Source organism: Haliotis asinina, chromosome 2 (genome assembly GCF_037392515.1).
Source record: "Haliotis asinina isolate JCU_RB_2024 chromosome 2, JCU_Hal_asi_v2, whole genome shotgun sequence".
In the NCBI taxonomy this organism is placed as follows: domain Eukaryota; kingdom Metazoa; phylum Mollusca; class Gastropoda; order Lepetellida; family Haliotidae; genus Haliotis; species Haliotis asinina.
The window spans coordinates 87,353,397-87,421,255 of NC_090281.1; the positions used below are offsets into that span (position 1 = coordinate 87,353,397).

Genomic DNA, 67,859 nt, shown 5'->3' on the forward strand with positions numbered 1-67,859 from the left:
CCAATGGTTAGGTCTCCTAAATTAGGAACAATGGGATCCTTCTCTCGTCTTTTATTCCAGGTTAGGATGTACAAGTTTAACAAATACCAGGTCACACGGGTAACATGTTAGCTTCAAACGACGTGGATCCAGATATTCCATTCCACATACCTGACAACAACGTTGTCGACTCGAATTTGGCTATCAAATTACACTCCACGTTGAATTCAATCTCGGAGAAGCACAAGGGTCCTTTGCAATGGTTGGCAATACACTGGGAGGACAGACACAATCATGTCATCTTAAGACCAGGATTGACAGCCCTAGTAATCCCTGTCTACTGCATACACTTAGACCTGTCGATGTCATAACCATTTACGTGTACGATAATCTAAACCTTATCAACCTCAAATACATCAATCAAAGATTATTTTATAAGAAACGTGTATATACATATAGGATGGAATTGTATTTGGACATGGATGAAGTGACCAAAACGCTCGAAACCATGGACGTTTTTTGTTTGCCACAGATCAGTGAAATCCGGCATCAACTGGAGTATGAGCGGGACTTGCGACTAGGCTTGCATAAAAGGTAGGGCGACGAATGCCATCGACGGTGTGGACGTCGTGCTTGTGGTCATCAGCATGTGACTCGGTCGGCTTATTATCGACCCTCGTGCCCCGGCCCCGCTTCGTCCTCGAGGTGGAAATAGCAACCAGGGTCACAGAATTTGGTGGGAGTAGCAAGGCGTGGGAGCATGACAAGATCAGGGTTCTTGCCGAAGTCAAGTTGAGCATGATCGACTATCACGTTTCCAAACCACTCTGATGAAGAATTTCATTTGGTGTTATCCGATCTCATCAAGTATCACAGAATGAATTGAACGAAGACCCTGAAAATGTTTTATTCTGTATTTATTCAAATGAAAAAAATCCGACTGGCGCTCTCGCGAGGGCTCCTGTTTTGATGCCACAGTGATTTAGTGGTAAAACGGTAGGGAGTGAGTGAGTGAGTGAGTGAGTTTAGTTTTACGCCACACTCAGCAATATTACAGCTATATGGCGGCGGTCTGTAAATACTCGAGTCTGGACCAGACAATCCAGTGATCAACAACATGAGCATCGATTTGCGCAATTGGGAACCGATTACATGTGTCAACCAAGTCAGCGAGCCTGACCACCCGATCCCATTAGTCGCCTCTTACGACAAGCTGAGTCGCCTTTTATGGCAAGCATGGGTTGCTGAAGGCCTATTCTACCCCGGGACCTTCACGGGTCTAAAACGGTAGGCTTCGAACTTCAGTATCAGAGCTGCGCAACTCTGTACCTTGATAGTACCCAGCATTCATCTGACGAAGCCACAGCCACATCCTTCAAAGCTGGGCTCCGTCTGTACCATCGCAACGAAAGGTTTAGAACCAGCCATGCAAATGAGGTTTTCCAGTCTGCAGTTATTGCGTGACCTGTATCCCGAGTGTTTGCGATTATGGTATCCACGTGAGTTAAAGGGAAATTTTACTCTGCTTTTGTGTAAAAAGAACACTTTGTGCAAACGAAGAGAGTGTTATGTTACTAATAATGTAATCAGGTGCAGCGTTGGCCCCATGGAATAATGATCCAGATTTAGTTTACCCACATGGGTACAGAAAGACAGTCCATGTTTCTCAGTCTTGATATGGATGTATTAATGCTTAAAGTGGTCATTCACAAACTTACTCATTGCACATAACCATTCTGAGCAGTGTTAATAAGCATGTCAAAACGAAAACCACTGTAATTCCATATTTTATTACGATATCCCTCTGTGTGAATATATTATAATATATTATATTTTCATTCAAGTACAGTTTGCCCCGATATTTACAGAAATGTCCATTGAGCATTGCACATTGTGTCCACAATAAGCACCCTCAAACATAAAAAACTTCACCATTCATGACACCCAATTTCTCTAATACTAACCCAAGACAAGTCATGTGGTCGAGTTCAAGGCACATGTCCTTGTACGTTCACGTCAACCGACTTCATCACTCCCTCTCTCTCACTGACTCTCTCTCTCTCTCTCTCTCTCTCTCTCTCACACACACACACACACACACACACATAGACAATCTTAGTTAACCTGGATTTGTCCAGGATATGTGTGATGAGACAATTTAGGACTTGATCGTAAACACAAGTTCTCCTCTAACCATCGCCCTGGTACTTTGTTTTACCTATTTTTGTGCAGTCTTTTCCTTATCTCTAATAACTTCGATTCCGAAAGTGGAAAATAGTAATCACAAAAAAAGTGTTTTCCTTCCTTCCTGTCCAAATCTGTACCTGCTTTGAAAGGATGAATATAATGAGAGTCTGCCTTGAATGCTTCCAGGTTATTTGATCTGTCCTTCTTCCATAGACTCTTCCCTTTGAGATGAAAAGAGTCTTTGAAGTTAGCGAGACCAGCATGCAGCATAGGAATAGTTAGACCAAGGAGTGTATTATGTTTCCTGAACATCTTCCCAAGTCTGATCAATTCTGCATTATAACGAGAAGGGACATAGACCACATCAATTGATCGATGAACAGCTCTGCTAAGATTGACATTTTTATCGTACTCTTTCAAAAAATTGTTCAAAATTGCATCATTGGGGTTCATCTTGGCGGAATTTTGTAGGTCATTCATGAACAGATTCACAGCCCTTCTTCCTACGGGCTTATTCCAATAGTACCACCAATACTTGATTGTGTGATTCCTTTCGACATAGTTTATAGGCATTGGCATCCAGAATGTGTCTCTGGGCAGATCGACGAGATTCCAGTGGTTGAGGAGAAGGTCATCTCCCATGTAGAGATAACCCTTTACATTTAGCCTCATATTCGCTGCATGAATGAGGCATTTGTAAACAAAGAACCAAGTGTCTTTCTCCACACCTTCAATGTATGTAATATGTTCCATATTCGTCTCTTTCAGAATTTTGTCAAACCCGGGATAACTTGGCCCACAATACATAATATGTCTGAAATATCTCCTGTGAGAAAATTCTAGGTATGCGAGATTTTTATGTAGAAATTCGTAATTTAATATCACAACCAGCATAATATCTGTTATTGGTGCATTGAGCCAGTCCGAGAGGGTATACTGCAGTTTAGGACACGTGTCGTATAGTTTCTTGAAAATGTGCTTTGAAATATGCTTTTGGGTTGTGTCAGTGCCTAACAAAATCTCTGCTGGAATAGTTCTTGACGAAGCATACGTTAACTGTGGGTTCCACATGGTGGGATTGGAATCAACATCTACAATAGTTCTTCGTGTTGGTTCTGTATAGCTGAACTTCTTCAAGTCTGTGACCCATGCGTCAAACAATGCTTTGTCTTTCTTGGACATGAACGAATGCTTCACTAGGTGATCAACAAGAGATTTTGCACAGGCAAACATGCTAAGACTAGAGATACATTTCCAGTTCTTCAACGAGTTGATTAAATTTTCAGTGGTCTTATCTGTTGACTGCTTACCAATCACAAATTTGCTGTTACCGGTAGGATGGGTTAAAGAGTAAGCTGTGGAGGATAGGAACCCAGTGCTACCACCAATTTCCGCCAACAGTCTTTGCGCAAAATATCCTCTTACTGAGCTACAAGAACCTTTGCATTTGGTGGGCAGGAACATAGTCAGAAATGATTTGTATAGAAACACGGTGTTCATGGAGCCGATTGGGCCAAACCTATTGCCCGACAGACAGACGGGTGGGGAGGACCGGTCAAATGTAATATTGTGGTCCTTGGTGAGTTTAAGATACGATACATCCTGTTTTCCTAGTATGAAATTCACTTGACCTTGTTGGATGAGTGGAACCTCTATGTCCACTATGCGATAGCGATAGGGACCCTTGACATACAGCGCGTTGTCGGGGAACCCAAGGGGGAATAACATAGGATATCCAAAATGGCCATGTGGATTAAAGATGGGACCATCAGCGAATGCCAGACTGCTGGTGTTACCAGACATTGCGAAGTCCAACCGGTTGAATTTGGGGAAGATGTGACACTCCGTGTCATAGATGACGTTGGCTCCGTGGGAGATCGCGTACAGGTAACCAATCATCTTCATGCTGTCTGAACTCCCTGAGAGAAGTTTTGAAATGGCATAACCGAGGGATTTCGCCTTCCCAGAGTTGAGGTATGTGCAGTGAGAAGTGCTAGACGGCCTGTGATGATACAAAGAAAATAATGTAATATCATTTCTGGTGAGTGTGTGAGTGAGTGAGTTAAATCTTTATATCACTATATTGGTATTCCCTGACACTCAAAGAAACATAATCGTGAAGGAACCACGGTCAAAGATTTGATAAGTCAAGCAAAGATTTTAAAAATCTTTTGTAATAATGTGACATTAACAATATGTACGTGAACACGACTTCCTTCAGTAACCTTTTTGTCACATCCTCTTAAATTTGATCAAGCAAAAGTTTGATAATTCTTTTGTAATAATATGACAATGTAATAATGTGAATATGTATGTGAACTTCCTACAATAAGCTATTTTGTCACAACCTCTTAAAATGCCCTGCTTGTCTTGTTCAACACTGCCGACCCTCAGAAAATGCTTCTCGTCTTAGAGATTAAAATGATCATTATTGATAATCATGAAAAAATAAACTGATACATACTTGCATCCTTTCGGGGTCTTGCCGACGACGACCACTTTCCATCCTGGAATTTTGTTGAAGTGCGTGACGTCACATTCGTTTGAAGAAAGTACGACTATCCATCTCTCGAGTTTTGTCACGGAACTGCAAATGATATTTTACAACTTTGGGTAGCAAAACATTTTCACCACTGACAAAACAATTATATCTACAAACACATAAGTCCAATTTAGACTTTGTTTAAATTTCTAGCCATACATCCATGATAGCGTAGCAGTGACTTAGAATGTGAATTTGTGTTCTACCTGGCCTTAGAGTTGACGGTTTTATTGTTGGTTGGGTAATCTGAATGAATTTGGACTTGCTTCTTCTGCTGTGGCTGTATCTGTTGTTTAACTGGTGCAACTACTGGTTCCATTTGCTGATAATCTCTGTAATACAGAAGGTGAATAACCCTAGATACAGTCCACAATTGAGTGAGTCTAACCATAATCCCGTTATTAGGCGGCGGTCTGTAAATATTCGAGTCTGGACCAGACAATCAATAGCATGGGGTGTGCGCAGTTGGGACATGATGACGTCGACCAGGTAAGCGAGCTTCACCCCTGGACCCCGTTAGTCGCCTCTTACGACAATGTGTGAAGCCAATTTCTAGTGTCCCTGTTGTGATATAGCTAGAATATTGCTAAAGGCGGCGTAAAACCCTCTCACGCACTATCCGAGGTTTTATGAAAATGTCATAACTGTTTCCCTTGGCTCATGCATGGGCTACTGAAGGCCACTTCTAAACCGATTCTTTGAGGATCCATTTTTATAGAAACTTTCAAACATAATGGTGATGGGAAATTTAGAAACACGACCAGGGCGAACTGGAATTCGAACTCGGGATATGTGCCTGGAACGCTTAGAGGACACAATTCTGCTCAACTAATTGCAACACCCATATATTTGCAGAATCCGTGGTACCTCATGGAATCAAATATTTAGCAAATCAGCCATGGGTATTGCAATGATGTTTCTATGAATCTCTGTACTGTATTCTCATCTGGATTGCTTATCGCCAGGTTCATTGTATTCATTATATCCATTGTATTCAATGTATCCATTCTGATTAAATAACCTACATTTCGGGATCATTTAATTTCTTTCTGTGTTGAGGACCCGCTTTTTCTGGCAGCTCGTGCTGCTTGCTGTGTGGTTTGTATGGATGACCCCGGGGGTCAAGGTCCGGCGCTGGGGGCGTGAAACAGAACCAGTTCTGCAGGAAGTAAGTCGCAAACGTCATGACTATCAGTAGGATCCATACTTTTTTCAAATCTGCAAATATAAACAAGTACTGATATCATGGAAACGCGTAATATTCATTAGAACAAATTATTTAGGCTGACAAGCGAATAATATATAAATATATAGCTTATATATTGAAATATATTATTCAAAAGAGTAGGGGATATTAGGTTTACAAGACTGATGTAATGCAAATCATGAAGTCAATGAGGAAACTGATGATGGGAGAGGGGTGTGTGGAAATGGCTGTCTGTGCGTACGTGCGTGTGTGTAGTTCTTAACTCATCAACCGAAACGCAGAAACTCTAATTTCTTCAGATCTACCCGACGTTCGAACATACTGTTTCCTACCTCAGGAGGAAGAGGCAGTCGTTAAGGTGAGGTTGTTGAATCAGAAAAATCTCAATGTTTCTGGATCCATGACTACTGATTATTTCAGCTATATGCCGTATCTAAAGGATATGCTAATGCATGAATAAATGTTGTTTCTGAAGCATGATTGTGTTACACACGTTTAGGACAATTATGATGTAATTGATATGTGTTGTCTTTGTAAGACATCTACAAAATATACTCCAGGGAGCTGCCACATGACGGTTTGCAGGAAAGATATCTGTTTACTTGTACTTGAAGGTCGTGTATAGAACAGAAGCAAAATGATATTTTGAGGTGTCGTGGTCATCCAGCGTATCATAGGTTGATGGTGGCGAGCTGTGGTCAATGACATATCTTCATGATATAAACAACAAAAGACTAGACTGGTCTTTTTGTAGAAAATTATTTGTCAGTCTAACACCAGACAGAGATTGATGGACGGGACGCTATCCATTACCCGTCTGAAGGGGATAGATGTCCAACAATTAACTTGTCAAGTTGGGGTAGGGGTTGGTATGGTGGGTGGGGCGTGCCTGTGAAAGTTAGTAAGTATCGCTTTTGGTGTTATGTGGTAAATATCTTCAGAAATAGGTTAGGGATTGGTTTCATTGGCCGGGCCCACTCGGTGTGATGGTAAACGGGGCGTGTCACATTGCTGTTAGTATTGAGACGTGGAGGCTGTCGCGGACGACGAGGTGACAGCAGGGACTACCCTGATTCAGGCTGAGTTCCATCCCGGATGAATATGGAAGCGGAAGAAGGTTATTGACAGCAGAGATAGAAAGATAGCAAGACAGGGTGGAGACAGAGAGGCTGGTAGATGAGCAGAGTAATGTATAGGTTTACATACAGAATTTAAATATCGCATGAATAGAAACATCTGTAACGAACATGCCTTACTTCGTGACTATTTCTCTTTGATACTTTGATAGGAGATATCATCTAAAATTAGAGGAGAGAGGGGAGGGGAGGAAGGGTATGAGAGGAGTATGTGTGTAGAGAATAGATAGAGAGAGAGAAAGAGAGAAAAGGGTATGAGAGGAGTATGTGTGGATATAGAGAAAGACACGGAGGGGTGTGGGTGTGTGTCGTGCATCAAACATAAACATTGAAACAAAATGGCGAGAACAAAAACACTTACTCCTTTTGCGCATGTCGACTGGCCTGTAACGCTTCAGATCACGGAAGGTTTTCGTCAACATCTTTAACCCATACATGAATAATCTCTTCAATGGCTACACTCCTCCAGGCTGGCTTACACCACAGATACACAGGAGTTTGTTTTAAACAAGTTGCCTATGTCCCACACAGCCAGGGAACTTGATATATCCTGGTGTTAACTTCACCCAGCCAACACACCCGGGCGATCAATGTGACCCGGTTTCCGTTCAATTCAGGTGTGGCTTGTGAAGCCGAGTAATACGATATTGGTGTCTCAGCAAAAACGACTAACAAACGTAGCCATGGTGAATCGTATTGTCATGTCTCGATGCAGATCGGTGTTCATGCTGTAACATTCCTCTGTGTTTTGAGTTGACTGTTAAACAGCTACACCTTATGTGCGGCCAGTTTTGCTACAGTAGGCTCATAACGGTGACTGATTCCACTAATGAGATGACAGAACAATACCAGCGTCTTAAAGAGGATTAACTTTAAAGGGCTCCTTGCCACAATCCGAGCTTATGTAGTTGTCAACGTCAGCACAATTAATTTAGCTGTGTTCCTAAAACAACACGTGTATGTGTGAAATTCCCTTGCAAATTGAAGTGAAAACAATGTCTGCCACAATAATTCGTGACAACCCCCCCAGCGCCCCTCCGCCCGTAATCCTATCTGTATTTCTAGGGGAGATTAACTCATTTAAGACGTACTTGTTTAGGAGATTACTGAGACCTTGTTAACACCTTTCACTGTTTCAGAACTGGAACAATGTGCTCTGGGGACACATGAGCAGTGTCTTCTGACGTGCTGTTGCTGAAAGACACTGCTTGATGGAGGAAATATTTTCAACCTTGAAGTTGGACCCCATTTTAACAGCGAAGCGGACTATTTTAGCAATGAATAGTTTTTAAATGAAACTAGATGAGGAAAATTTAGTTTACAGAAATGTGGAATGACAAGAAGAAAGTAACTGGACATAAGCTTCGAACCTACAGATCATTCAAGAAAGATCGACGCCCTGAGCCACACTTTCGAATCTTCAAAAGAGCTAAGAGCAGTAACCTCACAAAACGAAACCGCGGAAATCTACAATTATACATAGAAACAAATCGCTGCAGCAGCCCACCTCCCCTCTACCCCCCTCGACCCCACTACACCCTACCTACCCCACCGCGTGAGAGAATTTGTTCGTTCTGTAATTGTGTGGAAGACGGAATACAATTTTCAAATTGTTATTTTTATCTGTTTTTATATTTCTGTTATTACTTTTATATCAGATTAAATGAAGGTTTTAATTATGATAACAATTTGTATTTATTAAGCACTTTAATGTCGTCAGACCCCATAATTTTATCCTCTACTGGGAACAACACGCTTTTATTCCTGCAATGATTATTATCCATTTTAACTATTTCTAGTATCTTATTTTAAAACGAAATGTACATAGTATTTAAATGGTACATAGTGTCGCATAAACCTTATTGGCAGGGTTAATGAATATTTTGTTGCTTCTAATAAGTATTTTATTTCATGTAATCATTCACGTGACACTTTAATAAACTGTGTCTGTCTGTCTGTCATGTTTAAAACCAAGAACAAATACTTCCCATGGCATCATATTGTTGTATGACACGGTCGTACCTTTATTTGTATCAAATCATTCGCAGTTTAATATCCAATATAGATTTGTATATTTGATCATTACCTTTAATAAACATAAGTATGAAAGTCTCACAAACGAATTGTCTTCTTAATAAATATTCAAGGTGTGTTGTATTTGGGATTACAGGTATAACATTTGTTACATTTGACCACTTTCCAAATGATTGTGCAATCATCGACAGATATTCGTTTGGCCTTGTGGAAACCATTTCACGACTGAATCATAAGTCACCAGAATTAAGTAACCGTTTCGTGAAAGTCGTGAGAAGGAAATTATGCTTTTCAATAATGTTTTAATACTTAATGTCAAGGTGTATCTGAATGGTATTTTACGAGAGCTTTCAACACTTTTCAATATGCAGTGATTCCTTGACGGGTACCCAGCGTGTATTTGTGTGTGGTATCCACGTACGTTAAAATGGGTGAGCGGGTACGTTTAGTATTATGCCACAATATCACAGCGGGAGACATCCGAAATGGCCATTACTCACTCTACCCATTTGGGTAGATCGAATCTGAGTCTTCGACGTGACTACCAGTTGCTCCTAGGTTAAAGACTCGATGAGTTTCTCGGAGGAAAGACTTAAAAAGAATTCAGGTGGCATTAGGGAATGCGTGGCTTACGAGCAGAACTGGTTTCTTCGTTGCAGGCCGTCACCATGGTGAAGTGGTTAGGGCGTCCGCTCGGACTGCGGAAGGTCTCGGGTTCGATACAAGCCCGTGTCATACCATAAAGTGAGGTATTTGTTTGATTGATCGGCTTGGAGTTGAATACGAATTTGTTCGTTTGTGCAAGTCGGTAAATGGGGCCGAATATCACCGCGTCAATCCCTCCTCGATTTTGAGGGAGCCCTCTTGGTACTCGAGAATATGCCCAGAGGCGCCCCGGGCATTCGATTAGGGAACAGATCGGTCGTGCGAAACACATTGTGCAAAAGAATGCAAGTCAACAAATGTTTTTCCCACAGATGTGAATCCCCCGGAGACAAAGTGGGGTTCTTCATTGTGAGGATGTGGACATGTGGTCACCTCAGTTTGACAAACATCATGACAGTTAACTCAGTTGTTGGTGAACGACGAGGTATCTTCTAAATATGTATCCTTGAACACGGCACAGCAGTACCACGTTTCTGTGCGTGTCAGCATGACTCTGAGTTAAATCCTAGTAGCCTTCATTTTACTTTGAGGGCCGTGGTTTTACATAACCGCTCGAGGGGGTGCGGTAGCCTAATGGTTACAGCCTTCGCTCGTCACGCCGACGACCTGTACTCGATTCCCCACAAAGTACAAAATGTGGCCTATTTCTGCTGTCCCCAGCCGTGATATTGTTGGGGTAATGTTAAAAGCGACGTAAAACCTCACTCACTCTTTCACTCACAGAGCCTCCCAGGAGGACCATAATTTTACAGTATTTTAATCTTGGTACTTTTACTGATGCCTGCTTGTGTGTCCCACCTTTTTGCATTAGATACGATACGAACTTAAAACAGGTCTATAATCAATATATGGGACAAGAAGTGGTGCGTGTGGAAGAATGTAAATGAATCAATAACATCGGCACTTTTGTCTTAGAACGCAATTCACAGATCCGCTCTTAACAATACTCAATAACACGTAGCACGTAACTGGGTGGCGACAGATGTGGAGTAAGGGCTGATAATGAAACGCAAGTAAAGGAAGTAAGACTGGAATTCGCCTTATGGGGGTAACTCTGCCATACCGACAAGCCGTTTAACCCACCCTGATACCATCGATACCCAGCTCCAGATACCCGTCGCGGAATAGCTGTAAAACCAGAAAAGTGTTGAAAACGCCCGTAAAATACCACCGAGTTTCTAAACGCATCTCCACATGTACTTTTTTGAGTGACATTACGCCATTGAACACACCGTCTGGCTAACAACTTCTTTCACTTCGCGGGGGCAACGTTTCGAGACAGATCCTACAACGGCACAAGAATCTGTATTGACACGTCGGACTCACGAAAATTAAGAATTTGTTATCATAACGTTTGTTCTGTATCTTCACATGAAACAAACACAAAGCTATCCATAAAGGTGATTCTTATTCCCCTACATTTCGAATGCCATTTAAACAGTATACAACAGGAATTATATTCTAAAACTTGTTCAAGAAAGTGCAACCATATATTTGTGAGTTTTCCCAGTTTGTTGCAATTGTGCAGTGGCAACTGAAGGAACAGCGCACAAAAGCGAGATGCACGTACATTAGTTCTTGCCCTTGTGACAAACTGAGAAATAGGAACATATAAATGATGACAGTTTCTTAAACGTTTTCCTTTTTGTGACACAAATTATGCCATTTTTCTAGTTTGTTGTTTTTATAGCTCTCCTCGTTGGTTTGATTCTTTTATGTCTATTTGTTTTTGTGTTAGATTGCAATTCATTCTTTCACGTTATCCACGTGTGGTGATGTTTCCACAACTGAATTGTTTATGACAAACAGCCATGTTTGTAACATGTTGTATGTGTGAATGGTTGTAATGATTGTGAATGATTGTGATGCCAGTACATTTCACCTCCAACACGTTTCTGCTGGACGTGAAGCGAAAAGTGAAGTGATGCAATTCTAAAGCGTGAACCACAACTGAGAGTGAGGGAGTGAAATTAAATTTAAGTGGCTTTTAACAATATTCCAGCGACATCAAAGCAGGGAACACAAGAAATGGACTTAACAGATTGAAGGGAACCGAACGCGGGTTTCGGAATGCAGTAACTGATAGGTTAGCCCCCGATACACTGAGATCTAATCATGGTTAATGTTGGACTTGAACTCGCCATTCAGTCAAAGGTTTGTGACATTCCTTTCGGGCTCGATCTTGTAATGGAAATTATGGTGCCTTGACAACAGATCAACTGATTCCTGCTTTGGCGTGTACCACATTGGCCTCAATGCTTTTTTTGTGTTGAGATCCACCCTGGACTCGAAACAAATCTTTGCGAATATGACATGAAATAGGACACGCACGCACGCACACGCGCACGCACATATTACTGATGCCAGATTCATAATGATGATATGAACACTCAAGCAGACAACATGCCCTATTGGAGGTAAGGTTGCCTAGTCGTTGAATCCACCACAATTAGCTGTGGTATGGTGGTTTGACTGTCTATTTTACACCACTCTCCCTAGCTTTCTCGCCCCCCTCCACCCCTCCACCACCCAACCCATACACACACCTGAGTCCCTCATGGACTCGAACCCACATTAGGCTAGACGACTAACTTTGTGGACTGACGATTAGATGCCGGACTCCGAGCGTGCGGGGTCGACTCCCTGATGGTCCTCAATTCCAAAAAGTACTACAATCTGTACTTTACTAATCAGGAGTAATCCCAAATATAACGGCGGAATATGTTACATTGCACCACTTTCTGAATGGCATTGTGTATTCAGCGTATACCAACATTGATATACAATTAGTTCAATCCCTTTAACTGCAACGTCATCCCCAGTATACAGCAATGTTAACTGACTTGTCTCACCGACAGTCAGAAGCTCCAGTCGTCTTTGATACATCTGTGATCTTGCGGACTACTGTTCAAAATATTTATCTAATCACTCCCACATTACATCGGGACAGCTTCGGGTGCCCCTATCAAGGGCAGGTCGGTCGGTGAGTTCTTCAATATCGCCGTCGTAGGATAATTGCACCTTACTGTTGCACGTTTCTGCTCAGGGCTATCTAATGTTATATATTTATCAGCGACGATGAATCATAAATAAGTCAGTCTATAGGCCCACTCGACCCGCGTTATAAGTTTGCTCTATCAAAGTCAATTTGAACTGTAAAGATATGATACATTGATCACGTTACAGGCTGTTTGTCAGACAGACAGAAGTTTGTAACCAATGCTATTATCAGTTACAGATGTTGCTGTTTTACAAACAAATGGGGCAGTGGGTAGTCCAGTGGTTAACGCGTTCGCCCGAGAAGCCGTAGACCTGGGTTCGGTTCTCCTCATTGGCACAATGTGTGAAGCTCATCTCAGGTGTCTCCCGCCGTGATATTGCTGGTACGTGATATTGTTAAATGCGACGTAAAAAGAAACTCACTCACTACAAACAAGTACTATCGATATATTTTCGAAAGTGAAAAGTCAGGAATAAACTATTTTTTTAAAAAAAAGAACTGGTCTTCAGTTTCGTTTTTTCAACCTTGTCCGTTAGTTGTGAAAGTTATGAGGATATTTTTGCTTGTTTAACACCGAACACAGACATATGGCATAATGGAGTGTGTTAAATCAATGGCTGACAGTATAAGCATTCTTCTACGCAGCTGAAAAACGATGGCAAACATCAACTACGTCACCGAGCTTGAGTAACCGATGTCTTTAGTCGTCCCTTACCACAGGCGTATACGAATGAGTAATATACGAATGAGTAATATACGAATGAGTAATATACGAATGAGTAATTGACATTTGTCATATTTGGGATTACCACTTTCTAAATGGCATTGAGTAATCATGAGTAACTGAGTCTGGTTTTACATCGACATTACTGGCTTTGCGTGCGTGCGTTTGTGCGGTTTCACTGCTATGTTATTTTTCAATTTTCGTTATTTGAAATAATAAATTAATTCAAACGGATGTTCGCAAAGACGTTAGTATTTAGAAGTCACATACTAGTAACTTATGTAATCAATACACGATGTCATATATAGAAATCGGTCAAATGTTACTGCATGTTATATTTTGGATTTCACTTACTCAGTAAAGTACAGATTCTTGTACTTGTGTTGGGTCTGTTTGATTCATTTTCGACACTTACATGTAAATTTTACAGCATGACTCACTGACTGTCTGCAGTTACGATTGGTACTGTGCATCGAGCTCTCCTATAACCTTGGATTAAACAGAAATAAGTAACTTCAAGAAGAACAATGCAACCTGGTAAACACCCAAATGAGATATATCACCACCTGACCCAAGCAGAATATTCTTTAGTAATGAGACTGGAAACGTCGTCCTTGCACATCTGACTTGTCACAGGTTGAAAATTTCATATTGCACCTCACCCGTCACAAATTCACAATTTTGTCGCTGTTGCTCCTGCAGTCTGTGCACTGAGGCCATATACAAGCTGCACGTGTCATGTATCTGGCACACATCATGCTGGCAGGGGCAACTTTCAATGTAATCTCACGAACTACAGGTATGCAAGTTTTTTTGAACTGTCTATCCTAAAACAATTTCTCGCCAAGTCATGGATTCAAATAACTCTATTTAATGATACGTTAGTAACCATTAACGTTCATGATTATTTTAATCTAATACTAATGTAAAATGTCACAGTTTTACCTGGCATACCTTTTTAAAAGACACACACTATGCTGGCACTATGCTAACTACAGGTTTATTGTGGCACACAAAGTCTTTCTAACACGTGCCAAAATAAAATCATTGAGCACTAGCCCAGTGGTCGTGTAAACCCACGACAGATTTAAACTGATTTCTACCATTGATCGAGTCTGCTTATTATTTGAGAATTCATTTAATCAGAATTTTACCAGTTTCATTATCAAGGTACTTTCGGAGTTTGCCGATGTTTGCGACATGACATTTTGCTGCTTTGGCTGTGTTCAGTGACTGATGTTTACCAGACATGTTTCTGGCCATGACAACGCCCAGTTGTTTGATAGGTGTAGCTGGAGGAACACAGATCTTGTCCACAGCCAGGTTAATGGTAAATGGAATCTTGGCGAGCTGTTTTTGAGTACCAAACATAATGAATTCTGTTTTGTCCTTGTAAAGTTACAGATAGATAGGCGACATCATCATGAAAATGATGCCTGTTATCCCGCACCTTTTCCAACCATATCCAAACCACTGTTTGTAGAAAACCAACCCATACGGATCAGTACTGTAACATCAACTACAACGCTAATCATCCTCCCAAGTTAAGATCAGCATCATATCTACCTTAACTATTAGAGCCAAGAATATATGCTTAACAAACCTGCATGAAGAAAGTCAACACATGAAGAGAGCTTTCGTAGAAATATACAACTATCCAGCCCAAATAGCCCACAGAACCACTGCTGCTATCTTGTCACCTCCTTCCGAAAGACCCAAACCTGAGTCAGTCCTCATGAAGATCACTCTTCCCTACAGTGGTAAACCATCACACCAAATCAGCCGACTCATGAAGCAACAAACAGGCATCGATACCACTTTCTTATCATCCTCCAGCCTCAACAACCTTCTCCGTGACAGGGAAGAAAACCTCCAACTAACAAAACCCCGAAATATCTGACTTACAAAATAAATTGTTTTTTGGACAGAGTTATGTAGGCGAAACATTCAACACATCAACACTCGTGTGAAAGAACACCAGACCCCAATCCTCAAGTTCAACTGCAAATCATCCATCTCTGATCACATCCAATCTAACCCTAATCACCACACAAACTGGACTGATATCACTATTCTGGCCAACCACCAAAAACAACTTCACCAAACGCAAACATATCGAAGTCATTCATATCAAATGCCAAAAGCCTACCATCAGAGATCAAGGATATTACATTGTATCAGCTCAAGATGCTCCCCTCCACCAAGCCCAGTCAGCTGATGAAACATGTGGATGTTAAAAACATGTATTCTGACAAACAACATGACAATAGACATAATATCAGCTACTTATGGAAGACAAAAAGTCAGACTGACATCACAATTGCGTAGATCGATGCTCATGATGTTGATCACTGGATTGTCTTGATTATTTACAGACCGCTGTAATATAGCTGGAATATTGCTGAGTGCACTGGTTAAACAACCAACCCAAACCAAAAATGTTTTCAGTGTTTGGTCCACGGTAATATCGCTCACATGTAGAGTACACGCGAAAAGTCCCTTTAGCTTTGAATAATTACTAGTATCCATTATATTTGCCCGAATCTAATAGTATCACGGCTAAACATTATTCAGGTTCATCTTGCAGACAGATAGACAGGCAGACAGGCAGGCAGGGAGACAGACAGACAGACAGACAGACAGTTTATTCCGTAAAAGCCGCACCAGGCCCACCATACAGTCATGTGCAGGATATTGATAGTTTAGTGCACAAGCTGTTTAAGAGGAACTGCGCTGAAATACATGATACAGACAAATACCGACATCTTCTAGATCATTTGATTTCATCATGTTAATGAAAGCGACATTTGGATCAAAATCTATCAATGTATGTTGTTCACTGGTCACGAGGGGATCATGGGTTGATGTACCCTCAATGTTTGTTTATTTTCCCTGAACCCAAAAGGCGAGGGGAACATAAACAAACATCTAGTGTACATCAACCCGTGGGCCCCAACGGACTTGTGAACAACGTATTTATCTTACCGAACACCCCATGTTAATTTTGAACAATTTTACGCATGGGTTCCGGATGGTATACTTCAGCCAACCCGTGTGAATAAAACGATCCGAATCTTGCATCTTGCTGTTCTCCCGGAAGGTGTTATCTTAGTGAAGTCGCCGAGGTGTTATTTCTGTTCTTAGTATGCACACGTATTAAATTTGGACGTTTCGTCAAAATTTATTTATTGGAATGCCAGGCAAATCTTTTCGAAGCCATCGCTAGGTTTTGCAGATAACACAACAAAAACACTTTAAGAATTATCTCTCTTCCGGCGACTTGAGTCAATGTTGTTCGAGATATTCACCCCACACATAAATGTCGCTTTCTAATTGGCTGAGCGCTCTTTTATCATTTTTGCAATGCACCCAGTTGCCAATGGTGGAACTTCGTCGTTGTAATTCTCTATCTCGAATAACATTGACTTACGAATGATGTACGGAAATTACCGATGTTTTGCGAATGTAAATCGAGGGCAGGGAGAACTCTTAATCTATTTTTCTTGTAACCAAAATCTAGCAATTGCTACAATGAATAATATCTTCCATGCTTTGATGGAAGATCACCTCATAGAAATTGCCAAATATGTACAACAATGTTGACGTATGATATCACTAACTATTACCGATTTCTTACGAAATGGCGACTTTGCTGACAAGGGTTCACACGATTTTGCGAGTATTCTTCCCTTGATTCAGGGATTGTTTGTACATAAATATGCAATGTCAGAATCAGAATGAGTTTGACTATATGCGTATTCTTATACCTGCATGTTTTTATCATTTTCATTGTAAATAAGAGAAGAAGCCAGAAATGCTGATTGTTACCGTTGATGTTCAGCGTGATTTTGAGTCAGTCATGGCGTCATGTTGCACGGAATCACCGGTCAAGAGCCTACTTTCGGTCACTTTGTTTGCAATAAATTATTTCAAAACGCGTGTTGATCTTTTCCGTATATAGAAACCATGTGACTTCTCCGCTAACGCCTTTTCACGTACTTCCGTTTATTGCGTCACTACCTCATGCGCAATACGTCATCAACATTACGTCATCGATCTTGGCGTTCCTGGCGGCAATAGGGTCCATGCAGGTAGCAAAGGTACTGTACGTCCCCATGGTCCCTAGTATGGTGATCTACCTTCGGTTGTTGGCGGTCTATAGTCCGTGTTTTAGAATGTATTGTCTTCTTTAATTACAATGTTTTAGTTTTTCATGCTGGTTTTATATTTATGTCTGTGATATTCTAGTGTTTTTACTGTCCCTTGTCGACAGGTTTTTATATTACACATATATTCCATTTCAGTGTTAAGTTCCCGTCACGATATGGCTGAAATATTGCCGATGTGACGTTAAATAATAACTCACTCACTCACTCCTGGCGGGAAATTTCAAAGACCTCGACTGCACGCACGTCTCAAAAATGGCAACATTAATGATATTCTTGACAGGTGAGATGTTCCATGTCATTCTAGGTGTGAAAAGATTTGCGTTCCTGGCGGCAATAGGATCCATGCAGGTAGCAAAGGTACTGTACGTCCCCATGGTCCCTAGTATGGTGATCTACCTTCGGTTGTTGGCGATCTATAGTCCGTGTTTTATATTGTATTGTCTTCTTTAATTACAATGTTTTAGTTTTTCATGCTGGTTTTATATTTATGTCTGTGATATTCTAGTGTTTTTACTGTCCCTTGTCGACAGGTTTTTATATTACACATATATTCCATTTCAGTGTTAAGTTCCCGTCACGATATGGCTGAAGTTTTGCCGATGTGACGTTAAATAGTAACTCACTCACTCACTCCTGGCGGGAAATTTCAAAGACCTCGACTGCACGCACGTCTCAAAAATAGCAACATTAATGATATTCTTGACAGGTGAGGTGTTCCATGTCATTCTAGGTGTGAAAAGATTTGCGGAACAGGTCTTATAAGTTTCATTCACAATAAATGTGAAGATTTAGTTTTAAAAACACGAAAATATAAACGACTGAAATTAAATGACATTTTAGCATCAGTCCTATAAAATCGGTCAATATCCTTTTTTTGCGTAAATAAGCTTTTGATTGAACCACAATTATGTAATAAAAACATTGCTTGATATATAATATGCCGTTGCCTTAAATTGGAACTGGGTGGAATTGGAATATTTAAAAGCACCAAAGCCTATTTAGAAATATTTTTTTATTGTATTTCATGAATACTGAGCGACAAAGATTTTGTTTGCCTGTACATTATGTAATGATTTGAACAAACTTTTTATGAAACATTTGGGAAAGAAAACTGACGCATTACAATACATTTATTACAAGAAACACAAAATTTATATGCAAACTATACATAGAACATAAGACCATAAAGATTCCGATTCCAAACGAGTATGTAACAGTATAAAGCCATAAAGTCCATTACGTTAATTTGGAGTCTACGTTTTTAGCGTTTACAAATCAAATACTGATGTTTGGGCTTAATATAAGCAGAATTTCAAAAATGCATTGCTTCTAATTTTTCAGGCATGAACACCAATTTTGTGTCATCGTTGTCTGCCAGAAACATTACTGGAAAATGGTTTATTCAGGACGATTTCATGAAATATCAGATCAGGCAATTGTTCTTTTCGGAACCCCAATTCGATGGTGTTCAGTTGCAACTGGTAGAACTTCTAATATATCTACTTGACCACCCTGTCTGTGGGGATCTGACCAGGATGGTTACTTTGGAAGTTTTTGGTGCTGCAAATGTTTCCATGTCCCCAGTGCCAGTGCTGGTAATGGCAAAACGGGTACTCAAGAGACTTGAGGACAATGATCAATGCCGACTTCAACCTGAAATTGCTTTAATGCGTGAAGTATGGGAATATATTTGATTTTGAAATGTATCTAATTAAAATTCAGTTCTCAAGTCGTCGGGTTCTCTTTCCATTTATTTCAGGATGCCCTCCGCAACTGAGTATAAGAAGTAGGGTATCACTAAAATCGGAAAAGCGGAGGAAAAAGTTCAGAATAGAACTTTGTCCCTACGTAAAGCTTCTGAACTCCATGGCATACCCAGATCGACAATTTCCGATCATAAAGTGAAGGACGGTTCGAAGGCGGGTGCCAAACCTGTTTTCGATGCCGATAATGAGTTCGCCGCTAAGATTAAAGTGGCAGCTTATCAGGGGTTTGGTTTAACAAAGGTACGGGTGAAAGCTTGGAAACAAATTGAACATTAAAACCCCATTAGACACGGTACAGCCGGCAAAAACTGGTACTATGGCTTTATGCGAAGGCACCCGGACTTGTCTCTTAGGAAGCCTCAAAAGCTGTCAACATCCAGATCTTCCAGCATGATTAAAGGAGACATACAAAAATATGTTCTCGTTTGGGTAGTATTTTAACGGAAAACGCTCTCATCCACGCTCCAGCAAGAATATGGAACATGGATGAGAGTGGATTCCATCTGGAACACACGCCTGTTCAGGTTGTCGCAGGTAAAGGTTGTAGGAGTGTCTCGAGCAGGGTTAGCATGGCTCGGGACAGTGTCACGGTGGTAGCGTGCGTTCACGCTGATGGGGATAAAATGCCACCAATGTTTATTGTTAACGGTAAAATACCCAGGTCTCTACTGTCATTCAATACTGCTGACGGACCACATGGCGCTATCTGGGCTTTTGAGGAGAAAGGTTGCGTTGATGATGTGCTTGGTGCCGTGTGATTCCGGGGTGTTTTCTAGAAGAACTGTGGCGTTGAGAGACCACAGATCCTTTATGTGGATCAGCGCCACAGCCACGAGGTGCTAGAGACATTGTTTCTTGCGGGGATCATTACATTCGCCATGCCCGCCTATAGCAACCACTGGCTACAACCACTCGACAAAGTGTGTTTTGGTCCATTGACGAAAAGGTTCAATACAGTTTGAGTTCATGAATACACATGTACAGAATGTCATGACCCAAGCATCTTTTACGCGGTTGTTTGCCAAGGCTTGGTTTGATTATATGACTCCTAGTAACATTAAAAAGGGTTCAAAGTGACAGGAATATTCCCATATAACCCATCAGCCATACCTCCCCATGCTTTAGGACCATGTGTGTCCAATGATCAGTCCCGTCTGCCCGCACCGACAACTGAGCAGACCCGTCTCTCTCCCTCTGTGTCCTCATCTGCCTTTGCCTTGCCATTGACGACTGACCAGTCTCGTCTACCCACAACAACCACAGACTCATCTCGTCTTTACTGACGACTGATCCGTCTAGTTTGTCTTCGGTGATGACTGATCCGTCTAGTATGTCTTCAGCTACGACTGATGCGTCTAGTTTGTCTTGGGTGATGACTGATCCGTCTAGTATGTCTTCAGTCACGACTGATGCGTCTAGTTTGTCTTGGGTGATGACTGATCCGTCTAGTATGTCTTCAGTCACGACTGATGCGTCTAGTTTGTCTTGGGTGATGACTGATCCGTCTAGTATGTCTTCAGTCACGACTGATGCGTCTAGTTTGTCTTCGGTGATGACTGATCCGTCTAGTATGTCTTCACTGACGACTGATCCATCTCATTTGCCTTCACTGACCACTGACTAGTCCCGTCTGTCTCCGTCGGCCGATGTATCAGCATCTTCCTCTATGGCTTCCTTGCCAGGTGTGACTTCAACAAGTACAACATGTGCTACATTACAGACACATGACAAAGTAATTTCGGATGAAGGCGTTGTTACATCAGATGAGTTACAACCTGTCATTACTGATCCATCTGTAGTTGAGGCACTATTAAGATCGATATCTGGGTCAGATGTCAAAATTATTGATATTCCAACCTCGGCAGCAATGAATGAACAGTTTGCCGTATGGGACAACAATATTTCAAAACTGCGAAAGGAAACATCACCAAGGGGCCATTGTGTGTTGACGAGTGATGAATGTATTGCAAATAAAACCATTGAGAAAGAGAAAAAAGAACTTCGGGAGAGACAAGACAAAGGAAATCACTGACTAACAGTCTGCTGGGGGCAAAGGGAAGGGAATGGGTAAAGGGACGAAAAGGAGCACGTTGAATCCAGCATGGAGGCAAATAGAGTAATTTTATAACTTATCTAACAGAAATGTCCTCATGTTTTCTCTCCGTCCATTGATGTGCGAGAGGAATGGATTGGTTTTCATTTATGAGTTATTCCTGTCGTTTGTTGTTACTTTGTGTTTTGGCTATCCATTAGGACAATCCATTTATCTTGATATTTGATGTGATTCTTGAATTAAGAGTGCAATGAAAATATCAGTCCACAGTACACTTTTTTCCATTTCTATGTGTTAAGTCTGTAATAGACTATGAATGTGTTGAATCTGAAAAAGTAGAGTTAATATTCTATTTATGTCTGGCGCGATTGAATTATTTGGCTATCTTGGTGTTAAGCTCTGCATACGGCATTTTAGAAAAGTGGCGGGGTGATAATAAACAAGAGCAATCTTTGTAGTTGTATTTGTGATGTAAGGATTTTACATCACAATACATTTAGTCAGTTACCTTAAAACATTTATCGTATTGACAATTACATAAACGGTATTTTCAGTTCTCAGTTGGAACTACAACCGGGGCACATGTTGTATTTGTTGGCTAACACTTTCAATGAATTGTATGTTTATTACACAACTACTGTCATACTTTTTTAAAAAAACCTACGAACCGAAATTACAGGATAAGTGACCGAATTCAACACGACAGGTGACCGAATTCAGAGGACTCAACTCAACTTGGTTTATATTATTAAAACACGTATCGTATGCGCTTCAACTATCAGCCAATGACACCGTTCGTTGCAAAACATGTTGAAGTGTTGCCCACCGCCGTGAACCATAAGGGTACACACCCCGAAACCTCCGGTAAGCGACCGGAAATACCGGACACTACACTAAATATCAAATCATTGCACGCTATATGTGTTTAGGCTGCTAGTTGTTGCTATGATACTTTCCCACTGCATATTCTAAACGCATTGAGGCATACTAAGCAATGATTAGACGGTTGGATGTCGAAAAATTTCCGAAAAATGCTACGTAGTATAAAATCAGAAGTTTTCTTTGTTTACATTTCAAACAGTCTTTCGAGCACGGCGTTCGTTTTCACATTCACAGACAGTTGGTAGTGGTGACAAAGACCACTTGTAATCTGATTCTAAAATGTCTGGGGAATTCAAGGATGCAGTTGTCGCAGCTGACTATGAAACAAAACGTGTTGTAATAGGTGTCTCAATTCCGACCTTCTTGAAACGTGATTTTGAAAACACTATCCAATATGGCGGAAAGCGCACTTCGGCGTTAGTTTAAGTGTTTTTTTCGAAAACATCTCAACTGATTCAGCGTTCATCAGCAACGTTTCAGAATTATCATCAGTGAAAATTTGATATATGTGATCATTAATATACTATTTTTGAAATTCAATACTCCCAGTAATTACCAGATTTCCACATTACAAAACATACAGCAAATATATCCGGTGACGTCACAATGGCTGGACGTGCTTTCTCGTTGTGCTGAGAACCTGATGTGATTTTCATCAAAGTACAGAGAAAACAGAGGGAAGTTGTGAAAAATATCATCATTAATGTAACTACTACACATTTATTGTCATAGCACGCGAAATTCTTGCCTTGATGAGAGCAAATAATGATGATGCTGTCTGAACTTTTGACTTCTCATTCCCACGTTTTTGACAGAGACGTACATGTTTGACATCGAGACAAACTGTCTGAGAAAATCATACACACGTCCTTGAACACACATGCATCATATGGAGAATACGCCAGTAAACAGCAAACGTAACCGCGACGACGTGGTCACCCCTCCTTCTGACTCAGAAACTGTACACAAACGATACTGTTGTTTATCACCAGATGTTGATTCTGACTTAAATAGCACAGCTGGCAGTGTACACTCTTCAATCATGAGCGTTCAGGAGCAGAGTAGTGCTAAGGGTGAGTCTGATGCTAGTCATGTTATAAAACAACTCATGACTCCCTTGAAATGCAGTGACATACTGTACCTCATTGGTGCCGCCGTGAGCGAATCCATTAAGCCGATGTTCAGACAGGAGATTGCTCAGTTAGTAGAGAGAAACAATCAAATTGAAAACAACATTGTGGATTTTAGGAGTAAAGTCAACAAATGATTGATGAATTGGCTACTACGTTAGGAGCGAACAATATTCTAGAAGAAAGCATGTCAGAATTACTGGTATTGTCAGAGATTCTGGTGTATTAGAGCCCATATGTATCAGATCTCAGTGTAACAGAAGCCGTTCGGAATCATAGTTCGTTTAAAAGGAAAATCTGTGATTATTCCTCAACAGATGTCAGTGGTATAAATGAATTTATCAAAAGGATAAACTCAAATACGCTTTTTTCTTCGCAGAACGTTGATAACATTACGGAAAACGTCACATCCTTGATATTGTATAATGTGAATGAATATATTCCAAATAAAACTATAACAGTATCAACTAAAGATCCGCCATGGATGAAATACGAAATCCGATCATTAATAGGGAAACGTAATCGTATACATAGGATTGCCCAAAAAAAACCCCAAAAAACAAAAACAAACCAAACCAAACCAAACCAAACCAAACCAAACCAAAACAAGGCAAACCAAACCAAAAACAAAACAAAACAAAAAACAAAACGAAACCGTCCTAATGACTGGTTTAAGTTCAGAACGCTCCGTAACAAAACACAGTGGAAACCTGATAAGTAAACTTTCAAGGAACTAATATAACATGTTTAATTGCTCCAGTTGTCAGTGTATTGTAAACTGCTTACCCCTGAACAAGCCGTAAGTGGGATGTTTATTTACCTGGTGACTGACACATGTCCCTCATGTAGTTTCAAGTGTTAGAAATGCAAAACGTGCCTATGATGCTAAAGTTAATGAAACTATACATAACGCTGATAATCATGGTACAAAAATGTGGTGGCGATTACTTAAGAGTTATGTAAAAACAAATCATGACAAAACATCGTTTCCATCAATTGTCAGCAATGACATCGTTTATGACAATGAACAACATATTGCTGATGTACTCAACTCGTTTTTCTCAGAGCAATCGAAAGTTGCTGATCCTAACACTAATGTGCCTGATATCAAACCGCGCGAAATCGGTCATGCTTTGTCATCGGTTACAATAAGTAGTGGAGATGTTCAAGATATTCTGTTGAGCGTAGACACATCTAAGGCCACAGGGCCCGATGGTATTGGAAATATTGTGTTAATAAAAAATTAAACAATGTCTCTCTAACGGCATTGTTAACTGAGTTGTTTAACCGTTCCATTCGTAATACAACTTTCCCTTCATCGGTAATACCGCTTCATAAGAAAGGTGAAGAACACGTGTGTTAAAATTATAGGTCTGTTGCGCTAACTAGCTGTGTCGCTAAAGTGTTAGAAAAATGCGTTTTTAAATATGTCTTCAACACTCTGTCAAGCTTACAATCTGGCGATTCTACAGTAAATCAGTTAACGTATCTTTATTTATAACTTTATCGCTGGTGCAGCAGACCAAAGAAGGGAAATTAGAGCCGTATTTTGTGACATAAGCAAAGCCTTTGACAGAGTTTGGCACCGGGGCGTTATTCATAAACTTCATGCTTACGGTATACGGGGTACTCTCTTAGAATGGTTTGAAAGTTATCTAGACAGCAGAATGCAGACTGACAGTGATAATAAATGGTTACAGTTCAGATATTAAAACAGTGGAAGCTGGTGTTCCCCAAGGTTCTGTTTTAGGTCCGCTTCTGTTTATCATCTATATTAATGATATTGTTGACGGTATAGATAGCAACATTCGCCTCTTTGCAGATGATACATCGATATATACGATAATAGATGACCAAGTCACAACAGCCGCCGTTATAAACAGAGGTTTGCCAAAATTTTCTGATAGGGCTAAAAAGTGGCAAGTTAGTTTTTATCCTAGTAGGACTGAGAGTACAACATTCACTCGAAAAACGCAAAATTATGTCAGGCCGAACTTATTAATGAATGGCGAAGTTATTAAAGAAGTTGACAACCATAAACATCTAGGTATTGCACTTCAAAACAATTGTTCTTGGAAAGTTCATATGATAAAGAAAATTAGTCCAATGATCAATTGTCTGAGAAGTTTGAAATACCGTGATAAATGATAAACTATACAGGGAAACCGATTATACCACAATGAAAGAAAGACGACACCCCTCTAAGCTCATAGCGTTTTATAAAATGTATTATTGTCTGACTCCAGACTATTTGAACAATCTTATACCAGAGTACTCCAGAGCATTTGAACGAAGCCACTATTATCTTAGGAATAATACTTCTATTCAAACTATTAACTGTAGAACACAAAGGTATTCACAATAATTTTCACCAGGTGCGATTATATCGTGGAATTCGTTGCCTGATGGATTTGTCAATGCTGTTTCCCTCAGCGGTCTATTTAAAGCAATGTTAAACCCAACAGAAACTCATAACTACTTTGATTTGAATGTTGGAACGAGATTTTGTCAAATCATCCACCGTTGCCTCACGCTCGGCTGTAATGATCTAAACGCGGGCAGATATAAGTGGCACATATCGAAAATATCGAGGTGTTAATGCGGTCACGATAACGAGGACGTTCTCCGCTATCTCTTTAATTGTCAGAACTATACGAATCTAAGGTGAACTATGTATTTTTGTACTCAAGGATATGATGTTAAAACAACTTTACACGGCAGTGGTGCATTGAATAACGTAATACGTAAATAGTGATATTCTCAACTCATTTCACCACTTCATTGAAAAAAAGTAACCGTTTTCAGTGATTATGACCTATGCATATATACTGAATTTAAGAGGAACTAAATGTAACACGATCCTCTGTAAAAACATACTTGGCTACTAGGCATAACCGACACCTAGCAACAGCTGTATGTTATTTGGCTTACTATTGATCTTTGTCGTCGAACTACTTCAACTATATGTCCACCTATTGGACCACTGTAATGTACTGGTGCGGCGTTAATATTATGCTTCGTGGCTTGTTCGCCTATCCAACTATTTCAGCACATTTTGAAATAAAGCTACGTTTAAACCCTACAGCAAATAACGACGTGAATCGCGATTTCTTCGTGTGAAGGTTATTTCAAGAGGTTTAGTCTGAGATAATAGAGACAGGTATCACGAAACAGGAAAATTCGAAATGTGAAGAATTCAAAACTATTAGGGGAGTCCGGGTCAAGGCGCACCCCTTTGTAAGACAATTGTGATAAACCATACATCGTTAAGAAAGATTTTTTTATGTCTACGGGAGAAACGGTTTATCTATCTTTTAAGTAACCAGTTCATTTCCATCACGTAACAATAGTTTTTAGTTTAGAACGTAAAATGTTTTTTTTCAAACATTGCTCACTTTTATCGTACGTATATTTGTGATATATCTAGAATTTTGTTGGACTTCAAAGTGAGGGTTGAAGAGGAAGGACATATTATGTCCCTGTGGCATCCAAGGGGTTAATGTGTTCGGTAAGATAAATGTTGTTCACTTCTCCCTTGGGGCCTATGGGTTGATGTACCCTTGATGTTTGTTTATGTTCTCCTCACCCTATGGGCTTATAAACAAACATCGAGTGTACATCAATTCTTCCCCCCTCGGGACCAGTGAACCACTTATAATTTCCCCATTCTTATATAAAGATAGCAAAAGAAACGCAAGTTTCGATGAAATGAAATCTCATAAATGTAAGCGTTCATGTTTATGTCGCGTTTCTTTTGGTGTTATAAACTTTATAACACTTTATAAATCTGGAAGAACCTCCAACCCCTCTGCCCTTTATGAAACGCCCCTCTCTCCCCCTCCAAACATCATCCTTGTACATCCCAAAGTAACAGTCGGGAATGTTATGGTGAAATGACCGATGACTCCCACGAGTTATGACACATGGCAAAATGAGATAGCACGGAAATGTTACAATATGACAGCCCCAACCCTTTCGCCACCCCCTCGTTTATACATTCCACCGGTATCAGCCCGTTGCTCCAATAGTCAGCACGACCGGATGGACGGGTCACGTGGTCTCAGATAAAAATCTTCTTTCAAACGATTGTAACCATCCAATTTGGTTTGGATAACGCGGTATTTTGAGCAAGATGTTAATCACAGTGATCTTCTTACGAGACAAAAGAAACGTGATTTACACACTTTTTTGTTCTTGATGCAGAGACTGGTTGATGGCAGTATAACAATGTAATATGGCGATGATAAAGGGTCCTGTTCGGTTCTGCAAAATCTGAGTTACTATCAGCGGGTGAATTCAATATGTGTCATTTGGTCTGAAAACTATCGCCGTGTCTCTGAATGCATATTAATGTTTCGAAAGAGGCAAATCTTTTGAGAAGAAGGCTAAGGGTGCTTGAACGTTCATCCTGAACCTGAGAAAATTCTAGACTTGCTTAATTTAGGACGTCTGCAGAAGTAAAGAGGGGCACAAGGTGATTCAGGGACTGTCAGACAGACTAGTTAAGTTAGCCTGTTGCCTGTAGCGACACAGACCAATATATTCACATCACTGTTGACAGTGGCGTGGCGTAGCGTGAGGGAAGTGGGGTGGGTTGCCAGTTCTCTGTGTAACATGTCATGTCTAAATTAGAGTCTCAGTCTAGGATCATACCCCACCAAGCCAAAGATGTGGATGCCACTCAAATTATGCATCATTGCAGGTAGACTGTTATATCGACCATGCATTGATACACTTGTATAAGTGGTTTGTTAGATCAGATGCATTTCCGTATAAAGACTGTTGTACTTCGATGTACATGTACAAGTGCCTTGTAAAGGTTTGTACCTGTGGTTACTGACTTGGTATATCCTTCGTGCCTTATAATTCATGAACCATGCTGTACATAGGGCTGATGGTCACGCCACGAGTAAAGATGTACCCCATCGCTAGCAAAGTGCTCGTTTTATTTATCCTTGATTACTGGTATTGTTTTGTCCAGTTGTCGCTATGGAGAGGCAATTTGTCCATAACGCTCAGAATCGTAAACATCCCAGGAACATCTGGCGAGATCCTCCTTCATCAGACGTGGTCCATAATATAACTGGAATCTCTTCATCGGCTGGACACATCAATATTCCAAAACAAGTACCGATGCTAGTCCAAAATGAAGTATCGAACTTTATGCAATCGTAGTCCAACGATCGCCATTTTCGAAGATCAGGTGTTACAATTGATTTTCAGTGAACCTTTCCTATAATTTTACCGCCATGTGTCCCGATGGATTCGGTTTCAGCGATGGTTAAAGCTGATTGTTTTCTGGAGTTTACACATACGTTCATTGCAAAACACTTCAATGTTCTCTTGGCATTGTAGAAGTTGGGGCATACAATACTGAACAAACTCTCTAGATAACAACGTTTTTATTTTCGACACAGATGCTTGTACCGTTGTCAGGCATGAATGATACATGAACAGGAGGCGATGACTATATACTGAATCTAACAAAGAAAACAACATGTATAACAGGGTTTATATGTGAAATCCCCGTTTGTTGACGCTGTATTTTCTTCCTGCAGTCTTTAGTCATGTTCTACTTGTTATCAAACAATCTCGGGTAAATAATTCCTCATCATTAATCCTAGATAACCGCTATCAGAACCCTTCGGGTACTTGCAATGTTGATTTTATTATCGGTTTGGGGGGTGGGGGGGTGGGGGGGGACATCTGTTCCACTATAATCAAACAAAGATACCACATAACCTGTTAAAATTTGTTCGTCAGGTACATCCAATATGTACATAATCCAATTTACGTCTTTTATTTATCAAATGTACACAGAGGTTAATAACTTTGATTCAGACAAACAGATAGACAGACGGACACTTTATTCGGTAATATACTTGCTTATGGCCCAATTTATCGGTGATATATAACGTGTTTATAATGTCACGTGAACACAAATTGAAATAATTATCTAGCAAGAGGTGTTAGTAAATTTACCATTAACGTATTGTTTTTTTATTGACATGTTTAAAATGTGGAAGATATCTCTCTCTCAGATCTTTATATTTATAGCAAACTAATAATACATGAAATTCATCTTCAATAAAACCCAATTTGCAGTTTGCACATTTAATTAGATCAATATCTTCTTGTTTATGCCTTCTGGAAAATTGACGTGTAGGGAAAGTCTAAATTTACATTGGATCTTATCAATTCCTTGTTTTCTAATAATGTGAAATATTTTCCTGGCTCTATATCGGATTTTGTCGAATTATAATGATATAAAAAGGATGAAGATGAAATACTATTCTGTCAGTTTTGATAATACATATCCTGTAATCTTTGTTTTAATGAGAATAGAAATAGTTCTTCATCACCACAGTCTTGCTCAATCCAGACAATAGAATACCCACAAGTAAACAGCAAAGTTCTTACATTTGAAACCCAGTTACAACTGGTCTCACCATTTTTATCAAGAGTTTTTAATAAATTATAACAATGATAACGATATCGATGTCGTTCCATCTTTAGTAATTTACACTAATATTTGACCACTCTAACGTGGCTGAGAATGAAAAGATAGCGCCCTATTTCGCCCAAGATGGCCTTATTTGAAGCAAACTTCCCAACCTGTAAAAAGCGTTTAAAGTATAATGACTGGGCCTTCTTTATTGCCTCACAATATTTTGTGCCCCATATCTCTGACCAGTATAACAAAATCGGCGCAATTTTACCATGAAAAATAGAACACGCTGTAGGAAATGGAACATTTACAATTTTTTGAAAAAGTGTATAAACTGGAATAAGAGCTTTAGACGCTTGACATGCTAATTGCTTACAAGATACTGACCATGATAATCTAGAAGAAATGAGTAATCATAAATACTTATAATATGTCTTAATTTCCAAGGGAACACCGCCGTATGTCCAGTGTTCATGCTGAGCAATTTTACCGCCATTTCTAAATACAATGACATTTGTTTTTTGTAAGCTGACTTCCAAACCCCATTTCTTACGAAAAGAAGACAGTGCATTTAATTGTTTCTGCAGGCCCCTAAGAGTATATGAAAACATGGCTACATCATCAGCAAAAAGAAGACTTCATTTAATTGATTAACATTAAATCAACAATATCCTGTGTCACAAATACACCATAACTACATTCTTTGTACGCTTCTGTTATCAGTGCTTAGGGATGGACTTAAAATGCAACCTTGTCTCACACCACAAGAAGTGGAAAACCCTTTTGTTCTACCAGATGAAGATTTAATACAAGCTTTTACAGAAGAATGCATACTGCGAATGACGTTAAACAATTTTCCATTACAACCCTTAGTAAGCAGTATATATAACAATTTCCTTCTATCAACGTAATCAAAAACTTTTTTAAAATCAATAAATGCACAACACAATCTACCTCTCGGCTGACATAAATATTTTATACACAATGCTTACAATATGAATATATTATCAACTGTCGAGTAAGTTTGGCGGAAACCAGCTTGACATTCTGATAAAAGATGATTTATATCTAACCAAATTCTAAGACGCTTTTCTATAACAATAATGAGCAATTTGCCTGCGACATTTAGAATAGAAATACCTCTATAATTGTTGGGGTCGGAACGTTTATCCGACTTAAACAAAGGCAAAATCATACCAGTATTCCATGATTCTGGAAAATCGCCCGTATTTAAGACTATATTAAAAAGAACTTTCAAATAAGGTATAACAAAATATCCCGACATCTTAAGAAATTCTAGGGGTAATCCATCCTCACCTGCAGATTTATCCACTTTTTAAACTTTTCAAAGCATCTACTATTTCCCCATCGGTTATTTCAGCCGACAAAAGATCATCGGTGAAAGGCAAATCATTAAAATCTTCACACGAATGTGAATTTATAAACTTGGAGATAAAACAGTCAAAATCATTTACATCAGCATTTTCATCTTTCGGGTTTAACAAATTGTTGAAGTAATCATAGCAGATATCAGGAGATATCGAACAACTTGGAGCATTCCCATGTATTGCTTTCTTTAATGTCTTCCAAAAACTCTTACAGTCTCCACGCTCAGCAGATTTCTTTATATCATCACATATTTTGATATCATAAAAATATGTTTAGTAGAAAATATTTGATCGTTTTTAATTGACTACAGTCCTTATCAAACCAAGGTGGTTGCTGCGACTTTGATTCATCCTTTTAGGTAAGATGGACGGTTTGTGAATTCCGTAGGGTGCATTAGTCAGTTGTCGTGGTGTAACACGAACGGAAACTTGCTAGCGAGGACTATAAAGTGTGCTATCAGAAACAAACACGCCACAGTCACCATAATCCGTGTCAGCGTCCACCGTTATCATTGCTTCGGTCATTCTGACAAATAACGCAAGCGATCGAGTGCTGTTTCCCGACAGCATGAAACGGATAATTGCTCTAATATGCCTTCTACATTTCTCAGGTAAGTCAAAATTCAACTTTGCAAATTCCACTTCATTGTAATATGTTTTCCTCTGGTAAAAAAGCTCACAATACCTAGGTACCGGAAATGGTACCGAGTTGGTCATCCAGTCACATAAACGTCAGTCAGACAAACTTGGGTTTCTGCTTTTTCGTGTCCACGTTGCTTGACGTAACACAATCAAACATTTCACCAAATGATTTTACTAAGACTGTAGGGAAAGTTTTATGACTAAAGTCTTGAATAACAAGGACGCTAAGTCACCGGACTGAAAACATTGTACACGACGGTTGAACAATGGCGGACTATCGTTTCAAACTGGACTGGTCCCTCTCAGAGAGAATAGCACACAGAAACAGGACATTTGGTATATCTGCAACCATTATTTATGTCAAATAGTTGCTATCTCCAAACCAAACATATCTCAGGAAAATATTTGCTGAATCACAGGCCGTAATAGTTTAAACAAGGTGTTTGCTTCACTTCAAATTTATGCAAAATAGTTACAAAGTCAAACATGTTTTTACAAAATAGTTCCTACATCTAAAGTCATAAACATTTCAGCAAAATTGTTTCTATATATCATGCCATTCATGTTTATATAAAGCACTTGTGATATCTCACGTCAAATATGTTTGTACAAAATATTGCTTTACCTCAAACCATACATGATTTTACAAAAGCAGTTGCGATATATCACGTCAAACATGTTTATACAACACAGTTGCTTTACCTCAAACCATACATGTTTTTACAAAAGCAGTTGTGATATCTCACGACAAACATGTTTTTACAATATAGTTGCTGTCCCTTAAGTTATTTTCTTACAAATGTAGATATCTGCAATACCTCACGTCATACATATTTATACAAAACAGTTGCTGAACCTATAACCAAACATATCCGTACAAAATAAGTTCTTTGTCTCAAACTTATTTATACCAAATATGCTGTACATCTTGAGACTTACTTATTTTCACAAAATATAATAGGTTTTGTGTCTGAAGCCGTATACATTCATGCAAAACAGTTGCTATATGTCCAACAACCATATGGTACCAACCATCTATGTGAGTAAAAAATTGTATCTACCTAAGCATTTCATTGATAATATTATCTGATACACTAATTATACACGTCATTACAAAGCTCCTAAGTGTTTGTTTCCCATTTTGCAAAGCCAATATACTCATATTGTATACTTCTTGACAGGCACATCCTCAGGTATATACTCACCGCTATAGGTATCAGACTGATAAATATAGGTTTCACTATACATTGCACCACAACTTGACACATATTTAGTAGTGATGTCAAAAGCATACATATATGCGCTATTGATTATTGATATGTCGATATTCCAAAAAGGAAACTTGTGCTTGGATTACTTTTGTGAAATCCCACTTTGTTTCTCTACCAGTCCTGATAATGCATATTTGTGCTAAAGTTTCTTCATTGCACACATTTGTCTACCAAACAGACAAAAAGCGACATTTGTAGAAACATTGTGAAATTATCTTCATTTTGTTTGAGGATGTGCATTGTCTATGTTATATGTATACCGACCTTTGGTGGGCATTTTCCAGCCAAAATACCTTTTAATTGTGAAAAAAGGGTTCTACAGTCATTTTTTAAAAATGGAAACTTTCAGTTTGTTGCTGGTCGATTTTGATCTTTCTAATCTAGTACAGGTTGGAATTCAATAAGGAAGTGACATACGTTACGTGTAGAGATACGACCAATACTACATACTCTCTTTCCTCGGCAACTCGAAACTATGCCTGATTCAGATATGCCACAACTATTTAAAACCACTTTTAAATATCTTAATAACTGTTTCATCGGGCGGTAAAATAACTCTGACAGGGCAATATTCAGAAAGGTTTCCCCGTCTGGCTGTTGGCGGGACACATAATCCAAACACGGAGATTTTGGAATGGAGGTCAAAGGTCATTCCACCCACAGATCGTGATTCATACTAAAGCGATATGAACGGTCAGATTTTTTTCACCTATAAGAACTTTAAAAATTCATTGATTTCGGAAGGTGTGTTTATCAATATTGTTTCATTATTAATCATGTGAGTTAATTCTACTGTTATCAGTAGTTTCTGTTCGGTGTCCCGCAACATGATTACATGTTTGTCATGTCCTGAATGATCACGTGGGGCACTTAACTGCTCAAGTCTGGTGATAAACCCAAAGCTGATAGTGTCTGTGGCTAGTTTGGGCCACATTTATGAAACCTGTCCTGGCTGATTCTATTTTGACATCGACATATTCGACCTTGGACATGTTTCTGCTGCAAATTCATATGATAGTGTTGTGATTTCAGGGGAATAAGACATATACAAGCTTAGATAAGGCTACCGGCGTTACTGATTATTAATAAGCTAAATAAGCCTAACATCTGTCCTTGTTTTGTAACATAAGGTGTCCGTAATATTCATCGTAACGAGTGCGTGAGTGAGTTAGGTTTTCCCTGCTTTTCGCAACATCACAACAATATCACGGCGGGGACAGCAGAAATGGGCTTTGCACGTTGTACCATGTCGGGAATCGAACCGGAGTCTTCGGCGTGACGAGCGAAGGCTCTATCCACTAGGCTACCCATCGTCCCTGTTCCATATAAGAGATGCTTTTTCCGATTTGCCAAATGCATAGAAAGTGTTTGTGAATGTAGTTTTAAGGCACTTCCGGCAATGCTTTAGCACGATTGGGGACACGAGTTATTGGCTTCAACACATGGTACCCAACTGGGAAATCGAACTCGGATCGTTTGAGTGACTAGTGAACGCTTCGACCACGTGCACTAGACTACTCAACCGCCTTTGGGGCAAACACACACGAACAGCATTCAAGGCATAGAGGAGTCATACAATACTGATGAGTAAATATAAGACAAGGTTGCTTGTCCATTGTGATCATATTCAAATAGTTTCGTTATATTTAATCACAGGAGACAAAGGAACGAACACCAAGAACCCTAGGCCTAAAAAAACGAACAACATGATTGCAAACATGTGTTTTCAGTGAAAGTAATTATTCTCGTCCATGGGCCAATATGTTTTTTCACCCATGGGCGAGATTTTTAAAAATCGCTGTCAGTTAGCAGCGTCAAGTCACATAAGCTGAAATTTGTGTCATGATATTAACATTTTTTTTATTCATTTACAACCTCTAAAACATTTATTCTGGACAAAATGGGCGAGCGAGTTTAAATTTTGAGTTTTCGAAAAAAAATTGTTTCATTTTTTCATCCTCAGCACATATACATGACAACTGCGTGTTTAATTTGCCAAATCCCTTGTGAGAGAGTGGCCACAGTGCTGAGAGTTTCTGGACTTTGGTGAGTCCAGAATTAAATTGTGACGTGTTAATACTAACCCCCATTCTGAGACCTAAACTTCTGTCTACATTAGTAACATCACAGTTAAGACGAGACGACTAATAATTTCATTGTACCAATAAAGTAGGTAAATTTTCACTCATTACCACGCAAAACACAACGTTGCAGATTCTGATACCTTTCAGACTTCCAGTAACAAATGATCAAAAATGCAATGTCAATTTAGTAAGTTGAAAAATACCGCGATGAAAAAACCCACCGATATCGGTGCTTCGTTTCGAGCGAAGTAAACCCAAGTACAAAAGAATGCACTTTAGATTTGCAAATGTACACTTATGATCTTGTTTATGTGTATATTATTTGTCATGAATAAATGATAATTGTGTTTGATTTATGTATATTTTTGGTTGCATCTAAGCTTTAATTACGTATTTATAAGCAACCCGTCTCAAAGGTTAACTTTGGGAGTTGTTAATTAAGCATAGCTAAGCATTCCCACTTGTGCCACTTGAAATATATCTTGAGTTGTAATGCCAGTTCTACGTATACATGTATAAAGGAGTGGATGATATAGGGATTGCGGGGCTATGAAGATCATATCAGTTGTACTACGCATGCGTGTGGAATTGATATGGACTATCATTGTCCCGGACATAACGAAACCTACGTACTAAAGATGGTACTCACTTTATACTCGGAAGTTATTAAGAAACCTATCGTTACATTTTGAAAAGTGTTTTTATTGTGACAAACAAGTCACAGACATTGTGTACACGCTGGTCACTCAGGTGCAAGATGACTGGCCACTAGGATATTTGTTACAGTCATGTTAAAATAATTTTATCTCGTTGGATAAGATATCTGCCTGATAGTAAGGGATGTGCTGCGTACAAACAATCAGTCGGTGCCCATGGGAATGTATGGTATTAAGATATATCATGATATTACGAATGACCCCAAGTAAACGTACAAGATTATTTCTGAAGTCATTGTACTTCGAGTTTGTGGGCAGGTGACTGGTTGAGAATGTGAGACGTGAATTGTTACACGCGTTAGTGATCAGGTAGGTCAGAAAGTGAGCGAGTGGTCCATGATGTTTCCAGAAAAGGTGGTCCGGAATGTGGATTTTTGGCTGTACGGAAACAATTTGCGTGTCCAAGGTGGTTCTCTCCCTGTGGGTTAGTCTAACAGTGTCATTGCTGGAGTATTCATATCGGCATTCCGATCGCAGTTACTCACTAACTCACACAGGGCTGGTAATCTAAGGCTGCGGTTGTAACCACTGATCCAATTATAGAAGTCCAATAATGGAGCCTACTGTGTAACGATTCTCATCGTTATCGTCTTGTAAGACTTGTCGCCCGAACAGGGACGAACATCAGGATGTGTGGGCAGGTGCAGATTGCGCAAGTCCCTGTCAATCTCATACTATCCTCGTATCTGTGTTTCGGTAGTATGATAGATAACAACGCGGTCATGGTTGTGTTGACGGGAGAGAGGTGGGTGAGTGAGTGTATCAAGTGGTTGGGTGAGCGAGTGAGTGGGCGAGGTGGGGTTTAACTCGAGTGGAACAGTACGAACGTTTTGCGATAGGTTGATGTGGCGTGCACAAACATGCCATGACGCTGACAAAGAAATGGCAGAAGTTGTGTATTAAAACACACAAACAGGGGTCATAACCCTGACTACGAGATGTCCTGTACAACGAGGGAGTAAGTGTTTGAAACATGACGGAAAATTCACCACTGAATGAGTAAACATGATGTGAGCTGTGGCTCTCTGATCAACGCTACTTTCTGAAGGGCTACACTGCATGCTGAAGGCACTCATAGCATGCTAGAGTGAGTGTGTGATTAAGTTCAGTTTTACACCGCACTCAGCAATATTCCAGCTATATGGCGGCGGTCTGTAAATAATCGAGTCTGGACCAGACAATCCTGTGATCAACAATATGAGCATCGATCTGCGCAATTGGGAACCGATGACACGTGTCCACCTAATCCCGTTAGTCGCCTCTTATGACAAGCATAGTCGCCTTTTATGGCAAGCATGGGTTGCCGAAGGCCTACTCCGGGACCTTCACGGGTTACACCCTGCTAAAGGGTTACACAGCATGCTAAAGGGTTACATTGCATGCAGAATGCTTACACCACATGCTGAAGGTAAACACAACATACTAAAGGGTCACACAACCTGCTAAAGGGTTACACAGCATGCTAAAGGGTTACATTGCATGCATAATGGTTACACCACATGATTAAGGCATACATAGCATGGTTAAAGGTTAGACTACATGCGAAAGGGTTACAGTGCATGCTAAAGGGTTACACCACATTCAAGAGGTTTACATTAAATGCTGCAGGTTACATCCCCCGTTGAAGGGCTATTTAACATGCTAAAGGGTTAACCACATTCTCGTAATTGACATTATATACTGCAGGTTACACCTCCTGTTGAAGGGATACATAACACGCGACAGGGTTTATACAACATGCTACAGGTTACACCTCCTGTTCAAGGATTACATAACATAGTTACACCTCATTCTATTTACATCACATGCTATAGGATACGCCGCTCGTTGAAGGGTTACAAAACACTCCCGACAGGGTTACACGTCATTCCAGATCGAGAGGTCTACATTATATGCTACAGGTTACTCCTTTAAGGGTTACGCAATATGCTAAACAGTAACACCTCTTTCTAGAAGTTTACATTGCATGCTATAGGTTACCTACCCTGTTGAAGGGTTACATAACACGTTACAGGGCTACACCCAATTCTAGAGATTTATATTACATGTTACTGGTTACACCTCGTGTTGAAGGGTTACATAACACGTTACAGGGCTACACCCCATTCTAGAGATTTACATATAATGCTAAAGGTTAGACCTCCCTTTGAAGGATTACATAAAATGCTAAAGAGTTAAATCTCATTCTTGAGGTTTGCATTACATGCTAAAGATTAGGCTCCATGCAAGGAGTTCACACCATCACACAACAGGGTGTTAGCATACACTAACGTGTTACAGTACTGGCTTAAATGTTACTCCTCACGTAGATGGGCTGCACCACAATGAGGGATCATCAACCAAAACGTGAACATTTGGTGAATGTTTGTTTGTGATGAAAACAAATTTCTCAATAATACATTTATTATACAATACCCCAGTTTATGTATATTTCTTTTCACCCAGCTGGCCAGACGCCTAGCCCCAAACCCCCACTCTACCCTTATGGCCCGGAAGTTGGGGATGAGCTCCTGCAGACAGACGGCAACCTCCCTCTGTACCTCGGCTACGACGTCAACTTCTACGGCAGGAAATACAACACCGCCTACGTGAGTACTAGTGACTGAGTTAAAATTTACTCAGTCACTTTGGCAATGTTTCAGCTATAGCGTGATCAAAACAGTTTATACGTAAATAAACTCTGTCGCCAAAGGACAGTAAAACAACTAGCATATCACAGTTGGAGATTTAGAACTAGCATTGAATTTAAAAGTATGTACATTATAGGACAATACAATAAAAATTCGGGATATAGATCACCAGCATCTGAAGGCCGATCGCCATACTACGGACCATTGGGACTTACATTACCTTTGCTACCCGTATTCATCCCAGCTGGATTTACACCACCCATTCATCGGCAGGCGATTGTACGGATACTTAACGATAATTTAAAACAACAAACATCCTAGAGTTAGAACTAGGTGAGTACTACAAAGAGGTTTGCCCAGGTATAAGACCAAAACCGCCAACAGCTTCAGCATGTTAGGGAAGGACAAAATGACTGAGAACGCATCGTTTTATACCGCTTTTACCAATATTACAGCAATATCGCGACGGGGAATACCAGAAATGGACTTCACACACTACCCATGTGGGAAATCGTATTTGTGTGGCATTCGCATAATATCATTTTTAAACACGACAGTAAATCATGAGGTCAGACAATTAAAATAACTACATTCTGTCAACACGTTAGTCACGGCTAGGCATATTGGGATTTGAACCCGGTCTTCGATGAGACAAGGCGATGACTTATCCACTAGGCTTCTCATGCCTAGGTTATTCTTTTCTGTGGTTTCGTTACTAGTTATTATAGCAGGAACAAAGCGTTCACTCATCAAGTTGTGGATTCAATTCCCGACATGGGTACGATGTGTGAGTTCCATTTCTGGGGGTCCCCGTCTTGATTTTGCCAGAAGAGTTCTGAAAGCGGCGTAGAGTCATACTCAGTCACTAAATGACCATTTCTGTTGGTCGCACGGTAAATATGTCTGAATATTATCAATATCAAGACATAAAGTTTCCCTAACAACGGGTTGGGGTAAATGCCACACAAGAATTACGTGATGGAATGATGTGTGTTCTTGTTTCCGCAGGTAACAGAGGACGGCTACATCGGATTCGACGCCAACGTGAACTACGAACATTTTATTTTCAAAGATGGAGCTCGTGACATTAAACTTGATTTCCCATTAATCGCGCCATATTATTTCGACGGAGAACACATCACAAACGAGTACCAGGGACATATCTACTACAGACGTGTATTTGCTAATACTAGCCAGAGCTTTCTCACGGAGCTACAGAACTACATGCTGAATGCTACAGTTGGCACGGACACCTTTAAACCTGACGTAGCTCTGGTGGTTACCTGGGAAAACGTTACAGATAAGTCACAGGTTGAGAACGGACCTTGTTTGGGAATTACAGGCAACCCTTGTAAGGTACGTATCTGTACTTATGCCTGGTGAAAGTATACAATTAATTTTGTTACCAGATATTTGTGTAAGCATTTGCATTTTACAACACACAGTGATGTTCATGCATCTATTTATATGACACAATCTGATGTGTATCCATATATTTTTACATCACATTTTGATGCGCACGCATACACTTAATTGGATATATATGTAAACCTACCTGAAGTACATAATTTAGTAGCGCATTCTGATGTATATACACAGATTTCGTGTTTGTCCGTGTATCAACATACACTGTTGTTATCCTGATTTCCAATGAACAGACAAATATTCATGTTAAGATGACTAACATTTCTGATGTAAATAGTTTTTACCTCTTTCTACGACACAAATAACCGCGAAACAAAACCGACCGAGCCCCTCCCCCCCCCCCCCCTCCCAAGAAAAAAAACCCAAAAGAAAAGAAAAAAGAAAAAACACCTGAGAAAGATGGTTTAAAAGAATGCATTTCATAATATCTGGACACACACACTCACTGAAACAAACTGTTTCTTATATACAACCTTTTAAGTATATTCTACATATATATCCAGACTGTAATCTAGGCAAGACTTTATACAACAGATTCTTTCTAATCTCATATACAACATTACATTTCATATATTCCCAGGCAGTAATACAGGCACGACAATCATACTGACACAATTTGTTTCTTACATAGAGCATCACTTTATACCTGGATAGTAATATAGGTACAGCATAGTGTTACCTATGCTATTAAATGCATTATTTGGGAAATGGAATGTTTACACATCTGATTGATCAAGTAATGTTCAGATAGCAAAACATGTGAAGGATTAGCTAATGCTGAACCAAGCTGATACACATTGCGATTATATGGAGATAATCCGATGAAACGTGCTACATAACCTGTCTCTTCATGTGTTTCAGAGTGCCACATTTCAGCTAGTTTTGGTTGCCTGTCCTATGCACACATTTGTCATCTTCAACTATCTCTGGGTGGATATTCCCAGTAAACCGTATTACCAAGTGAGTTGTCACGTTTAACTATTCAAGATGCATGCTGACACATCCTAACCTGACAGAATACCATTATATCTCGAACTGAGGTTTCAATGACTATCGTATGGGTGAGTGAGTGAGTGAACGAGCAGATTAGGAAAAGAGTGTGGGCGAGCTGAGTAATTGAATGCAATGTAATTCCCCATATCAGCCGGGTCCATATCTTCCATTGTATTCATTCGCATGAATACGCGGCATGCCTTTTCATGTGTTTGTGACAAGTAGCACTGTTAAGGAGGTATGATTTCACCTTTCCCTGAACACCAGCTGCAGGTATCATCCCTATTTTCTATAGCTGTGCCATGACATGGTCAGATTTATTTGGAATCGTAGGACCGGAAAGCGAATGGAAACTGAAATGATCATTTCGCTACATTTTTATCTCACGCTGTAACTCCTTAATGTTGGAAGATAGCTCGTAATGATGAAATCTTAAGTCTTCTAACAAAGATTAGAACTTGGAAACGAACACACTGACATAGGCCCCTGGGACGACTACGGGTCTTAAATCTGTACATTCACTTCGGGCGTTTCTGGTACGTTTCGGCAACAGCTCCCCGGGTTGATGTCAATTGCAGGGTAACAAAGTTGGTTATGTCTGTGCTTTTTTCTGGACGGGGCTTATTTGAGTCTTGCACTATAACAGGCTGGCATCAATGGAGGTCATGGCGTCGGATGGACTCCGGTGTGTGACGGATGTCATTCCCAAGATCTTCCCCAGACAATCGGAAGTGACGTCAAGGGGAGATTCATATTTAAAGTTTCAAAGGATACCATCGAAAGAGGCGGATGCACTAGCAGTAGAAGTAAGGAATTGTGGCACTTTAGACTTATACTATATACTTATACTATATACTTATACTATACTAACTGTATCACTTATGTTTATAACATTTCCTGCTTCTCAGCGACTGCTGCTCTGTTTGAAATGGGTGTCAAAATAAGGGTCTTGATACATAACCCAACATACCCCAAAGGCATGTGACCTTATTTATAATATTAACCACTGGTTGTATTACCAGAACCATTCTTTCTTGTCCGTATACGTTAAACAACAAACATTCGTAAACTCGTATATAGATTTCTGTATTATAACTGCATTATTGCTGATTTGGAAGAACATCCACTTATGCACTCAGCCATATACCAGCTTCTCGTCCTCAAATGGTCGAGTCTGGACCAAATAATCCAGTGATCAACAACATGAGCATAGATCTACACAATTTAGATACGATGTCATTTGTCATTTGTCAAACAAGTCAGTAAAACCCGATCCTGTTAGTTGCTCGTTAGGACAAATGTTGCACTTTGATGATATGGGCGAGTGGTATTCACAGCGGCTTGTAACGCTGAAAACTGCCATCAAGGTGTGTTACTGTCACAAACTAGGCAATGAGTCAGGAGCTGAAAATGGGCATATTGGTACCACTCAGAAGGAGCAAAAGTGTTAGTTTTTTTTTTTATTTTCCTTCATATAAAAGCCCTCTTTATATAAAAAACGTATGATGGGCATCTCAATTTGGAATCTCAGATTCAGACACCTTATAAAAGGAAAGGGATGAAACGAAGTCAACGCGTCCGTTTCAGGGTGAATTCAAGAATGTTTACTGTATTTATCTCATTACAACTATGCACACATTTCAAGTCAATGGATTTACCTACAAAATAATACATACAGCAGAAATATCTAAGTACTACTTTGGGATCTAGGGTCATCTGAAACTCGAATCAAGATTCCGAGCCTTAATTCACCGATTTCCGTGTTTATCTCACAAACCAAAACATGCTGAATAGATGGTATCTGTCCGCGCGCTGATCGCCAGTCTTTCAGAGACACTTACACCTATCTGTCATAGTGAGTTTGCGTACATTTATTTATCGCAAACAAGTATATGTCGAACCCGTTCGTCATTCACACCCTTGGCCATAACCGGCCCCGCAATGTAAAGAGCCAATGGAGCTCACTGAATATGAGTAGAATATGTCCCATCAGATCACTGACTCTTTTTAACGAAAATGTCAAAGGCAGATTACATATCAACACCTTCAGTGTGTTCCTCGGGTTCAGTCCAGTCAGCAACAAACATAAGTTTTCCAATTTGTCATCGGTTCTTCGACAGAGATGGGCGAACAAACGTTAATGTTTTGGAAGAGTACGAAACGTTTCAAGCTGTTGCAAGCCCGGGATAAGTGATTCATTTGCTTACTCTTAAGCGATTCTTGGCCTGCAATGCACGCCCGATCTCACTACTTTCTATTCTGCTGTTATTTTCAGACGCTATACAGATTGTCCCAACAGTAGTGGGAATGTTAGGGGGTGAGCTACTCGACATATCCGGTCCGTGTATGGACAGCTCCGTGGTTGTCGTGTGTCGGTTCGGGACTGGCGAGAAAACAGTAACCTCCCAAGGTTTCAGGTTTAACTCCATGAGGTTGAAGTGCCCTGTGCCAAGACTCACAGAGAGAGGGTCAGTGACGGTATCTGTGTCAACAGACGGAGCTCACAGCTACGTGGGACAAGCGGATATATACGTCGGTAAGTAACACGTGGAGATTAGGTATGTGTTTCGTCAATACTTACATTTACACTACACTCTGAGCTTATTTGTACGTGGCGCTATGCTATATACTATTTCAGCAATACGGCAGCTGGTTTGTTTCCCATGGCGTTTTAATATTAGTTTAGGGGTGTAATAGTGTCAGTTTTTTAGTTGATTGATTCATTGTTGTCAGTGCAGTCACCGCCACACTCAGCAATATTCCATCTATATGGCGATGGTCTGTCAATAATAATGCCTAGACCAGACATGCTAATGATTAACAGCATTAGTATCGACCTACGCAACTGGGATACGATGACATGTGTCAACCAAGCCAGCGAGCCTGACCACCCGACGGAGTTAGTCATCTCTTACGACAAGCATGGGTTACTGAAGATCAATTCTTACTCGGATCTTCAAGGGCGCTGCTATAGGAAGATTATGAAAGGCATTGAGAGTCACTGTGTGTGGCCAGTCACATATGAACCAGTACTGACAGACTGTACACAATACCATAAATATGTAAACGTTATTTTCTTGTTTCAGTGTTACCAGCTGTCCTTGGTAAAAGTCTGTCCCTTCCGGACAACTGGTACAGTGTTAACGCTGACAGCCTCACCATGAACTGGGACCCTGCAGCACTGTCATCTGATCCAGGGGTCAAGGTCGACATCCGACTTGTAGGATACGCAGAAACAGAAACAGATGTACGTTGCCTTCCACAGTTTTACAAAAATAGTAATAAGAAACTCTTTGAAGCAATATTCAAGTTTGATAAGATCATGAAAGATAACTGCAACATATTTTCAGGCAATAATATAATTGAGATAGATACGCTAAGTGCAAATATGATATGCCAAAAGCTGTCAAATCGACCACAGAGGAATTATTGATAGTCATTTGGGTTCACAAAGCACAATATTTCGCCATGAGCATTCACTAGTAGATACACACTGGCACCTACAGATAAAGACACCGTTATTATTATTTCTTATTGAAAATAAGTTTGACGAATCATAACTGAATAATTTTCGTTAATGCGCACTTGCAATGGCAAATCATCGCCTCATAAAACAATGTGACCTTCTGGTATTCACTCAGTATCGTTGAAATGGTCCTGACAGTCAGCGTACGATCAGATACATCTTCTCAACTTTATAGCTACATGGTATATGTAGACAATCCAGCTAAGTACTGTGTATTAATGCAAGGTATGCATACATCTTTCGCCTTAACACCAGTACATGTATTGACATCATTACTTCACATCAATGCAGTCTCCAACTTATTGTCTGTCTTCTCATACACAATATAAACCTAGTGTCTATATGTTTGAAAGAATATTCATAATACAGATTGCTTTTCCATGCCATCTCAAAAGCACTTAGATAACCTCTCAAACTGTCCTTCAATGGACACCTGTAAATCCTGGCTTGATGAGCCAGTAGGATCCGCTATGTTGTATGTTCTATTATGTTAAGAGAGTTTTTGTTGACGCGATCCTTGAGGATTTAGGTGTTCCTTCGTTGCAGGTCAGTTGGAAGGTGCTATCGAAATTTGCGACTGGGGTAGACAACTCCGGAACATACACCATCAACCCATCTGATTATCAGTGTTTTCCATCTGACTGCGACATCTACGAGGCCGCCGTCGTTGAGGTTGAACTACAGAAGGATTTCGTACACCTGGCCAACAACAGAACGTAAACACATTCTGTATTCTTGTCTTGAGATGGCGTGATGTGTGGTGTATCGTATAGCATCGGTCTTGGTTCTTGGTTATTTCAGAAAAATCCCACATGGCAGTTTTCATTACATACCCGTTGTCGATATAAGCCACCACATTAGCAGAAAGCCTTCTGGGGAGGTGAGGATAGCCAAGTGGATAAAGGTCTCTCATCACACCGAAAACATGGGTTCGATTCCCTATATGGGTGCTATAAGGGAAGTCCCCTCCTGGTGTGCCCTGTCGTGATATTGCTAAAAGCGGCATAAAACTAAACTCACTCACTCACTCACTCACAAAGCCTTATATGAAACTACTGTAAAATGTTTGAATGGTATTAATACCAATCTCTCTCACTCGCTACTTAAGTCCAGCTGTATGTCTGCATGTTGATGTAGTTGTTTCACGTCTGACTAAGCAATGTTCCATCCGAGTAGGGGCCTCCGTGCTGTTATAGGGATTTGGTTGTATTTGGGTTGTTGTAAAACTGAGATAAGGATACATTAACCTGTTTGCCAGTGAAAGCAATACATTTTCACCTATTCTGGAAGACTGTCACAACAGGAGGCGACGCATTAAGGGACTTAACTCCAGTTTCTTGCCATTGCATTGCCAATACTTACAGGAGTATTATAGACAAGACGGTTTCTTCTAAATGTGACCATTGCGATTTGGAGAAACATTATCTAATTACATGCCCTGGACACAGTAACATACGACACAATCTCAGAAATGCTGTACGTGAGGTTGATGATGTATTTTCATTAGAAACAGTTTTGGGCCCCAATATCATGTATTGGATTGTGCAACGAGCAGTTTTAGATTTTGTCTCGTCTTCTGGAAAGCATGATGTTATCTGGACAGGCTCTCGAATGGCTTAGATGTACGTCTATGGTTCTAAAACATTTTAACACTCTGTCATCTGAACCTACTGCTTTTTTAATGAAAATGTATCTCGCCTTTCAGAAACGGAAGTGGTTACTTAGGTTATTTAATCCGTAACGCTAAACAGACGTTATCCGATATGCTTATTTATCTACCTAAAGTAATATTGATAATTTTGCCGTTTCTTTTATACGAGGATCTATACTGTAATCCTCATCCTTTTAGAATAATTTAGTTACGTGTTAACATTCTGTCTACGGTTGGGAATACATGAGTCGGTTTGTAAAAAGCCTACCAGAGCGCGAAGGTTTCGGACATCTAAGACTGACATACCATTTGCATTTCCTCCCATGTCGAGCTTAAAGGTCGTGATATAAATGAAAATGTGATACTTTTCGAAATATAGGACTGATTTTCTGATTTGATCTTCTGCAGAGTGATGAATTCAGGTCCTGTCGCCACTGGGTGGTACATCAACAGCGACATGACCCGTCGTTATGGCAACGATTGGCCCCAGCAACGCTGCATGCGATGGTACAACAGTGACCGACAGTCCATGGGCTGGCTTGACCAACTACTCCATTGTCCATGCAACGTGGATCAAGCCTTGGCGGACTTCGGACGATTTCAGACCGATTTATCCTGCAGTATGTTCTCTACAAGTCCAACTAACTGCTATTATCATCGTGCAACTGGTCAACGCAGTGCGACCCATTGTGTGCGGTCTGTTCAACCCACGTAAGTAGAATTCCATTTTTATCATCCGGGCTTTATAAATTAAATCTTATTGTCCTCACATACTAGAACAGTCGACCCCCGTTTATCTGCACTTTTTGGTTTCACTCGAAAATCGTCCGGATAGCCAGACGTCCGGTTAACTGGGTCAAACAAGCAAAAAAAAATTAAGTGAAAGCAAAAAGTGAAAATCGTTTCATGTACGTATACCAATACATCAATAGTCAACAGTACATATAATAGAACATGTACCATGGGCCCAAACATGGGTTACTAAAGACTAGTTCTAAACTAGATCTACACGGGTACATTGTCGCGTTATGACATTGCCATAACATATGACACTGACATAATATATGATAAACCTGAATGATAACTAGACTTTCATAGACACATGGAAACATCAGATACAGCTTTGTAATTATGAAAGAGGGTCGACTTGGCGGACACAATTTCTAGATTCCATAACAATGTCTGTTGTCAGATCATCAGGCGCGGGCAATCAATGCTGCTACGACGCTGACGGCCTCCTTATGAACGCCGCCGACACTTACCAGGGCAGCACCCCTGACCGCAGCCACGACTGGGGCGCCACCCCATACAACGAACCTGGTCGTGTGCCCTCCTTTTCCCACTGGATCAAGGATGTCGCCACGTTCTACTATTGCTGTCTGTGGACTGAGTACAGCCACTGTAATTATTATATGGACCAGCGGGCAACCCGGGACTGTAACGGGTACACTCCCCCCAGAGCAGGTGAGCATACCCCTGGATATTGTACCAAATGGTGATGTAACGGGTACTGTCTTCTTAAAGCATGTGAGGATACCATTGGATATTGGACCACTCGGTTGGGTGCTGAATACCCAAAGGAAGGGATAGTACCATGGTACTACTATGTATCGGGTAACATGCAGAAAAGGCTGATGCTGCAGCCACTTGTGATGGTAACATGTACACCCTGCTAAACATAATGGAACCAGAGCAGGTGATACGTCTATCCGCAGAGGGATCCGTCATTCCGGATGTGATTCGATTTCATCCTATATTGTAATGGACAATACTACACTGTAGGATCCGAATAGCATTGCCCCGAAAGAGCGTACATCGCACTGCGGAACTTGAAGGGATTTGATGAAAAGTGGTCAGTTTGTTCCATCTTACCAAGGGAGATATTAATCATTTTGTGCTTTAAGTGCTTGGCTTGAATCGCAATTCAGCTCTCCCTAAACTATTGTGTACCACTTTGGGATACAAAAGTGTGTGATATCATAGGTTTGTTTGTTTTGGAAAATTGGCATAAACAACAGTATAAGCCACTGTTATATCATGTATTCACCTAGCTATTGCTCACAGTCGCATGAAATAGTTATTTGGTTATGCATTGGATATCAGCGTCTTTTGCTCTCTTCATCTCTAATAAGAATTCTGTGCTTCCTTTGACAGCCATAGCTTACGGCGACCCCCACATCACGACATTTGACGGAAAGATGTACAACTTCGGTGGCAAGGGAGACTTCTACCTGGTTAAGTCGGACCAGTTTTCTCTTCAAGGGAAGTTCGACTTGGGGCAACAAACACACGGTAGGGAAGGTATCTCCTTCTGGTAGTAATAAACAGATTCTCTGTGACTGTAGTGCTACAAATGGCATAACCTTTCATCAAAATATACTTCAATCTACAAATTACTTAACCTTTTATTATAGTATATAAATCTGACTAAGTGCTTTGTTGATATTAAAAGTATAGGTATTGCAGAACTACAAAATATATAACCTGTCATCAAAGTTTTGGAATTGTAGTGCTGAAATGACTTCATGATGCATTCAAGTATAGAAACGCTAGTGATAGAAAAGGCCTAATCGGTTTCAATACAGTAAAGTTGTATGGTGTAGCAAGTGAATTACAGCAGCTGTAGTGGAACAAATGTTGTAACCGTCTGCAGACCCATGAAAGTCCTGGATAGAATATTGATCTAGATCTGATCTGATATTGAATATTGATAGGGTTGTCAGGCTCGCGTTGACACATGTCATCTGTTCCTAATTGCGAAGATCAATGCTCATTGATCACTGGATTGTCTAGTTCAGACTCGATAATTTACAGACCGCCACCATACAGCTGGAATATTACTGAATGCGGCGTAAAACTGAATTCACTCACTCTTGTCTGCAAAGGACATAAGTCTCATCTCACAGGCCAAATGTCTGATGTTGTATGACCGATATTGTTATGGTTTGCAGTGTGATCACCAGATGATTCTCTTTCCTCAGTTAATCGCACCTTCAACGCCACGGTGTTGACGTCAGTGGTCATGTCGGACTCAGTGGCTTCTGGAACCACGGTAGAGATACGCCTCGCCCCCTCCGGTCTCAACAGTGGCAGGCGTCTCGATGTCTTAGTCAATAAAAAAATCAAACTGTTTGATCAACAAGGCTTGTTTAAACGGGATTTCAAAGGTATTGACTTATGTAATAAACAGTATTGTTCTTTGAGCACATGTTCACAGTACTCTCAATTGCAGTTTAGTTATTTACAATACCCTTGTCAACATCTACACTTCATATATACTTTGTATGTTCTGAAGAACTGGACGTTAACGTTGACTATTGTCATACATTCAAGACCAATTAAGGTATTCTCCTGACGTAGATTCAGTTTTTCCCTTAGAAACTTACCCTGGTAAGGTGTTGGGGATACTTTAACTCTCAACGTTGACATTCTGGAGTCTAAACTGTATTTTTGCTGCCTTCCGCTCATGGAATACCCTCTTCAAAGAGATATCTTATGCCCTATGTGAGTCTAATACACGAGCATTGTAAGAACATCACATTTCAATGTGGTTTTCAGGGGGTGTCACTGTTGTCAACGTTGCTATTGATCCCGACGACAACCGTCACGACAACTTCACCGTCATCATGAAGTCGGGAGTAGGGGTGCAAGTAGCCGCGTCTAACAGACTCCTTCACGTCATCGTCAACATGCCGCCAAGCTTCAAGGTGAGCTCAAAACACACACAGACACACAGAGAATCATGCAAAAGACACAGTCGTACTCTCGGTGTATTGGTGTTTTACCTCATAAGCAAATGTACATGCTATGTAAACCAACCATTTAATGGCAGGAGAGAAATCATTTAGGAGATATACACCTAATGTGCTAAAGTACATGCCCTTTTTGTGTCGAACCTTGCATTGATGGACTAAGCACGAGACAATATTTGGGCCTGACGAAATATAATTACTTCCGTGCATCCTTAAAATCACTGGATTGTCTTGTCCAGACTCGGTTATTTACAGACCGGCGCCATATAACTGGAATATTGCTGAGTGCGGCGTTGACTAATGATCCAGTCAACTTTAAAATCGTAACAAATACTGCCTGTCTATCCTGGCCATGTCCAGTCAATAGTGTCATTGAACCTCTTTCCACTGACAAATACCCGATGGAAAGTTTGTGACAATAGTAACCAATTGTCAGATTGTGATTATAGATTTTAACATACAGTCACGTGTTTATATGCTCAAGAGATATTGTAGACCACCAGATTCTTTTATATGTGAATATATGACAGCGGGATATTAATATATCCTTCATGTGCGTCATCACACTTTACGTATGTGGTCACCTTAAAGGTATGCGTGGCTCTGATTGTGGCTTTTGTACATTTTTGCTTAGAACAAGACCCAAGGGCTAATGGGGACGTGGAATGGCGTAGTCAATGACGACTTCACCCCCAAAAATGGACAAAGTATCGACATTTCATCATCGCCACCCATTGTGTACCAACAGTTTGCCAAGACCTGTTCGTATAGTTTTGTCTGACTTATTATGTACAGAATAAAGAGAATGTGGGGTATTGGACACAGGGTTTCTTCACGACCAGCGGAATCCTTATCCACTCGGCTAACCGCCTCTACGAATTGTAGCTGCATGAACACGTGATGATATATTAGATTTGGTAATATATGAATAGTTTTCGCAATACATATGCATAGTTTCATTAAACAACTGTTTTGTAGAAAGGATAACTGTTCAAGAAGATACTTTGTTGTAATGGATGTGGGTATAGGTGCGTGTACGAAAGATTTGCATGCCCTGTTTGTTACGTACTGTCTACCTATTTATATATTTCCACCTATTTATATATTTACCATATTTATTATAATATTTCGTGAAACTGTTTCAGGGAACTCACCATCCATAGAGTCTATGTTCCAACATCCGACCGAAGTCGATGACGCTTTTGTTCCCTTGTATAATCAGCCCATGATACCCAGTTTGTCTGGCTTTTCACGTGTAGACCTTGACCACACATGTGGTGACAATGCAGCTTGCCGCTTTGACTACGCCGTTACCGGAAATAGAGACATTGCAAATGCATCCAAGATGGTGTCCGGGTGGTTTTCCGAGTTACAGAGTTTTCAGAAACCGGGTAGGTCACCACGAGCTTATTGATACTCACATACATGTGAATAACAATACGGGTTAGTCTCATTAATTCTGATTTTGACATAGTCGAATGAAACGTGTGTGACAGGACATCTAGATCCTTTACGAATATATAGTTACAGCACTATCTGAAAATAGTTCATGGCCGAATTATCATGAATTAGTTGGAATTACATAACTGATTTTGTCCTGGAAGAAATTTCATATGACGATGGAGTTTATCGCTTTTGATTCATTTACGATGTAACGTTGTCATTGGGAATGTTTCAGAAGGAAAATTAATAATGATATCTAGCATACAGAGAAAGATATGTCTTCTATAATTTTGATGGTCAATATTCCATGTGTTTCGTTTTCCAGTCTTGTCTTGTGGCCTGCTTGATGTTCCATACGCCTCCAAAGACAACTATAACTACTCGATAGGAAACACCATCACCGTCACAGACTGTCGTAACGGCGGCGACCTCAGCGGCGATACAACCTACGTTTGTTCCGCCGAATTTGGTGACCCCAAATGGACGCCCTCGGTGTCTGCACAATGTAGTGGTGAGTGACTATCAAGGGTGTACAAGGATCTGAAACATGATTGTTGTGGTGCTCATGGACTGATAAACAACAAAACAAAAATGATTGAAAGAGACATTGATTTGGTTTATTTGAATTGAGCCAGTGAGTTTATCATTTTTTGATAATTATTGGAATTTTATATGATGATTTAGCTATTGAATTCAAACATTACTGTTTTTAACTCCTTCATACGGGGTGATTGTAGTGTCACTCTCCCGTGGTGCCCGTACCGGGGGCCCAATCATTAAATCATATATTCATACCGGTCAAGATTTGGCTAAAATCTGTTTTCATAATTTTTAACATTATCTCATTCCAGTTTAACACAGACTTGAGGCAGTTTAACACACTAAAGTTGAGGCAGACCAGTAAAGATAATGATGATGATGATATCCATTTGATTACCATTCCTTGTCATTGCCTAAATGACCATCTTCAACATATTCCATTTCTGGCTGTATTAGGAAATGTGTAATTTTCGAATTCTTCATACTTCTAATTCATATATTCTCTTTTTCAAGGTTTAGTGGTGTTAATCATCTGTTTAATGTGGATTTACCTTTGCGAAAATCTTATGAAATATAGACATAACCCCTTCCTTGTTTTCCCCCTTTCCTCATGCACGCTTAATAGAGCAGAAGAGGCATTATTAACGAACTTAATTACTGCTAATGTAATAAATAAATACATAAAAAAACTCTAATAACTCCATTGAAAACAAAACAAAAACAATACCAAGTATGTATAGATGAGTTGAGTTTTTCAGATTTCTTTACACCTATGGTGGCTTGGTACGGTACTTTTACTCTTGATTTTGCAATACTGAGGTAAGGTTTTGAAGTATAGTGCTTCTTTAAATCCATATGGCAATCATTCATGTTTAACTGGTATTGTCACATGTGGAACTTTCTTTTCCTTCAGATGCCTCAGACAAGGCCGGTATTGGACCAATAATCGGTATTGTTGTTGGTGTTGTTGCTGCCGTCATCATCATTATCATCATTGTTGTTGTTATTGTGAAACGTCGAAAGAAATCAGATCGTAAGGAAAGCAAAAAGTAAGTAAGGATTTCATCTACAAAAAGTATGAAAATGATCAAATGATCACGTTTTTCAGATGCGCTCATAGAGCGGAGTCTAAACTTGATTCACCATTCTACGTCACCAAATGGAACGGCAATGAGTTGGGAAGGGGATGGTTTGTGTATCGTGAATTTCATTGCTGTCCACATTAATAATGCTAGTGGTTGTTGTGAAGAAACAAATTGTCCACGACAAAAACGTCTTTAAATGAGGTGTTTGTTTCCCAAAAATTAGTTCATGCTTGAATCCCAACCCAGAATATCCAATAGTAGGTCAGCTGGCATCTGTGATCTTTGTCAAGGAGCACCGGATCATTCATGTCGTTGTAGGTTTGTCTGCACTGCACCCTAATTAAAGTGGGTAACGGGCGCCATCATCCAGGCTTTGGCATCATAAAGATGGTCCACCTTGAAACATCAGATATTGTTAACACCAACTCTCAATCAGACTTGAAAGAGAGTAAAGTGATTGAGTGAGTATGGTCGTACACGAACATGGGCATTATTCCAGCAATATCACCACGAGGTACACCCGAAATAGGCCTCACACATTGTACCCATGTTGGTAAGCCTTCGGCGTGACGAGCGGTCATTTTAACCACTAGGCTACCCCGTCGTTCCTAAAGAAAGTTTAAGTAATTTGTTTGCATGCGACACCACAGATGAAAGTATTCAGCATTTAGGTATGTAGCTTTATAGGATCATATACAACATTTATGTTGTTATCCGGTGAAGGTGATTGAAGTTGGTAGGTATTGTGTTGACTTGTGTTGTGTCTTGTCTTCTTGATTTTCGTGTTCACACGTCCTCATGCATCTTCCTCTTTACATCCCACACCAAAATGTTCATGCTGACGAACAAAAGAGAGTTATCTGCCCTTGGTATTTACCATTTTTATAGTGCTGTGCAGGTATGTTAAGTGGCACACACTGCGATAATCTAACTGCTGTACATTCTAAAGTACTATTGCTACCTCTATTAACCATGTGTCTGTATTACATTAAGTTGAATAAATGAAACTGTTGCATCTCTGTTGCATTATCGTGTGACAAATACATTATGCATTCAACACGTTTAAACCACATCATAGACATAAAGCATTCGCTACATTAAACCCTTTAGACCAAGGGTAGATAACTCTCAAACAGAGATCACATGGAGTAAGACAAAGTACATATGCTGGCTTTCAGTGCAGTTGCATGACGTTTCAGAGAAGAACCGGAGGTTGAAGAAGGCCAAAAAGACGCTATGATGACTGACCTGAAGAAGCGGGAGTCGACTGGTTCAGAAAAGAACGAATAACGTACACAGGAAGCTCCGAGTATGATGAACAAAGACGCTGGTATGATTATTGCTTGAAAACATCTAAGTATGTTCTGAATGAAAAAAGGACACATGTGTATCCGAAGGCTCACAGCAGTTTCCATACATAGTTTAACACTGACATAAGTGATGGGTGAAAAAAGCGTCAATAGTTTTGTTACTTTTTCATGTCGGAAAGGATGACCACACCTTCAGATATATGTCCCTTCTGATACTGATGCACCGTGCGTGGCAACTAGATGTGGCTGAATGCATTTGAAATGAAGAAAGAAAAGGTCTTTAAGAATATTTTATGTAAACTTTCCATTGCATTTGTGGGTGTGCTATGTCGAGCTTTGGGGAACATAGGAACGCACGGAGACTTTACTACTGGTAGAGGGGGGGGGGGGGGTCACCGAATGTTTGAGGCAGTTTTAACGTTGAACTATGCGTATACGAGGTTTTCAAGATTATACTCAAATTAGAGTTGGCAGGAAAAAAATGCTTTTTCTGCTCGAAATGTTTCCGGTCCTTATACTCTCGATAAAACTTCAAAATATTTTATGCTTGTAATTCAAAATAGTAGTGGTGGTTAGTGCATCCATGTATGAGATAACCCATATGGATGTGACGCATCAAATTGAAACAAAAATGCCTTTTTACATATCAAAGACATAAAAGGGTGTTTCTTTCTAGCCTAGTTTCGTAACATGCTGAACTCGGAGTCTATCAAATATACATTGATGCATGATCTCTGATTACTCCCCAGCACTATTGCAGTGCCTTCACGTTACAGGTGGTACAGGAGTACAGGTTACATGTCAGTTATGCACGATGTGAGAGGAGATGGACGTTCATTGTATGTGAAGTAGCTTGTAGGATTTAATAATTGTAATTCTTCGCCGTGGAAATGGCAATTATATCAGGATTGCCATAGCACCGAAGAAGGATCACATATGCAATTTACTGAAGGTGAGAAAGTAAATGAATTAGTGCTTGCATAATTGAAGTACTGCTTGTAGATAGATAGTTGAATGTTCTTGCCGTCATGACATTGTAAACACAGAGCTAGACATGACAGTTTGTATTGGTTTAATATGTACACGGTGCACCTTAGGATTTTAGCATTTAGTACAAGTTCTCTATACACATTGCTTTTAAAATCTGTGGATTATATATTGTATGAAACCTTACTCTTGTAAATGACCTTACATGAACTATATAGAATGTGAGTATCTTTGATAGTTGTATTTACTTTGCAACAGCTTGAAAATGGAACCTGTTCTTAGTAACTCCGTCAATGTCATTGGAGTTTGTCTGCAAGGCGTGGAGTCTCTTTGTATCACCGTGGTTACAAATCACAACTCTTTTTGGCCTACTTTGATCTCAAGTTTATATATTAACATATCAGATTCATTGTCAGCTATATACTATGTCAGTTTCATATCATTGTCCATGTGTCATGTAACATCACATTTGCTCCTTGTAATATATTATATCATTATATACCAACAGTACACAACAGTATGTACGTTTACATATGGTGTAGACTGTGTAATCCGACACTGCTGTGGATTAGGGAAAATGTCGGATTAAACAGATGTCACATTAGACGCAGTCTTAATCGCCGTGTGGAGCCAAGCATGACATGAATGTTTTTCTATGGTAATTCTAGGATCTGTGCCTGAACCAAAACATTTTATCGGCAAAGAAAGGTTTTTCATCTTTATGCAGTTTTACAGGACAGAAGCAGATGCAATCTAGCATAATATGTCCGATTCTGTCGAAAACGCATTCGAGAGTCTTTGTTTGTAAGCATTCTGTTTGTGAATATAAAATGTCAGCGTTGGATAAGAATCAGTCTTGATTGTTCGACAATATAGATTCCATTGGTCGTAAGAGGCAAAGAAGATGTGACAGGTATACGAATGGATTACTGTAAATCAGTGACGACACCAAGTATTTGCTAAAACTGTGAACATGTCTTGACCTAGTGATTAGCACCGTCTGGTAGATGTCTTGCTTTGCACTATTCAAACTAGAAACACAATGTATAGAATGTATCAACTAACTGTCTACCAAGTCATTGTAACATGTTTCCAGTCTATGATTCGTTTGACAAACACAGGAGCTTATACGTACATATAATTCAAATCGTTTGTTCATTGTGATTGAATGACATTTTGCTGTCAATGAATGTTAGATGAATAAAAAGTTCCACTATTTACACTTTGGTTTGTGTTTAACAAGAAGTCTTTTGAATGCATAATGACATCATGTGGATATATACTTACAGACCTATGATACACAATTTAGATAGTAATATTACTGTATGATGACTAAAAACCTTGAGTGAGTGAAATTACTTTAGTCTGAAATGTCCAACGTGCTACTTGCTACGGAGGTAATTTCCAAGTCTTATGCACTAGTGACAAAATGATATCCGATGCATTTAGGAGTCCTGGGTGTAACCTAATGAAAGTTGACATCAGCCTGGTTGACGTACACGAAGTGAAAACGATGGAAGGCTACCCAGGGTTGTCTCTGATGGATAAATTATCGATGAACATAGCTCTAACATATAACAGATGGAAGTGTCGTAGTTTACATTTTTAGGACATGGTTTTCTATTGGTCTTCAGTCTCTCTTTATCAAACTGTTGAAGGAAAGTGTAATGTTTGCATTTTCAAGATTAAATTTACAGTTCATACAATAGAAAACCCCATATGCTCTCATTCTACTCAGTATATATTGAATAAATAGAATGTCTGGCAAGCGATACGTTAACTGACTTTAGTGGCTTAAAGTGGCATGAATGAACGATACAATTCCCTTTGTCACCATGTATGATGTCCGATGCAATTTCCTATTTGACTTTTGTCATACGTTGCCATATATTCCCACAGCGTAATATATATTGCAAACAAAAAAGATGGGAACATCCTAAAAGTTTTTAGTCATATATGTACTTAGACGTAGTTGAGGCGTTTATACTGTAAGATATCTGCAACTTTTTGTGTGCTCAGTGGGCACTTTAAATGACATGTAATATGCAGTTCAGCAACTGATTCAATATTCTCTGAGTTTGGGTGAAATGATACTTTGTCAAAAACAGCGAAAAAACAAAAGATTCAAACGTTGCCACAATTTGCATAGACAGTCTCTCTTCCACACGCACTTGCCTGTTGCGTCGACAGTATCAATTTTTAGGGTGTTCTCATACGTTTCTTTGCAGTATATGTTAAAAACTGGTGGGGCAGGATACGCTCACCTATTTGCTAACACTTGGTACCATCACTATTTCATTGCTTCATTAACGTATCTTATCGCATGGTGACAATCAGTAGATTTGTTACAAACAACATTAAACAGCTGTAATACTGCTGAAACTCATTCATCCTCATGACATCGTCACAATTGTACAGTCGTCTCTGCTTTGGGATTTCTTATGAATGTGGGAAGGGTTTTGTCGCCTCTATTTGATCCGATAAGTGGGATTTCCAAAGCTGATCTCAATTCAAAGAAGTTTATTGAATGCATCATGTCACGTCTTAGTACAGATCTTGGTTCACGGATCAATAAACTTTTCTGTTTCTGGAACAACATACTGCCCATCTGTTTCGCAGTTATTTCAATCAGTAAGTGAGTGAGTAGGTTTTACGCCGCTTCGGCCGTTTTGACTACAGCATCATCATGGCGGAGGACACCATAAATGGGCTTCACTTTGTACCCACTGGGGTATCGAACCCGGGTATTCGGCGTGACGAGTGAGCACTTTAAGCGCTAGGCTACACCACCTTCCCTCAGTCAGTAGGACAAATGGCTCAGTTACAACCATCAGTTAAAAACAAACGCGTATGGTTGTATTTCAGGAGTAGGCATGCAAGTAAATAATTCATTTTTTTTAGATTTCAAGGTATCCATGTCAAGTTCCTGAAGGAGGTTTTATGAAATTTATCCCAGTAAAGTTTGTTAATTAACATTGTCAAATTGCTAAAAAGAACAGACTGTCCGACATAAGATACACTTCTCGACGTATTAAAGCGGCAAATCATTTCAATGGACAAGTGACCCCATTTTACGATTCCGACACAATGTTGACACATGATCATATGCAAGGACAAATTACGCGATTAACCCAAACATCCAGGCGAACTCATGGTATTTGAAGCGATACGAAACGACTTTGAACAGGATTTTCAGATATGGAATAGTCCTCGGCATTTCTCATTAATATGTTTCCAGAGAAATTAATGAAAGAAACAGAAATAAGATATTCAGTACATTTTAAAAAAATAAACATCTAACACTGAAGTTACCACTATGACCACATCTTTTTATCAGCGACTACAACACTTGATTTCATCAACAATTCTGTTGTTTGTCGTTACGTATAACTTTTATATACGAGTACATTTAGCGATAGAATTAGCTTGAAATTACGAGATCCTTCGTATGATAGAGGTAAGCAGAGAGCGCTTTCTCGGAGTGTAGAAGTAAAACCCTTGCAGTGTGTCAAGTGTGAAAAGTGCACCTCTCAACAGAAATACCATTGCATTGGTTGCTGATATACTTTTGTTACAGTTACCTAATCTACAATGAATGGTAATTTGAGAGTAGTTGAAAGAAACACATGTTACGCTGAATGATGAATTAGATAGCACTGATGGTAATAGGACGGTCCCAAAGTAGACACGACAGTCAGTGGCAACCGTTCGATTGGGAATCAACCGAAATGGATGTCAGAAGAACACATGGGACTGTTTGGGTACATGGCCTGAGGTGAAATATAATTGCTGTTTGATTGTCTTGCTGTGGACAGCTGACGTCATGGCTGAATGGATGGACGTATTGATGAATGACGTGGTATATAAGACGTGATTGGGGCGTTTGACAAGCGCCTCTGTTGGATGGTACGTAAGTAATGTCCATATTTTGTCCCATACTCATGGCACAGGGTCATACCAGATATGTACTGTAAATCTGAAGCGCCAGATGAAGCATTGGAAAGGATATTAAACAATTCCAGTGAACATTTACCAAACATGTGAATTTATATTGTGAACGAAATTGAATATTTACAATTCCTTATTATATGAAGAAAGAGAATTTATTGGGCGTGAAGGTGAAAAGCATTAGATTATCAGTCAGTTTTCAAAAACGAATTAGTTTTCCATTTTTATATAGAGCATTTCAGTGTTTTAACACAAGTTGATATGTTTCGTCGGAAACATACATGATGCCGTTTATGAAATATGTCTTTTTCATGTCATGCTGTAGAATGTTTGGTAAGAAATTAATAAGAAAGGTACCAAGAGAAGATGTATATTATATATATACGCAATTCGAAAATAACAGTTAATTTTGTTTAGTTACTTGTTGTGCAATACACTCAGCAAGAACAAATAGGCTTGACAACGACGTGGACAACGTGGTCACAAAGCGTGAAAAACCGCAAAGAGGCACCGGGAAAACCCAGTGATCTCACATGCGTTGAATTCAAGCATACATACATTACCAAAGAGGAAAAGGCTACAAAATGAAGAAAAGGGAATAGACATGTATGCCGCGACTCAAAAAATAATCAACGTTAGTATGTCATGGGTATGCGTATTGCTCAACAATACGTGTTGCAGAAGCTGTAGTCATTAGACCATACGCAGTATCGGGCACCGTTGCAGGTCGCCCAAGGTCCAGACCGCTGAGTGTGACATCATACACACATTACGTAAACTTTCATGAACAGAGAGTTGTTCACGGGTAGAGTGTCAGTGAGATGAATCGACTGAGCACCAGTGAGTTAAAGCAGTAGGATAAGACCTTTCCAAAATTCTAAGAAATCCGTGTGTACTTCTTTGACAGTGTTACAACCACGTGCTTGTCAATCATTAGTAGTGAAATGTTGACCGCCTCCTGCCCTACTGATGGCACGTATGACAAACACATGAAAAGGCGAGTAAACATCTGACTCAAAATTACACAATACATTTCAGTTTCTCACAGCATGGGCTTAATAATATGTGTAAAATATTTCCCGAATGTCAGTGTTTGATTCGGTATTGTTGGTGCATTTCAAGGACACTTTCAACTTGTAAGAACTCGGGTTCGACCTATTATTTACAAACCTGTGTCTTTTGATGTGGATGGCCTCTGCTAATTTTCGTTTGGTGGAGTCGGGCTGGTTGGTAGACAGTAGTGTGTATTCTGTCCAGTTGATTTGGTGATCAGGGTTGGACTGAATATTTTCTGACATGGCTGTTTTGTTGTCGGATATGTTTGTATATTCCCGGTGCTCTTTCACTCTGGTGTTGATTGTCCTGGATGTTTCGCCAGTATATGATTGTCCACGGTTACGGTCAATTTTGTAGACAACACCCTTAGCAGGGGCCATCCACAGCAAAAGACACCGACCCCTGATCAACAGAGATCAAGGTTACTTCATCCCGTCAGCATATGACGAACTCATCAAAGAGCCCTAAGTACATGCCCCACTCTCCTGATCTCTACACTCCACTGGCCTCTGTATGCCTTCCATTGTCACTGGCCTCCACATGTAATCCCTTTTCATCACATTGCTCCTGTTCTTCCATACAACCATTTACCAGCTTGTGTAAACATGTCCCTACTCTGCTGCCCTGCACATTCCATTGGCTTCTGTACGCAGTCTGTTGTTACTAGTTTCTACATGTAAATCCAGTTATGTTGTTTTTGTTAATTAGTTACTGTATATGTATGTACCATCCTGTCTTATCTGCCTCATACTTGCTTGACAACAATACAAGAAGCTGTATCGAAACGTTACTTCAACTGATTAAAGAAGTTGCTCATCCATAAAGATTGTCCTTATCTGATTCACCAACTTCTAAACATGTCACTCAAAGAAGTATGATTAAAAGCACTTGTATACTACAACACTATGTTCCTTCTAATCCAAACACGTCATGCAGCATGCTCTGTCGCACTGCGAACTCTGACAAACGGAAACCTATAAATCGCGGAAACGAGGCTCTGCCCCTGGAAAGGTTTCGCGGTTCGGTACGGAACAGATATTGGATCAATCACGTTGTGCGTTGCAGAACTACATTGAATAAGCGCATAAAACACATAACAGGTGTAACCTGTGGACCAGATGCATTGTGAATCATTTTACGACCTCAACAAACAGGAACAGTCTGTGAGGTCTTAGTTAAGGTCATGCAGTCTTCATCCCGCCATAAAATACAGAAATGCGATGATATTAAAGTTTAAAATTACAATTCCTATGTAAATACCATTTTGTTATGAAGCAATGAATTGGAATTCAGTGTTACTGTAGTTGTTTGTGATGTCTATTTTCCCTTCCATACGAGAAAATTCGGGTCGGCTAAAAAGGTCACTATCTGAACAGTGTAATTCATGTTTCTGTTTGACCAGTCAAATTAATGAAATAACACAAGTCGTCACCTAAGCCTGAAGGAGGTTCAAGATATAACCAGGCATCTTTAACATTCCAAGTTTTTACATTCATGGATATTTGTGTAGTTGAGGTTCATTTATGTCCTCTAAAAAGAAAGCCTTTAGAAGAAAATGATCAAGTTTTGTAAATACTTCGTGGAAATACATCGCAAAATCGATATATCAAAATCCTTATTAAAGTCAAGTTTTTGTCTTCATCACACGCAGATTATTGACCATGGAGGAAGGAAGCCATGACTCTCCGACTGTCTACGAGGCTATCTCTGAGTACTATAGGTTGATTAACCCGTCTCCTGGATCAGCCGAGAGACAAGCAGACACAAGGACACCGGAGTTCCTGGAAGTCTTGTGACCATACTTGGACCGAATATCCCCACGTGAACTCTACTCAGCAGCATCACAGCGTCAAGCTGGATGTGGTCACACATAGGTGCATTATTCGTTGACCATCAACCATAGATTGTGTTGCTTGTTTGAACAAAACACCCGACGTCATTTACCACAAAAATGTCAACAGTGGTGTTCATTTTCACAATTATTTACTTCTTGCCCACAATGAAATCTGTTTTGTTGGGCGATCGGGGAGAATGTAAATGTATAATTGAATATTTTGGAATAGTATAGTAACCTATACAGTTTACAGTTTCCTAAACGGTATATTTTGGATATTCTAGGTTGTATACTTACCCATGACTATTCGATATTCAACAGGTGCGAGTGGAGGAACGAGCGCTGTCGTCCCGACGACTTTCCGTCCCAGTACTCACAGATGCTGGTTTGTGCTACACCTTCAACCAGAACGCGTCTCTCGCCACGGACAAGCCGGGTCAGTTACATCAGATCTGACTTATGACTGATTATTTTCATTGAGTGACCATCGATTGAACGGTATGCTATGAATGAACCCCTCTCATTTTAACGCCTGTGACTATTCTTCGTTGACCTGTCTTCATTCAGTGAAATGACCAACCAGAAGTCGACGCTACACAGTGAGTGTTTCTGATTTAAGTCACTAGTTCTCCGAGATATGATAAATATATATAGTTTCAGGATTCAACTATGCGCCCTCGGATTAAAGGTTCCTCCAACGTGACATGCAAGAGGAAGTCCTCGGACCTACTTGTTTTACTGACATCAGTTCTGTTATTAGGCAAAGCTGATCAATTACCTAAGGACAGTTGTCCATGTTTTGAGAAAACAGAGCAGATTTCAAATATCTGCCATTAATATTACGAAACTGTCAAATTTGTCAATGCGTATTAATACGTTACATTACTTTGCACAGGAAGCGATGGTGATCTGAGACTCGTTCTGTCTCTGAAATCGTGGGGCTACATTCGTGGACCACGTGGTACGACCGGCGCATTGATCTACATCAATGACCTATCAGAACTCCCCACACTGACGACCAGTCGCGGAGTTTCGGTTGCGTCTGGTACATGGACGTCCATAGGGTTACAGAAAACCCGGGTAAGCAAAAACTAATGTGAACTAGACGAGAGGACGGTTCTTTAGCTGTATTAACCTCATTGACTGCAGACACTGAAACTTATTTTTATTGTAGGAATCGAGTCTAGCTGCTCCTCACGGCAATTGTGAGGATACTCTTCTCAAAGAACTCCCTCTTGGTACCCACTACACAACCAACAACTGCATAATTAACAATCTCTACCGATACATCCAGAAAGTTTGTGGCTGCCTACTTTTATTCATGCCAAGTGAGCTGTGTATTCGAGATCTTAAAATGTAAGGCGCCAACACCAGAGAATAACCAGTCTGTACTGTTTTACCGAATCAGCTTCCCTAAACGATACGAATGGTCCAGAGGATCGAATAGGTGAGTCGCTCATCGTTTTAATGGTGTTTGCTTGAGCATAAAGAACTTTAAACTAAAATATTGTATTCATGATCAGATTCTGTTCTAGTCCATATTAAGTATGGCTTCAGGGAAGGTCGACATGGAACTTGAAATGCAAAATTCAACGTGGTTCTAGTACGAGTACTGTTTTGACAACAACGGGTCTAGTGAACGGTGGCACATTGATTCCCTTCTGTACATCGGTGGCTTAATTTCATCCTGCGTTTTGTCCCTCATTGTACCGGATTCATGAAATCAAACTGTTCCTCTTAGCTTCATAAAGGTGTGAAAACATCAGTACAGTCATTTCTAATTGGACTACCACTTAATTATTGCTTTGTAGGTTATTGTATTGAAAGGGGAATATTATATGAGGGAATATAGATACGTTCATTTACTTGTTGCTTTCAGACTGATAGTCAACAGGAGTGTAGGTTTCGACGTGGTCAAAGACGAGTTTGCTAGACTACGTGCCAATGTGTCTGCTCTTTTGGGCACGTATAGTGAGCTGGTATCGCAATGCAAATCTTTTGAAGAAGTCATCGAAAAGTATTGGGCAGAATCAGTGATAAGCAAAGCTGAGATTGAAGACATGATTAGGTAGGTGCATCGCATCTACAGTAAAAGATTCGAGAAGGGCAGTGTCCAATAGTAGGAGCTTCTGTTATTCATCCAGTATTGTTTAACAAGATATACACACTCTCCGTTTTGTGTACACCATGTAACAACCACCATATTACCCTGACTTCTACATGCATACATATTATCATACGATATTTTTTAAATTCACTTATTACATGCATTATTCTAGGCATTAAAAATTTCCGTCGTGCGTTTTGTATGCGTGACCCACATTTTGATTTTCTAAGCCTAAACATTTTTGCTGTTTTTGCAAAAAATACCCTACACCTTACACCGCTATATTTTAAGGGTCTTATAACCTCTTTTTGTCAACAACGTTTTTGAAGCTGGCACAATACAATCCCGAATGTCAAATAATCAGTATCTAAGTATACACGATTTTGTAGCAGAGACGAACGTTCGAGGAGAACTTCTAATGCCAGGTGAGATGCGGATATATGTCAGCTTCAGGGATTTTCGAAGTTCTCTTACTGATAAGATTGTCGTAAGTTAATGTTACTGTATGACACTTACGGCTATCTTAGCGCTAAGAGAGCTTAAAAAATCTAGGTCCAGACGTGTGAGGATTTTATGATCAAGAGCTGAAATACCAAAGTTGCACTGATTCTGACTCTCTGTTTTTCATGCTCCTGAGTTCAACCAAAGTGGAAACGTCTAAGAGGTAGCACGTCTGCCAGGGATGAAGTTTATAATTTTGTAGTAGTCCATGGTACTTGTTGATTTATAGATTCTGGGCGGCCGTTGAATTTGTGGTCATGATTTTGATGCTAATTTGTTTTTCAATTTGAAAGTGATGCTGTATTCCCAGTACTTGCGAGATTTCAATAATTGTAAATACTCATCTTAAAAATAGTTTTTGTGAAATGTTTTTCGAACGATAATGATACCAGTGGTTGCGTTGTAACGATGTGGAAGCGTCGTTAGGGAGAATGCAACCTCCCAAAACACATCAGGACCTTCTGCGCTTTCTTGGACAACAGAAAAACCGTTCAACTGCACTTTAACTACATGCAGGAATCCCGGGTCTAACCTCATGAAAGTTGACATCGGCCTGGTCGACACGACGTACACATGAAGTCAAACAGGTGGAAGGCTACACATGGTTTCTCTGATTGTTAAACTATAGAATAACATATTGTTTCCACGAACGAATGGCAATGTAAATAGAGAACGTTAGGACCTGTACCTCTATAATGTGTTTATTTCTAATGTTGTACGAGTGTGTAAAAGTTATATTTTCATGATAAAGTTATTTAAAACATTTCTTTCAACTGAATGCAAACGTAGACTCAAGAAACTCTCCTTTGCCCATCAAAATACATTGTGTTTCCAGATATTTACACAGAGTATAAAGCCAACTACATGTTTATGTTTATGTTAAATGATATTCCTGGTTTACAAAAGTTTCGTTAAAGAATCTGATACAATCCCTTTGTCAACATGTGCATGGCGTCGATATCAACTACATGTACTTCTGTTCTAAAACAATAATATTATCTACTCGTGATGCTGTAGTATTCAAAGCATTCCAATATAAGGTTGTTCACTAGTCACGATGGGGATTACGGTTGTTGTTCCCGTGGCCATTGCGTATGCAGGTGACAAGAAAAACAGTTTTAGAGTTATCTCCCTTCCATCGATTTGCATTCGCAATACATAGGTAAATTCCGTAAATTGTAAGCGATTCAATGCTATTCGAGATATAGAATTACTACCACGAAACACCAAATGAGTTCGGCATTCCCAACAGGATACATAGAAATGTTACTCTCTTACAAGCGGGGTACATTTAAAAAATAGAGTGCTCGACCAGTGAGAAAACGACATTTATGTGTGAGGTAAGATAAAGTCTGTTGTAGACACCCGTGTAGTGAGCATGACACTAGTTTCGTTGCAGGTGATATTGGTGGAACGCTTGGAGTGTGCCTAGGTGGAAGTGAGTTAACACTGGTGGATATTGGTGGAACGCTTGGAGTGTGCCTAGGTGGAAGTGAGTTAACACTGGTGGATATTGGTGGAACGCTTGGAGTGTGCCTAGGTGGAAGTGAGTTAACACTGGTGGATATTGGTGGAACGCTTGGAGTGTGCCTAGGTGGAAGTGAGTTAACACTGGTGGATATTGGTGGAACGCTTGGAGTGTGCCTAGGTGGAAGTGAGTTAACACTGGTGGATATTGGTGGAACGCTTGGAGTGTGCCTAGGTGGAAGTGTGTTAACACTGGTGGATATTGGTGGAACGCTTGGAGTGTGCCTAGGTGGAAGTGAGTTAACACTGGTGGATATTGGTGGAACGCTTGGAGTGTGCCTAGGTGGAAGTGAGTTAACACTGGTGGATATTGGTGGAACGCTTGGAGTGTGCCTAGGTGGAAGTGTGTTAACACTGGTGGATATTGGTGGAACGCTTGGAGTGTGCCTAGGTGGAAGTGAGTTAACACTGGTGGATATTGGTGGAACGCTTGGAGTGTGCCTAGGTGGAAGTGAGTTAACACTGGTGGATATTGGTGGAACGCTTGGAGTGTGCCTAGGTGGAAGTGAGTTAACACTGGTGGATATTGGTGGAACGCTTGGAGTGTGCCTAGGTGGAAGTGAGTTAACACTGGTGGATATTGGTGGAACGCTTGGAGTGTGCCTAGGTGGAAGTGAGTTAACACTGGTGGATATTGGTGGAACGCTTGGAGTGTGTCTAGGTGGAAGTGAATTAACACTGGTGGATATTGGTGGAACGCTTGGAGTGTGCCTAGGTGGAAGTGAGTTAACACTGGTGGATATTGGTGGAACGCTTGGAGTGTGCCTAGGTGGAAGTGAGTTAACACTGGTGGATATTGGTGGAACGCTTGGAGTGTGTCTAGGTGGAAGTGAATTAACACTGGTGGATATTGGTGGAACGCTTGGAGTGTGCCTAGGTGGAAGTGAGTTAACACTGGTGGATATTGGTGGAACGCTTGGAGTGTGCCTAGGTGGAAGTGAGTTAACACTGGTGGATATTGGTGGAACGCTTGGAGTGTGTCTAGGTGGAAGTGAATTAACACTGGTGGATATTGGTGACGTCATCGTTACGCGAGTTTTCTATGGAGATAAGGGTGAAGATACTAAATTCAAACTGTTCAGGAAGAAAAGATTACTTAATTTCCATTGACGAAAATGTGACTCTGTGGAGTCTTCTTCAAAAGGGAATTTGCTGTCTCGGTGAAAATAAACAAACACTAATTTCAAATCAGCCAGTTTAGTCTCTCCCCCACTATACACGAGATAAACTTATGACATTCAGCAATGATCCTGATCTACTCGAATACTCTTGAATATTCCGATCTCATCGGTCGCCACTTACGACAAGCATGGATTGCTCAATATCAGTTCCAACTAGGAGAATCAAATATCAACGAGTTTATAAGATATAAACATAATCATTAATCTGAATTTGGATTTCGTATATAGTTTATAATGATATAGCTACAGTCTGTTTTTGTTTCAGATAAATATGAACTCAAAAGTTTAACTGAAATGAAGAAAGAACCAGACACGGATGAACCAACATATTGCCCACC

General features: G+C 40.0%; 2 protein-coding genes across 4 annotated transcripts; one reads left to right on the plus strand and one right to left on the minus strand.

Annotated features, from left to right (window-relative positions):
- Positions 1–1,751: 1,751 nt before the first annotated feature.
- Positions 1,752–7,849, minus strand: LOC137272968 (uncharacterized). Its single transcript, XM_067805402.1, has 5 exons — positions 7,413–7,849; positions 5,734–5,926; positions 4,915–5,040; positions 4,631–4,753; positions 1,752–4,168 (listed from the first exon to the last, which is right to left on the minus strand). The coding sequence occupies exons 1-5, from the start codon at positions 7,486–7,488 to the stop codon at positions 2,194–2,196; spliced, it is 2,493 nt and encodes an 830-aa protein (XP_067661503.1). The 5' UTR covers positions 7,489–7,849; the 3' UTR covers positions 1,752–2,193.
- A 23,932-nt stretch (positions 7,850–31,781) lies between these two features.
- Positions 31,782–56,587, plus strand: LOC137272969 (sushi domain-containing protein 2-like). 3 transcript variants are annotated; one of them, XM_067805404.1, is made up of 19 exons: positions 31,787–31,923; positions 38,471–38,613; positions 39,664–40,011; positions 40,942–41,040; positions 41,720–41,879; positions 43,349–43,609; positions 44,160–44,320; positions 45,146–45,315; positions 46,659–46,961; positions 47,443–47,714; positions 48,405–48,542; positions 49,232–49,417; positions 49,809–49,957; positions 50,637–50,763; positions 51,148–51,393; positions 51,771–51,956; positions 52,899–53,034; positions 54,270–54,400; positions 55,157–56,587. In XM_067805404.1, exons 1-18 carry the CDS (start codon positions 31,881–31,883, stop codon positions 54,358–54,360), a joined length of 3,219 nt encoding a protein of 1,072 aa, XP_067661505.1. In that variant the 5' UTR covers positions 31,787–31,880; the 3' UTR covers positions 54,361–54,400; positions 55,157–56,587. The 3 variants fall into 3 exon arrangements, with proteins under 3 accessions (XP_067661506.1, XP_067661505.1, XP_067661504.1); XM_067805405.1 differs by having other exon boundaries at positions 31,782–31,923; positions 54,249–56,587; XM_067805403.1 differs by having other exon boundaries at positions 54,270–56,587.
- The last annotated feature ends 11,272 nt before the right edge of the window (positions 56,588–67,859 follow it).

Excerpts from the sequence above, each read along its gene's own strand:
- LOC137272969 (XM_067805403.1), top strand. The coding sequence starts at position 31,881 with ATGAAACGGATAATTGCTCTAATATGCCTTCTACATTTCTCAG. Across the intron at positions 43,610-44,159 it reads ACAAGCGGATATATACGTCG|TGTTACCAGCTGTCCTTGGT; the intron begins GTAAGTAACACG and ends TTCTTGTTTCAG. Across the intron at positions 47,715-48,404 it reads GTACACTCCCCCCAGAGCAG|CCATAGCTTACGGCGACCCC; the intron begins GTGAGCATACCC and ends TTCCTTTGACAG.
- LOC137272968 (XM_067805402.1), bottom strand. The coding sequence starts at position 7,488 with ATGTATGGGTTAAAGATGTTGACGAAAACCTTCCGTGATCTGAAGCGT. Across the intron at positions 5,927-7,412 it reads AGTCGACATGCGCAAAAGGA|ATTTGAAAAAAGTATGGATC; the intron begins GTAAGTGTTTTT and ends TTATATTTGCAG. Across the intron at positions 4,754-4,914 it reads ACCGTCAACTCTAAGGCCAG|TTCCGTGACAAAACTCGAGA; the intron begins GTAGAACACAAA and ends TATCATTTGCAG.